The following is a 72089-nucleotide window of genomic DNA, read 5'->3' as shown; positions in this document are numbered from 1 at the left end:
TCTGTTGTGATATTGCCTTTTTCATCCCGTATGCTGGTAATTTGAGTTCTCTCTCTTTTTCTCTTCGCTAGCATCGCTAAGGGTCTGTCGATTTTGTTTATTTTTTCAAAGAACCAACTTTTAATTTTGTCAATTTTTTCAATTGTTTCTTTTGTTTCGATTTCATTAATTTCAGCTCTGATTTTAATTATTTCTTGCCTTCTACTTCTTTTGCTGTTGTTTTGCTCTTCTTTTTCTAGGATTTTGAGATGAAGTATGAGATCATTTATTTGTTGGTTTTTTCTTTTTTTAAGGAATGAACTCCAAGCAATGAATTTTCCTCTTAGAACTGCTTTCAATGTGTCCCATAGATTCCGATATGTTGTGTCTGTGTTTTCATTTATCTCTAAGAATTTTTTAATTTCCTTCTTGATGTCCTCTATAACCCATTGATCATTCAGTAACCTATTGTTCATTCTCCAAGTGATGTATGCTTTTTCCTTCCTTCTTTTATCGTTGATTTTCAGTTTCATTCCATTATGATCAGATAAGATGCATGGTATTATCTCTACTCCTTTATATTGTCTAAGAGTTGCCCTGTGACATAATATATGATCTATTTTTGAGAAGGATCCATGTGCTGCTGAGAAAAAAGTGTAACTGCTTGATGTTGGGTGGTATACTCTATATATGTCAATTAGGTCTAGGTTATTAATAGTGTTATTGAGTTCTATAGCTTCCTTATTCAACTTTTGTTTGGAAGATCTGTCCAGTGGCGAGAGAGGTGTGTTGAAGTCTCCCATGATTATGGTATGGTGGTCTATTAGACTCTTGAACTTGAGAAGAGTTTGTTTGACAAACATAGCTGCACCATTGTTTGGGGCATAAATATTTATGATTGTTAAGTCTTGTTGGTGTATGGTTCCCTTAAGCAGTATGTAGTGTCCCTCTTTATCTCTTTTGATTAACTTTGGCTTGAAATCTATTTTATTTGATATGAGTATGGACACTCCTGCTTGTTTCCGAAGTCCATATGAGTGATATGATTTTTCCCAACCTTTCACCTTCAGCCTACGTATGTCTTTTCCTATCAAATGCGTCTCCTGTAGGCAGCATATTGTTGGGTCTTGTTTTGTGATCCATTCTACTAGCCTGTGTCTCTTAATTGGTGAGTTTAAGACATTAACATTTAGGGTTATTATTGAGTTATGGTTTGTTCTTCCAGCCATATTTGTTTATTTTTGTTACTAAACATGGTTTGTTTTCCTCTTTGATTATTCCCCCCCCCCTTTACTGTCCTACCTCCCACTGTTGGTTTTCATTGTTATTTTCCATTTCCTCTTCCTGTAATGCTTTGGCGAAGATGTTTTGAAGAGATGGTTTTCTAGCTGCGAATTCTTTAAACTGTTGTTTATCGTGGAAGGTTTTAATTTCATCCTCCATCCTGAAGCTTAATTTCGCTTGATACACAATTCTTGGTTGGAACCCATTTTCTTTCAGTGTTTGAAATATGTTATTCCAGGATCTTCTAGCTTTCAGAGTCTGTGTTGAAAGATCAGCTGTTATCCTGATTGGCTTACCCCTAAATGTAATCTGCTTCCTTTCTCTTGTAGCTTTTAAAATTCTCTCCTTATTCTGTATGTTGGGCATCTTCATTATAATGTGTCCATGTGTGGATCTTTTATGATTTTGCACATTCGGCATCCTGTAGGCTTCTAGGATTTGGGATTCTGTCTCATTCTTCAAGTCTGGGAAGTTTTCTTGTATTATTTCATTGAATAGACTGCTCATTCCTTTGGTTTGGAGCTCTGTACCTTCCTGTATCCCAATGACTCTTAAGTTTGGTCTCTTAATGTTATCCCATATTTCTTGGATGTTCTGCTCATGGTTTCTTAACAGTCTTGCTGAGCTGTCTATGTTCTTTTCCAGTTGAAATACTTTGTCTTCATTGTCTGATGTTCTATCTTCTAAGTGTTCTACTCTGCTGGTAGTATTCTCCATTGAGTTTTTAAGTTAGTTTATTGCTTCCTGCATTTCTAGGATTTCTGATTGTTTGTTTTTTATAACCTCTATCTCCCTGTATAGTTGATCCTTTGCTTCCTGGATTTGTTTGCGTAATTCATTGTCGAAGTGATCTTTCATTGTCTGATTTTGCTGTTTAATGTCTTCCTTGATACTCCAGATCATCTGAAGCATGTATATCCTGAATTCTTTATCTGACATTCCATCTGCTGCAGCTGTTACCTCTTCTAAAGTTGCGTTGACCTGCATTGCTTGTGGTCCTTTCTTTCCTTGTCTTTTCATACTGCTTGCGTATCTTTCCTGCAGGTGCGGGCGGCGGCTCTGCTCTCTCCTTATTCCAATTGGGGTGTCGTGGCTACCACGCCGGCAGGTTACTGGGCCTGTTCTGGGAGCTGGCGGCGGCTCTGTTCTGCCCCTACTCCAATTGGGGTGACGAGTGTACCACGCCGGCAGGCCACCGGGCCTGATCCGCCGGTCGGTTGCAGGTTTGCCTACCCTGCAGGCGCGGGCGGCGGCTCTACTCTGCCCCTACTCCAAATGGGGTGACGTGTCTGTCGTACCGGCAGGCCACTGGGCCTGTCCCGCTGGTCGGTCGCAGATCTGCCCACCTTTCGGGCACGGGTGGAGGCTCTGCTCTGCCCCTACTCCAATTGGGGTGTCGTGACTACCCCGCCTGCAGGACGCTGGGCCTGTTCCTGGCACAGGCGGCGACTCTGCTCTGCCACTACTCCAATTAGTGTGGTGTTTGTACCACGCCGGCAGGCTCCTGGGCCTGATCCGCCGGTCTGTTGTAGGTCTGCCTACCTTGGAGGCGCGGGCGGCGGATCTGCCCTGCCCCTCCTACCACGCCTGCGGACCCCTGGGCCTGATCTGCAGGTTGATCACTGGTCTGCTCACCCTGCGGGCATGGGTGGCGGTTCCGCTCCGCCCCCACTCCAATTGGGGTCACGTGACCACCACACCGGCAGGGCCTGATCCGGGCATGGGAGAAGGATCTGCTCTGCCCCTACTCCAGTTGGGGTGACGTGTGTACCACACTGGCAGGCCACTGGGCCTGACCCGCCAGGCTGTCACAGGTCTGTTTACCTTGCAAGCGCGAACGGCGGCTCTCCCCTGCCCCTCCTACCATGCCCATGTACCACTGGGTCGCGGGTCTGCCCACCTTGCGGGTGCGGGTGGCGGCTCCGCTCCACCCCCTCTCCAATTGGGGTCACACGGTCACCACGCTGGCGAGCCACTGGGCCTGCTCCGGGCGCTGGCGGCGGCCCGGCTCCTCCCCTCTGGCTTGACGACAAATTGAGGTGACTCGGGTGACTGTGCCTCACCCCCCCTACCAGGAGACCAACTGCTTATGTCACCGCTGGTATTGATGAAGTTCTCTCCTCCGCCACTTTCTGCAGACATCAGATCTCTGCCATGTTGGTATCCTATGCAAATGGCAGCATTTCGTTCCCCTTGCCGGGCAACCAAAGCAACGGGTGAGTCCTGACCGGCCCTCAGCAGGACCCGGACCGAGAAGCAGTTTCCGCGGGCTCCTAGCCCCGGGCCAGGGAAGTTCTGGGAGCCGGAACTCGGCCGCTCCGTGCTCGGTGTAAGCTCCTATAAGTGTAAGCTCCAAGAAGCAGTCCCCGCGGGCTCAGTTCCGGGAGCCGGAATTCGGCTGCTTAGTGCTTGGTGTATGCTCTGATAGGAGCAGGGTCCAAGAAGCAGCCTCCGCAGGCTCCGCAGCCCTGGGCCAGGGGGGTTCCGGGACGGTTCCGGGAGCCGGAACTCAGCCGCCCCGCGCTCGGTGTTCGCTCCGATAAGATCAGGTTCTAAGAAGCACCTAGGCGCTGAACCCTAGCAATCTGTCTGCAAGCCGCAGGCGAATTGCAGCCTGAAATTACCTGTTCTATGGCTGAATGAGCTGCGGTCAGTGGAAAACAGGGGTGGTGACGTCAGTTTACCAACATGGTGGCTGCTGGCCTCCTCTGTGGTCTGACCGGTGTGGAGAACCGAGATGGACCGCTTCCTTCCCCCGTCTCGAACCCAGAATTCAGCCCTGAGTACGGTGCTTGCGCGGCTGGTAGAAACTGCAGCGCTGTAACCCTGCGTCTCTATCCCAGCGCGCGCTGCAGACTCTAGCCGCGGGGCGATTTGCTGAATAAGCAGTGTTACCCTCCGTGCGACAAACCTCTCGCGTTTGAGTCCCCGTAGCCGATCCTCGTGCGATGGAAATCCTTCCTCCAGGTTCTGGAGCACCCCACTATTGCTGGAAATTCCTAACAAGATATCCTTTAGCCGTCCTGACTTGTCATACTCCCACACAGTGAAGCAGCACACGGGGGCAATGCACTCCCCTCGCCGCCATCTTCCTTCTCTGGAGTGAGAAATCTTAAGAGTAGTTTTATTTTTTTTTTAAGAGAGAGAGAGAGAGAGAGAGGGAGGGAGGGAGGGGGAGAGAGAGAGAGAGAGAGAGAGAGAGAGAGAGAGAGAGAGAGAGAGAATTTTTTAAAATATTTTTATTTTTATTTTTTTTAGTTTTCGGCAGACACAACATCTTTGTTTGTATGTGGTGCTGAGGATCGAACCCGGGCCACACGCATGCCAGGCGAGCGCACTACCGCTTGAGCCACATCCCCAGCCCTTAAGAGTAGTTTTGATTTGCCCTTTTCCAATTGCTAGAGATGTTGAACATTTTTTCATATATTTGCTGATTGATTTTATTTCTTCTGTGAAGTGTCTGTCTGATTCCTTAACCCATTTATTGATTGAGTTCTTTGTTTTTTGGTGTTAAGTTTTTTGAGTTCTTTATATGCACAATGGAATATTACTCAGCCTTAAAGAAGAATGAAATTATGTCATTTGCCAGTAAATGGATGGAGCTGGAGAATATCATGCTAAATGAAATAAGCCAATCCCCCAAAACCAAATGCTGAATGTTTTCTCTGATATGTGGATGCTAATTCACAATAAGCAGGGTGGGGTGGGGCTAGGGAAAAATAAAGTTACTTTGGATTAGGTAGAGGGGAGTGAAGGGAGGGGAGGGTATAGAGGAAGGAAGGATAGTAGAATGAATCTGACATTATTATATGTATACATATATGACTATACAACCAGTGTGATTCTACATCATGTACAACCAGGAGAATGAGAAGTTATATTCCACTTATGTATGATATGTCAAAGTGCATTCTATGGCCATGTATAACTAATTAGAACAGATTTAAAAATGAGTCAGAGGCAGAGGAGTTTTGCAGAATAAAAGTGAGTTTTAAAGATGAAGTAAGTTTTAAGAATTTATTGCTAAATGTGTTAGATGCCATTGCATGGGGAATATACATATGTATGTATTGTATATATGGATCAGTCAGAGATATATACTAAACTGTTTACAGTGAAATGATATGATGTCTGGGATTTGATTTAAAAGACTCCAGAAATATTCGGCGTGGTGGTGCACACCTGTAATCCCAGTGGCACAGGAGGCCAGAGGATTGTGAGTTCAAAGCCAGCCTCAGCAATTTAGTGAGACCCTATCTCAAACTAAAAATATGAAAAGGGCTGGGGATGTGGATCAGTGATTAAGTGCCCTGGGTTCAATTCCTTGTAACAAAACAAAAACAAAAAATAGAATTACTGAAATAATGAAAAAAATAAAAGTAGGGAATAAAGAAGATGGATAAATAAAGCAAAGAAGAATAATTGGTTTAATATTGATCAGTGTTGAGGTTGGTTAATTGACATATGAAGCCCATTATATTATTCTCTGTATCATAGTGTATATTTTAAAAATTTGTATAATAAAATATTTTGTTTTTAAGCAAATGTCCATGGGCAATCCAAAAGGCAAGAAATAGTTCTGTCAGAGACTATAGGAATAAACAGAAAAGTTGATTTTGGAGATTACCACTCAGGCATTTAAATGCAGGATAATATACAGTTATGAGTAGGTTAGCAAATTCTACAATTTTAGGATTCCAGTTGTGAGTAAATTCATGAAGAAGAATCAAATTAATGCTGAGAGTTAGGGCAGACCCTATTTTCTCCATGTTATTTTTTATGCTGCCTGTTCAAGGGGCCAACCTGTGGTCTGCAATGTTCATTTTCTTTTGTTCCCATAATTTTCTTGGTGAATGATATTTGTACATAATGGTGTTTGTTGTTACATATTTGTACATTCACAAAATATAACAACATAATTTGTGTAATGTTCATTTTCTAAGAGGCCTGATCTGATTACTGTCCCTTCTTAGAAACAAAGACTGGGAGACATAGGATTTCTACTCAAAATCAGGTAATAAAATTAAATTTGTTAATTTAGAGGGAAGGAAAATAAAACTCTTAAAAGACATCTGAATAAAAACAGACAAAACAGGTTATAATGAATGATTTGATAAATGTTTGCTGCATTATTGAATTTATAGAAAAGCCAGGATAAAAGAAGAAGGAAAAGCTTCTCCTTGAATTACTTTTACTGACAAAAGCAAATTAGTTTGGAATGCTATGTAAATCAGATTTTTACTCTTGAGATAAACTTTGCTTTGATACCTTTCAAGCCTTCAATTCAACATTATATTGTGTTAACTAATTTCTTCTAAATATCACCTTTTATTTTTTACTTTACTTAATTGTTTTTACTATCATTCTAAATATTCAATTTTAAAATCTCAGACCTGGGATTGTTTCTTTTACATATAATTTTTTTAAATGTAGCATTTCTTTACTTGGTTTCTTTTGTCTTATATATAGGGCTACTGCTCTAATTCAAGCCATAATTACTTGTCTTATGGATAGTTATTCTTGCCTGCTCATCTGGAAATGTCAATGTAATTTTTACCTCATAAAACATTACTTCTGTGATTAACAGTTATTTCATATTTTCCTATATATTTAGTCTATTTTCATTAAATGCTAGAGTTGAAGTGATGTAGGCTGGTAATCTAAAAAATGATTAAGCCATTTGTCTTGGATTTTCTTCTTTCCCATTGGATGGAAATGGCAATTACTCCAGGTACCTTGGAAAATATGTGTTAAGGATGGCTGAACTACCTCATAACCCTAGGTCCCTGAATATTCCCACAGAGCAATGCTCATTTATTTTTGCCAGAATCTTCTGTAAAACATAATGAAATATTTTTATCCTATTTGAGCCACTCGTTTTGAGCAGGACTCTGTTGGAGTGATCTGCACAGTAACTAACTCATAGAAAGAATAAATTTATTTTTGGCAGAGCAATACCATAGTAAACATGGCTCAATTCAATATCTAATAAAAAACTTTGTAAGAAACTCTACGAAAGTCTGAACACTGATGAGTTTCAGAGAGATTTGTTTGGCAGCAGTGTTTAGTTTGGTACCCTGCAAAAATCTCACTCTGGATCTCTAGGAATTTAAATACAAATAAAAAAATGTGAATTTTAGTGTTTGTAGATTACCATGAACAATATAAATTATGCATGTCCAAAATTAACTTTCATTTTCTATATTTCTACTTATATACCATTGACCTTAACACAACCATATGGCTCCATTCTTGTTTAAACTCAGGATATTCTATTACTAAAAGATGAAATTTATTATGGATATAGAGATCTACCAGTCACTTTCAAATATCTTTCAAATAGAGTTCATATTTTCAGCTTATGCATTCAGTTGTTTCCATATACTTATATCAGGTTACTTTTCAAAAGCCAAAGTATTTAACTTCATTTGTTAAGTGCACCCCTTACTTTCGGAGTTTTTCAGAGCCTGCTAGAAATATTGAAGAATCATTTGTTTTTCTCCAAGTGGCCCACCAAAATTCTGTCATTTCTTCCCAGACTTAGACCAAATACTGCTATCACAAAGCTCTCCTAGATTCTTTCTACTTCATCCCAATCATATAGCTGCCCATGAAATAAATACTTGCTTAGGCATTGTCTCACACCAAAACCTTTATTAAGTCTTAAGGAATTATAGATGAATAATAACATGTTCTTGCCCCAACAATGTCTCTCTCAACATTCTTTATCTGATTCCTTTGTTTAATGTGTTGCTTGTCGCACTCTGTATTTAATTGGAATTATTTGTTCACATAATCAATTTTTACTTCATCATCTCTTTGGGACCAGGAACCACAGCTTGATTATTATTTTTTAATATGTTCACCATTTAACAAAACATTACCCATTAAAATCACTGGGTGAACTAGTTGAAAAAAAATAGGGCTGACCGAAAGTAAGAGAGAATTCTTCCTGTCTCACCATATTTGAATTGGGACCCAGGAACTTTTATTCCCTTCTTACTTCACATATTGGCTATTCCTGGGTCTTGAATCATCCAGCATTTAGATAGGAAATAGACTATCAGGTTTTTAGGCCTTGGAGCTCAAAGTGGAGTTGAACTATTGGCTTTCCTGTCTGTTTAGATTGCTGACCCACTCTGCAGATCGTGGGACTTATCAGCCTCCATAAATACAGGAGCCAATTTCTTAAAAAAAAAAAAAAAAAAAAAAATATATATATATATATATATATATATATATATATATATATATATATATATATATATATAATCATTTATGTGTATGTTTTTATAGTGATGGTGTTTCTCTGTTCTTACATTTTTAAGTCTATTTTCATATCACAAGTATGGCTAATGACTACTCTGTCTAGTTTTTGGATTCTATTTGCCTGGAATGATAATTTTCATATTTTCACTTTCAGTATGTATATGTCCTTTACAGTCTTATTATAATATGTCATGTTGAGGATCTTTTCCGCACATGTATATTTGGGGTTCTTTAGGTATCTTATCACTGGATGTGTCTTTTCTGAGATTAGGGAAGTTTTCTGCTATTTTATTGAATAGGTTTTCTATGACCTTAACCTTCTTCCCCTTGGTGTATATGGATGAACTGGATGTTTGATCAATGGTCATGTTTGATCATTGTCATTCAATGTTGAATTTATTTCCAGCTGGCTACCATAGTCTAATAGCTTTTTTGGCTTTGAATAGTGAATTCAGGCACAGTGTATCCCATATTGGAGTTGGAGAGGCTATCTCTGAGAGTTATTCAAATGTGAGGACTCTCCTTCAGTTCAGGTAATGTGGTATAGGAAGCAGAGTGTGGGGTGCTCCATATGTGGTTACTCCTACAGTGAGAGTGGTAGCCCTTTGTGGTGATATGGGCTTATCAGGAACTATTGATACTGGCTGTATTGAATGGGTCTTTTACTGGTTACTGTGGTAGTGATGAGGGATCTGAAGCACTTATCCTCTGATTAGACACTGGTGTGGGTTAAGGGAGAGGACAGAAATCACAAGTACCTATTGCATGGTACTCACACCCAGTCTTGTCCGCATTATGTGATTAGACAAACTACAGCTACATCTGACACAGGGGACCTGTGTATATGCAGATGCAGGAAAGTTGTGTTATTCCTCTCTGCTTCTACTGTGAGCATGTCCACCTAGAAGCAGGACCTCAGTCCTAAGAGCTATGCCTATCTTTGGAGGGGGAAATGACCAGAGTCTTAACCTGATTCTTTCAGTGCTCGCAAGGGATTGGGTAGGAGTAGATGGCAGCTGAAGCTTGACAAAATTCCTCTCAGCTGAGGTGCTCACAGGAGAGAGTTGGAATGTAGTTGGAAAACATCTCAAGACTTTCATAGGCTGTATGCTGCTAATGCAGGACTATAGGTAGACCTCAACATCACAGACAGGTGAAGAGTAGAAACTCAAAGTTCATTCTCTGCCTTGTTAGCAGTAGGTACACTTGTACATGGGGCTGGAAGACAGACAGCAGAAACTTCATGGGCAACCGCCCTCAGCCCTGGCACCAAAGCAACTGTGGCACCCACATGCAACTGACCTCACCCCTGATCTCAGGGGGCAGACTTCTTGGTACCCCAGTTATTGGGGATGACTCCCTCTGTTGCCCTAAGTGTTGTAGCACCCATTCCCCACTGTGTAGCACTCTCAGCAGGTTTGTGTTTGTCATTCCACTGAGCCAGTGTAGTGGAATATTTCGGGGGTTTAATAAGCAGAGATATGCAGGGGTTTCTGACCTTTTAAACAATCCATGCTCAGACAATAGTTCCTCTTTCAAGATGGTTGCTGGCTACAGTACCCTGGAGACTCAATGGGAGATGAAGTGAATTCCTTTTCAAAGCCAGACTACTAGGGAGATTTCAAGCTTCTTGTTTATTTAGGCTGTAAGCTTATAAGGACCAAAAATTTTTACAGTAGCTAGAATTCTCAGTATTTGTGCTAATAAAGTTTGTTGAGACTCTCTCCTTCACCTTTAGTACTCTGCAGTTGGGGCATGCAGTGAAGGCTTTTACTACTGTTGAATTCCAATGTATTTTACCGCTGAATTTCAATGTTGTTCTGTGATCATTCACCTCAATACAGCTATACATGTGTGGCTTAGCTTTTTTGTGTGTGTGTGTGGAGAAGCAGGTGAGTTCTGGGTCACTAATTGGTTTTAATTCACATGCATATTTACTAAAATTCATGAAAAGGTGATTTTTTTTTAACAATGGGTAAAATACAGAATTTATATTTCAACAAAGCAAACTAAACAGTATCAAGGCTGTAAATTCTTGTTTTATTTATTTGGCTATGTGCACAACTTTTGTTTTCTCTTATTAAAGAGCTGATTGCCAGGGTTGTCTCTTGCTATTTTTTTTATCAGAGCTTTATAGTTATACATAGTAATTGTATTCATCCCCATAAACTCATATATGCATGGAATTCAATTTCAGTTCATGGTCCCCCTTTTTCCTTCCATTCTCCTTCCCCTCTACCATTCTCCTTCCTCTCCTCTACTGGACATCATTTGACTTGTTTATTAATTTATATTGGAGTGGTTCTTTCTACCTATGCATAAAGGTGAAGTTCCCTGTGGTATATTTATATTTGCACATAACATGATTTTTAAAGAATCCATTCTGTCTTGCCTCCTTTTACCCATTTCTCCACTCTGCCTCTTGATCTCCTTCTACATTACTTATCTTCCCTTTATCTTTATGTGATACTATTCTTCTCTCCCCCTTTCCTTTATTTTACTCTGGTTTCCACATATCAGAGAGACCATTCAGCCTTTGACTTTGGGGGATTTGCTTATTTGACTTAGCACAATAGTCTCCAGTTCCATCTATTTACTGGCAAATGCCATAATTGCATTCATTTTTATAGTTGAGTAGAACTCCATTGTGTGTGTGTGTGTGTGTGTGTGTGTGTGTGTGTGTATCACAGTTTCTTAATCCATTGAGGGGCATCTGGGTTGATAACATAATTTAGCTATTATGAATTGTGCTGCTATAAACATTAAGGTGATTGTATTAATGCAGTATGCTCATTTTAAATATTTTGTGAAAATACCAAGGAGTATCCTAGCTGGGTCATATGGTGATTCTATCCCTATTTTGTTTTTCCTTTGAGGAATCTCCATCCTGCTTTCCAAAGTAGTTGTACTAGCCTGCAGTTCCACCAACAATGCACAAATGTACCTTTTCCCCCTATATCCTTGCCAGCATTTATTAATTGTGTTATTGATCACTGCCATTCTGAATGGTTTAAGATAAAATCTTAGTATAGTTTTGATTTGTATGTCACTGACTGCTAGAGATGTTGGAAGTTTAAAGTAAAATTTTTCTGGTCTAATTCCTAAGTCTTCAATCCATTTTGATTTGAGTTTTGAGCAGGATGATAGATAGTGGTATAGTTTCATTTTAGTACCATTTGTTAAAAAAGTTATCTTTTCTTCAAAATTATTTTTGGAACCTTTGTCAAATATCAGATGGCTATAAGTACATAGATTTGTCTCTGTGTCTTATATTTGATTCTATTGGCCTTCACCTCTATTTTGATGCCAATACCATGGTGTTTTTGTTACTACATCTTACTAGTATAATTTCTGATCAGGTATTAGGATACCTCCTGCTTCACATTTCTTGCTTAGTATTGCTTTGGCTATTCTGGGTCTCTTATTCTTCCCATTGAATTTAAGAATTAGTTTTTTTTTCTAACTGTGAAAAATGTCATTTGTATTTTTATGGAGATTGCATGAATTTGTATGTTGCTTTTGGTAGCATAGTGAGTTTTTTCTTTTTTAAAATATTTTTTAGTTGTCAATGGACCTTTATTTTATTTATTTATATATGGTGCTGAGAATAGAATCTGGTGCCTCACACATGCTAGGTAAATGCTCTGCCACTGAGGCACAACCCCAGCCCACATGGTGATTTTCACAGTATTAATTTGGCCTACCAAAGAACGTGGGTTTTCTTGATTTTTTTCTTCAAGTGAGTCACTGTTGGAGTATAGTAAAGCTATTGATTTAGTGTAGATGTAGTATCCTGCTACTTTGCTGAACTCATTTAAAGCTCTAGAAGTGTTCTGGAAGAATTTTTTGAGTCATCTAGATTGGGATCATAGTGTTAGCAAACAAATATAGTTTGACTTCTTTTCATATTTATATTTATATTCCTTTGATTTCCATTTCTTTCCTGATTTATCTGGCTAATGTTTAAATGACTGCATTGAATAGGAATGGTGAGAGTGAACAGCCTTGACTTGTTCCTGATTTTAGTGGAAATGCTTTTAGTTTTTCTCTAATTAGTATGTTGTTGACTTTTTATCTGTAAATGGCCTTTATGATGTTGAGGTAAATTCCTTTAATCCATGGCTTCTCCAGCATGTTTAACATGAATGGGTGCTGGATTTTATCAAAGGCTTCTTCTGCATCTATTGAGATAATCATGTGATTATTGTCCTTAATTCCATTTAAGTGGTGATTTCCAATTTTTGATTTGTATATGTTGAAACAACCTTGCATCCCTGGAATGAAACCCACTTGATCATTGTGTATTACCTTATTTGGGTGGATGAAATACTGGAGATTGAACTCAGAGGTGCTTACCACTGAGACCCATCTCCAGCCATTTTTATCTATCTATCTATCTATCTATCTTTCTATCTATCTATCTATTTAGAAGGTCTTACTAAGTTGCTCTAGCTATGATGCTGAAGCTGGCTTTGAACTTGAAATCCTACTGCCTCAGCATCTAGAGCCACTGAGATTAAAGGTGTGCACCACCATCCCCAGCTTGTATTAACTTTTTGATGCATTTTGTGGCTCCACCTCAGCTCTCCATGGCTAGTTGAGATACAGAGCACACTTTTCAAGCACCAGTGTCCACTGCAGCCTCTGAATCAGCTAAGTTTAGACAACTTTTTTGATCTCAGATTTTTTCATACCAAATCTGTTTTCTCCCTCTGTGGTGAATGGGCACCACTCTGGCCACCACTTTTAGTACCTATATGGCAGCTGGGTCAGCTCCAATATATTCCTTATTCTTTGTTTATTGTACCCAAATTTCGGAGTCCCTAAGCCACATTGAATGTCCAGTATTAAATTTTAGTGAAATCATTTTTTTCACCCACTTCACTGAGAAGCTGTACATCTGCTGCTTTGGTCCCAAGCCATGGCGAGTCTTAGAATACAGCTTTCTTTGAAGCCAACATCTTCAAATTGTCTCTTGCTTTCTAATATTGAAATGAGATATTATATTTCATTCCAATAGGATTATTTATAAAAATAGAAAATATTTCTGAGCATTCAGTACCACAGGCATCACACTAAATTTTCCATATAAATCAATATGTTTAATATTCAAAGAGTTTCTTTTGTCACTCATCCACTTGCTTACACCTAATAGGTGGCAAAGAATCACATACCTTCCTTTGTTAATGTGGAGAAGATACATTGAAAATTGAGAAAAGTGTAGGTGTTGGGAAGAACGAGTAATAAAAGCAGAGACATGGTATTATGTTTGGCAAAGATATGAGACATTGATAGTTAAGATAGAGGATTCAGGGGCTGGGGATATAGCTTAGTTGGTAGAGTGCTTGCCTTGCATGCACAAGGCCCTGGGTCCAACCCCAGCATAGCACACACACACACACACACAAAAAAAAAAAAAAAAAAAGCATTTTCATGGAAAATACTAAATTAAGCAATCTTTCCTCAAGGAAGGATGGAAATTTGGAGGAAAATTATGATCTTCTCTCATACATGCACACTATTTTCTCTTCTCAAATCTATCCCATATCTCATGCCAAAAGAATATTTCTAAAACAAAACTGAATGTTCCCAGTCTGGGTTCCTGTAATGCCTTATGCATAAATTTATTCATCATTTATTATGCTGTACAAAAGTGCATATTTTTGTATATGTCTCCCAAACCAGATTAGAAAAAAAAGAAGGATGGAAATATTTTTCTTTATGTTTGTATCTTAATGCCTAGCAACATATCTTGTGCATACCTTGTAGTCAATAAGACCTGTTGAATTATGAAAATAATTATGTTTATGCTCAGATTACTCAAGAGATCCTTCTATAATAAGCATTTATTTGGTGCTCATCATGTGCCAGGTACTGAGGCATAGGCACCATCCTTGGGAAATTCAAAATTTAAATTTAAATAAAGTCATATATATATATATGTACATATACACACACATATATGCATATATATACATATATATTCATATATATATATATATCAATAAGTGTAGCAGTTTTATATGGCAATACAAGTAGGGTGGCTTAATATTAGGGGAGAGCGTTAAGGAAGAAAGAGACTATTTTTAAATATCAGAGGTTAAATAGCAAGAAAAGGGGTCAGTGCTATAACATTATGACACTAAGTACTCTGCAAAACAGAATTTAATATGACATTGGCAGACAGGTCACTTAACGTACAACATTTCTTTAAGTCCAACCTTTGATGAAGTATAGGAACAAATAACTATAGAGATTTCTGTGAATCTGTCAATTTTATTCATTGGCACCATGTTCATAGGCAATGAATTTTGCTTTCATTGGTCTTTTTGTTCCTTGTATTTCTCTGGAAATGTGCTTTACCAAAAAATAAATTCTGGTTTGATCAGTTGATAAGGAGTTTTCCATTTTTATTTATTTATTTATTTATTTATCTTTTAGAGAGAGGATTTTAATATTTATTTTTTAGTTTTCTGCGGACACATCATCTTTGTTTGTATATGGTGCTGAGGATCGAACCCGGGCCGCACGCATGCCAGGCGAGCGCACTACCGCTTGAGCCACATCCCCAGCCCAAGTTTTCCATTTTTATTTGCACAGATGTCTTTGGAGGTAATATTCTCAGGATAATGAACTGTGTGCCTACCTAGATTCATGCTTTTGGAACTCTTGTGCAATTTAAGACATTATGTATGAATGACCACGTCTAGTGATGGTTTTCCAGTCAGAAAAGGGTGAACAATTTGAATTGTGATACTCAAGAGAGTATAATGTTTGATGGTGCCCTGTAAATGGGGAAAAATACCAAAACTCAAAGCAAAACCCATTACAAATTAACCATTTTGACAAATATACATTCCATAACTTTACATATAGAATTTAGTTGCACTTCATTATCAAGACAAATACAATACTAATTATGAAGATAAGATATGAGAATTTCACTGAGATTGAGGAAGTCAGTTTTAATTATGAGGAACACATTTTCTTTTTTATTTATTCTTGTTATTTATGCATGGCAGTAGAATGTATTTTGACATATTATACATATATGGAGTATAACTTCTCATTCTTCTGGTTGTATGTGGTATAGAATTGCATTGGTCATGTAATCATATATGCACATAGGATAGTAATGTCTGATTCATTCTACTATCTTTCCTATTCTCATCCCTCCTCCTTTCATTCCTCTTTGTCTAATCCAAAGTATTTCTATTGTTTCCTACTCCCCTGCTTATTGTGAGTTAGCATCCAGATATCAGAGAAAACATTCAACCTTTGTTTTTTGGGATTGACTTATGTCACTTAGCATGATAGTCTCAAGTTCATTTACAAGCATATGCCATAATTTTATGCTTCTTTATGTCTGAGTAATATTCCATTCTGTATATATACCACATTTTCTTTACCCATTAATCTGTTGAGGGGCATCTAGGTTGGTTCCATAGCTTTTCTATTGTTAATTAAGCTGCAGTAAACATTGATGTGGCCACATCATTATAGTATGCTGATTTTAAGTCCTTTGGCTATATACTGAGGAGTGGGATAACTGAGTCAAAGGGTGGCTGCATTCCAAGTTTTCTGAGGAATCACCATGCTGCTTTCCAAAGTGGTTGCACCAATTTGATGTTCCACTAGCAATGCATGAATGTACTTTTTTTTCCATATCCTCGCCAACACTTATTGTTTCTTTTATTCTTGATAACTGGCATTCTGACTGAAGTGAAATGAATTCTTAGTGTACTTTAATTTCCAATTCTCCAATTGCCAGAGATGTTGAGCATTTTTTATATATTTCTTGACTTATCATATTTCTTCTTCTCTGAAGGGTCTGTTAGGTTCCTTTGCCTATTTATTGATTGGGTTATTTGTCTTTTTAGTGTTAAGTTTTTTGAGTTCTTTATATATCCTGGAGATTAGTTCTCTATATGAGGTGTAGGTGGCAATGATTTTTGTCTCATTCTGTAGGCTCTCTCTTCGCATTCTTAATTGTTTCCTTTGCTGTGAGGAAGCTTTTTCGTTTTATACCATCTCATTTGTTGATTCTTGAACTTACTTCTTGTGCTTTAGGAATTTTGTTAAGGAAATCAGTATCTAAACTGACATGATTAGATTTGGGCCTGTTATTTGTTCTATTAAGTGCAGGGTCTCTGGTCTAATGCCTAAGTCCTTGATCCACTTTGAATTGAATTTTGTGTAGTGTGAGAGGATTTAATTTCATTGTGCTATGCATGGATTTCTAGTTTTCCAAGCACCATTTGTTGAAGAGGCCATTTTTTCTCCAATGTATGTTTTTGGTACCTTTGTCTAGTACGAGATAACTGTATTTATGTGGGTTTGCCTCTGTGTATTCTATTCTGTACCATTGGTCTCATGTCTTGTTTTGGTGCCAATATCATGCCAGTTTTGTTATTAGAGCTCTGTAGCATAATTTCAGGTCTAGTATTGTGATGCCTCCTGCTTCACTCTTCTTATAGAAGAAGTAATATTATAGAAGATTGCTTTGGTTATTGGTCTTTTATTTCCCCAAATGAATTTCATGATTGTTTTTTCTATTTCTATGAAGAATGTTATTGGGATTTAATAGGAATTGCATTAAATCTGTATAATGCTTTTGGTAGTATGGCCATTTTGACAATGTTAATTTTGCCTTTCCAAGAGCATGGGAGATCTTTCCATCTTCTAAGGTCTTCTTCAGTATCATTCTTTTGTGTTCTGTAGTTTTCATAGTAGAGGCCTTTTGCCTCTTTTGTTAGATTTATTCCCAAATATTTTAATTTTTGAGGCTATTGTGAATGGGGTAGTTTTCCTAATTTCTCTGTTAGTGGATTCATTACTAATATATATATATATATATGAGCACAATATATTTATGGGTGTAAATTTTATATCCTGATACTTTGCTGAATTCATTTATGAGTTCTAGAAGTTTTCTGGTGGAATTTTGGGGTTCTTTTAAATATATAAACATGTCATTGGCAAATAGGGATAGTTTGAATTCTTATTTTCCTATTCATACCCCTTTAATTTCTTTCTTCTGTCTACTTGCTCTGGCTAGTGTTTCAAGGACAGTGTTGAATAAAAGTAGTTAAAGAGGGCATCCTTGTCTTGTTCTACTTTTTGGACAGAATGCTTTCCATTTTTCTCCATTTAAAATGATGTTGGCCTTGGGTTTAGCATATATAGCTTTTAAAATGTTAAAATATGTTCCTACTATCCTTAGTTTTTCTAGTGTTTGGAGCATGAAGGGTGCTATATTGTGTCAAATGCTTTTTCTGTATCTATTGACATACTCATGTGATTCTTGTCTTTAAGTCTGCTGATGTGATGAATAACATTCATTGATTTCTATATGTTGAACCAATCTTGCATCCCTGGGATGAACCCCCACTTGATTACATTGTGCTGCATTATCTTTTTAATATGTTTTTGTATTCAATTTGCCAGAGTTTTATTGAGAAATTTTGCTTCTATGTTCATCAAGGATATTGGTCTGAAGTTTTCTTTCTTTGATGTGTCTTTGTCTGTTTTTTTTTTTAAATCAGGGTGATACTAGTTTCATAGAGTGAGTTTGAAAGAGTTCCCTTTTTTCTATTTTATTGAATAATTTAAGGAGTTTTGGTGTTGATTCTTCTTTGAAGGTCTTATAGAACTTGAACGAGAATCTCTCTGGTCCTGGGGTTTTGATGATACCTTCAATTTCATTGCTTGAAATTGCTCTGTTTAAATTGTTTATGTCCTCTTGATTTAGTTTGGGTAGGTCATATGTCTCTAGAAATTTGTCAATGTCATCATGATTTCTATTTTATTGTATAAATTTTCAAAATAATTTCTAATAATTGTTTGTATTTTAGTAGTGTTGTGATATTTCCTTGTTGATCATGAATTTTAGTAATTTGTGTTTTCTCTCTTTCTCTTCATTAGCATGGCTAAGGGTTTATCAATTTTATTTATTTTTTTCAAAGAACTATCTTTTTGTTTTGTCAACTTTTTGAATGGTTTCTTTTGTTTCAATTTCATTGGTTTTAGCTCTGATTTTAATTATTTCTACTCTTTGAGTGTTGATTTGTTCTTTTTCTAGGGCTTTGAGACATAATGTTAGGTTATTTGGTGACTTTCTATTCTTTTAAATACTGCACTCAGTTCAAAGAACTTTCCTTTTAGAACTGCCTTCATAGTATGCCAAAGATTTTGATGTTGTGTCACTATTCTAATTTACTTCTAAGTATTGTTTTTAAATTCATCCCTGATTTCTTCTGCTATCCATATGTTGTTCAATACCATATTATTTAGTCTCAAGGTGTTAGAGTAGCTTCTCTTTTTAAAATTTATTTACTTATTCTAATTAGGTGTATATGACAACTGAATGCATTTTGATTCATTGTACACAATTGCAGGACATCTTTTCATTTCTCTGGTTGTACATGATGTAACATTGCACCATATGTGCAGTCATACATATACCTAGGGTCATGATGTCCATCTCATTCTACCATCTTTCCTGCCCTCATGCTTCTATTTTTATTCTATTGTTCATTTCTAATTTTATTCCATTATGACCTGATAGGATGCAAGGTATTATCTCCATTTTTTTTGTATTTGCTAAGAGTTGCTTTGTGGTATAAGATATGGTCTATTTTAGAGAAGGATCCCTATGCCACTGAGAAGAATGTGTATCCAGTCATTACTGAATGAAATATCCTATATATGTCTGTTAAGTCTAACTTATTGATTGTATTATTTAGTTCTATATTTTCTTTATTTAATTTTTGTTTGGAGCATCTATCCAGTGGTGAGACAGGTGTGTTAAAGTGACCCACTATTATTGTGTTGTGGCCTATTTGATTATAGAAGTTGAAAAGAGTTTGTTTGGACTCCAAGATGGCCACGAATAGAGTGCATCACACCCCGTGTACTGCGTCACTGCACAGGTGAATAACGAGTTAGAGTGACAAAAAGCTATCTTGTTAGGAATTTACAGCAAAATAGGGGTGCACCGAAACCTAGAGGAAGGATTTCCAGCACCGAGGACCGGTTATTGAATCTCTAACACGAGCCAACTGTGCGACCGGAATTCCAGGCTGACTGATCCGCCGCCCGTCGCGCGGCCCGCCCCGCGGCTACAGATGGTGGGGCGCCGCCAAGAAGCGACCAGCAAGCAGAGAGAGACAGTACTACAGATTCTGTGGAATCCTGCTGGCTGTGCCCTCACTGAGCTTCGGGCTGAGTTCGGGATTTGAGACGGGGAAGGAAGCGATCCAGTTCTATCTCCCATAACGGAAAGTCCATTAAGGAAGCCAGCGGCCACCATCTTGGAGAGCTGATGTCACCACCGCCACTCTCTGACAGATTGCAACAATAAAACAGGTGTGTGTTACTCAGCCCATCTCCCATACAGTGGGGAATTCACATAAAATCTCTCCCAGGCTTCCCGGGGGAGGGATTATCAGAACGAGCCTGCATAGAGACACGGGGAAAGGTAGAGACACCTGACCTTCAACTCCCCCTCCCATCAGCGGTGAAAACGAAACCTGTCCAGCCAGCGTTGGGGGAGGGGCAAGCGGAAAAAAAACAATAGGGTGCCAGGGTTCCCAATAGCCACCCTCCACACCCAGCAAACTGCAGGCCCAGAGCACAGTTTGAACTGCCGAGAGGCATCACACAGGGGAAGGCCAGGCTAGCAGGAGAAACCAGGGCTAGCAAGAGAAGCCAGGGGACGAGAGGCCAGGCCCTCGCGACTGGGTGGCTAGAGATCGCCTGCCCGCCGGCTATTGACCGCCTGCCCGCTGCCCACGCGACTGGGTGGCTGGAGTCCGCCCACCCGCCGGCGACCAATTGCCCTCCCGCTGCCCGCGTGACTGGGCGGCTGGAGACCGCGCGAATGCCGGCGACCACCCGTGCGACTGGGCAGCTAGAGACCGCCCGCCCGCCGGCGACCACACGCCCGCTGCTCCCGCGACTGGGCGGCTAGAGACCGCCCGCCTGCTACCCGCGTGACCGGGCAGCTAGAGACCGCCCGCCTGCTGGCGACCGACCACCCGCCCGCTGCCCACACGACTGGGCGGCTAGAGACCGCCCGCCCGCCGGCGACCGCGCGGCTAGACCCGGAGGTGCGGCCCAGCAGGTACAGCGCAGAGACTCTAGGAAGAGGTCTATAGCCAGGCCTTCATGAAGTAGATAACCGGGAGCTGAAACCAACCAGAGACAGACCAGTCCCACCCCTCCCTTCGGACACCCCGGCAAGGAGCCTGGGGCCCACCATAGCAGAGAGGTGACGTCACCGGAGTTTGGCCGTCGGAACTCCTTCCCAGCAGAATCCACTTTAGCAGGCATAGTCTACCACCACAAAGGAGAGACAACAGAGATATACAAAACCAAAACAAATTTATAGGAGAGAGCAGAAACACAGCAATCAAACAGAGCTGGAAAGTAATGTGAACAGCATGAAAAAACAAGGGAAAAAAGGATTACAAACAATGCAGGAAAACTTAAATCTACAGGAGGACCTAGAAGCATCAGACACATGGATAGGGAAAGAACTCAAGGCATACCTAACTCAGATGGAATGGAATATTAGAGAAGACATGAGACAGCAAGTCCAAGCAATGAAAGTATATTTTGAAAACGAATTAAACAAACAAATTCAAATGGCAAAGAACGAGCTTTACCAGGAGATTGAGATCTTAAAAAAAATCAAACAGTAATCCTAGAAATGCAGGAAACTATAAACCAAATTAAAAACTCAAACGATAATATTACAAATAGTCTAGATCAAGTAGAAGTCAGAACATCAGATAATGAAGACAAAGTTTATCAACTTGAAAAGAATATAGTCAACACAGAAAAGATGCTTAAATCTCACGAGCAATCTATTCAAGAGATATGGGATGTCATAAAAAAACCAAATTTGAGAGTCATCGGGATAGAAGAAGGCATAGAGGTTCAAACCAAAGGAATGGACAACCTATTAAATGAAATAATTCTAGAAAACTTCCCAGAGATGAAAGATGGAATGGATTGCCAAATCCTGGAAGCCTACAGGACGCCAGACATTCAAAACCGTAATAGACCAACTCCAAGACATATAATTATGAAGATAGCCAACATACAGAACAAGGAGAGAATATTAAAAGCTACGAGAGAAAGGAGGCAGATTACATTCAGGGGTAAACCAATTAGGTTAACAGCTGATTTTTCATCACAGACTTTGAAAGCGAGAAGATCCTGGAACAATGTATTTCAAACTCTGAAAAATAATGGATTCCAACCAAGAATACTGTATCCAGCAAAATTAAGCTTCAGATTTGACAATGAAATTAAAATATTTCACGATAAACAAAAGCTAAAAGAATTCACAGCCAGAAAACCAGCACTGCAAAGCATTTTGAGCAAAATACTACAAGAAGAGGAATTGAAAAATAGCGCCCAAAACTAACAGTGGGAGGTATCTCAGTAAAGGGGGAGGAAAATAACCAAAGAGTAAAAACTAGCCAAACTAAAATAAATAAATAAATAAACATGACTGGAAGTACAAACCATATTTCAATTGTAACCTTAAATGTTAATGGCCTAAATTCACCAATCAAGAGACAATGGCTAGTAACCTGGATCAAAAAAACAAATCCAACAATATGCTGCCTTCATGAGACTCATATGATAGGAAAAGACATACACAGGCTGAAGGTGAAAGGTTGGGAAAAATCATACCACTCACATGGCCCTCGGAAGCAAGCAGGAGTGGCCATACTCATATCGAATAAAATCAACTTCAAGGATGGATGTCCTTCTTTATCCCTTCAATCCTCTTAAAAGGAACCATCCACCAACAAGACATAACAATTATCAATTAGTATGCACCAAACAATGGTGCTACAACGTTCATAAAACAAACTCTCCTCAAGTTCAAGAGTCAAATAGACCACAACACAATAATTATGGGTGACTTCAACACACCGCTCTCGCCATTAGACAGATCCTCTAGACAAAAGCTGAATAAAGAGACTATAGAACTCAATAGCACAATCAATAACCTAGACTTAACCGACATGTATAGAATATATCAACCATCATCAAGTGGATACACGTTCTTAGCAGCACATGGATCCTACTCCATATATTATGCCATAGGGCAACTCTTAGTAAATATAAAGGTATGGAGATAATACCATGCACCATATCTGATCATAATGGAATGAAACTGGAAATCAATGATAAAAGAAGGAAGGAAAAATCCTACATCACATGGAAAATGAACAATATGTTACTGAATGATCAATGGGTTACAGAGGACATAAAGGAGGAGATAAAAAAATTCTTAGAGATAAATGACAATACAGACACAACATACCGGAATCTATGGGACACAATGAAAGCAGTTTTAAGAGGGAAATTCATTTCCTGGAGTTCTTTCCTCAAAAAAAAAAAAGAAAAAACCAACAAATAAATGAACTCACACTACACCTCAAAACCCTAGAAAAGGAAGAGCAAAACAACAGCAAATGTAGTAGAAGACAAGAAATAATTAAAATCAGAGCGGAAATCAATGAAATTGAAAAAAAAAAAACATTGAAAATATTGATAAAACTAAAAGTTGGATCTTTGAAAAAATAAATAAGATCGACAGGCCCTTAGCCATGCTAACGAAGAGAAGAAGAGAGAGAACTCAAATTACTAACATACGGGATGAAAAAGGCAATATCACAACAGACACTACAGAAATACAGAAGATAATTAGAAAGTATTTTGAAACCCTATATTCCAATAAAATAAAAGATAGTGAAGATATCAATAAATTTCTTAAGTCATATGATCTGCCCAGATTGAGTCAGGAAGAAACACACAAGTTAAACAGACCAATAACAAAGGAAGAAATAGAAGAAGCCATCAAAAGACTACCAACCAAGAAAAGCCCTGGACCGGATGGGTATACAGCGAAGTTTTACAAAACCTTCAAAGAAGAATTAATACCAATACTTTTCAAGCTATTTCAAGAAATAGAAAAAGAAGGAGCTCTTCCAAATTCATTCTATGAGGCCAACATCACCCTGATCCCGAAACCAGACAAAGACACTTCAAAGAAACAAAACTACAGACCAATATCTCTAATGAACTTGGATGCAAAAATTCTCAATAAAATCCTGGCGAATCGAATACAAAAGCATATCAAAAAAATTGTGCACCATGATCAAGTAGGATTCATCCCTGGGATGCAAGGCTGGTTCAATATACGGAAATCAATAAATGCTATTCACCACATCAATAGACTTAAAGATAAGAACCATATGATCATCTCGATAGATGCAGAAAAAGCATTCGACAAAGTACAGCATCCCTTTATGTTCAAAACACTAGAAAAACTAGGGATAACAGAAACTTACCTCAACATTGTAAAAGCTATATATGATAAACCTCAGGCTAGCATCATCCTAAATGGAGAAAAACTGAAGGCATTCCCTCTAAAATCTGGAACAAGACAGGGATGCCCTCTCTCACCACTTCTATTCAATTTAGTTCTTGAAATACTAGCCAGAACAAATAGACAGACAAAAGAAATTAAAGGCATAAAAATAGGAAAAGAAGAACTTAAATTATCACTATTTGTGGATGACATGATAATATATTTAACAGACCTAAAAGGGTATAAAAAGAAACTGCTGGAGTTAATAAATGAATTCAGCAAAGTGGCAGGATATAAAATCAACACGCATAAATCAAAGGCATTCCTGTATATCAGCAACAAAACTTCTGAAATGGAAATGAGGAAAACCACCCCATTCACAATATCCTCAAAGAAAATAAGATACTTGGGAATCAACCTAACAAAAGTGGTGAAAGATTTATACAATGAAAACTACAGAACCCTAAAGAGAGAGATAGAAGAAGATCTTAGAAGACGAAAAAATGTACCCTGTTCATGGATAGGCAGAACTAACATCATCAAAATGGCGATATTACCCAAAGTTCTCTACAGGTTTAATGCAATGCCAATCAAAATACCAATGGCATTTCTTGTAGAAATAAATAAAGCTATCATGAAATTCATATGGAAAAATAAAAGACCCAGAATAGCAAAAGCAATTCTAAGCAGGAAGTGTGAATCTGGACGTATAGCGATACCAGATTTCAAACTATACTACAGAGCATTAGTAACAAAAACAGCATGGTACTGGTACCAAAACAGGCAGGTGGACCAATGGTACAGAATAGAGGACACAGAGACCAATCCACAAAATTACAACTTTCTTATATTTGATAAAGGGGCTAAAAGCATGCAATGGAGGAAGGATATCATCTTCAACAAATGGTGCTGGGAAAACTGGAAATCCATATGCAACAAAATGAAACTGAATCCCTTTCTCCCGCCATGCACAAAAGTTAACTCAAAGTGGATCAAGGAGCTTGATATCAAATCAGAGACACGCTGTCTGATAGAAGAAAAAGTTGGCTACGATCTACATACTGTGGGGTTGGGCTCCAAATTCCTTAATAGGACACCCATAGCCCAAGAGTTAATAACAAGAATAAACAAATGGGACTTACTTAAACTAAAAAGTTTTTTCTCAGCAAGAGAAACAATAAGAGAGGTAAATAGAGAGCCTACATCCTGGGAATTTTTACCCCTCACACTTCAGATAGAGCCCTAATATCCAGAATATACAAAGAACTCAAAAAATTAAACAATAAGATAACAAATAACCCAATCAACAAATGGGCCAAGGACCTGAACAGAAACTTCTCAGAGGAGGACATACAATCAATCAACAAGTACATGAATAAATGCTCACCTTCTCTAGCAGTCAGAGAAATGCAAATCAAGATCACCCTAAGATACCATCTTACTCCAGTAAGATTGGCAGCCATTATGAAGTCAAACAACAATCAGTGCTGGCGAGGATGTGGGGAAAAGGGTACACTTGTACATTGCTGGTGGGACTGCAAATTGGTGAGGCCAATTTGGAAAGCAGTATGGAGATTCCTGGGAAAGCTGGGAATGGATCCACCATTTGACCCAGCTATTCCCCTTCTCGGTCTATTCCCTAAAGACCTAAAAAGAGCATGCTACAGGGACACCGCTACATCGATGTTCATAGCAGCACAATTCACAATAGCAAGACTGTGGAACCAACCTAGATGCCCTTCAATAGACGAATGGATAAAAAAAATGTGGCATTTATACACAATGGAGTATTACTCTGCATTAAAAAAATGACAAAATCATGGAATTTGCAGGGAAATGGATAGCAGATTATGCTAAGCGAAGCTAGCCAATCCTTAAAAAAACAAATGTCAAATGTCTTCCTTGATATAAAGAGAGCAACTAAGAACAGAACAGGGAGGAAGAGCATGAGGAAAAGATTAACATTAAACAGAGACGAATGGGGGGAGAGAAAGGGAGAGAGAAGGGAAATCATATGGAAATGGTAGGAGACCCTCAATGTTACACAAAATTACATATAAGAGGTTGTGAGGGGAAAGGGGGGGGAACAAGGGAGAGAATTGAACAACAGCAGATGAGGTAGAGAGGGAAGATGGGAGGGGAGGGGAGGGCTGATAGTAGGAGATAGGAAAGGTAGCAGTATAGAACAGTCACTAATATGTCATTATGTAAAAATGTGAATGTGTAACCGATGTGATTCTGCAATTTGTATCTGGGGTAAAAATGGGAGTTCATAACCCACTTGAGTCAAATGTATGAAAAATGATATGTCATGAGCTTTGTAATGTTTTCAACAACCAATAAAAAATTTTAAAAAAAGAAAAGAGTTTGTTTGATATGTGTAGAATCTCCATTGTTTGGGGCATAAATATTTACAATCATTATGTCTTGTTGATGTATAATTCCTTTAAGCAGTATGAAATGTCCTTATTTGTCCCTTCTGATTAACTTTGGCTTAAAGTCCAACTTTGTCTGCTATGAGTATATAAACCCCTGCTTGTTTGCAAGATCCATGTGAATGATATGTTTTTTCCCATCCTTTCGCCTTCAGTCTGTGTGTGTTTTTGTCTATGAGGTGAGTCTCTTGGAGACAGCGTATTGTGGGTCGTGTTTTTTAATCCAGTTGGTCATTATTTGTCTTTTGATTGATGAGTTTAGGCCATTTTTGTTCAAAGTTATTATTGAAATATGATTTGTATTCCCAATCATTTTGGTTTAATTCTGGTTTTTAATTTGAATTAGTTTCTTCTTTGATAGACTATTCCTTTAGTGTAGTTCTTCCCTTTGCTTATTTTCACTTTTCATTTCATCTTCATGGGATATTTTGCTGAGAATGTTCTGTAGTGCAGGCTTTCTAGTTGTGAATTCTTTTAATTTATTTCATAGGTTTCCCAAACAACCTGAATTATTTAGTATATTCATGATATTCTTGGTTAGTAATTGCTTCTAAATCTTGTTACATATATCACAAAAAATTTGTGTTCTTCTTTATTTAAAGCTTTCACACAAATTCTCATTATTGACTAGTGTTACCCATTTGTCATGACCTTCTAAGATTATTTTAAATATATACTCTCAGTTAGCCCAATCTATACTTTCATTACCAGAAATTCCAATTATATATTTTGTATATTTTCACTTTATGATTTGCATATAGTCTTGAACATAAACATTGTTTCTGCCAGAGAATTACTTTGAGAGCCTGAACCTGAAGTCTTAAAATAATAACTTTAAAAGCAAATTATTGTTAATTGACAAATAAAAGGGTATGTGTGTTATGTATATATATATACACACATATATATGTATACACACATCATGTAAAGTTTTCTGAAATATGCACACATATGAAATGGCTAATTTAATTAAATATGCATTACCTCACATACTATTTTATAAGGTAAAAAGACTTAAAAATCTACTCTGAGCAATTTTTAGAATACAGTATATTGTTAGTAACTACTATCACTGTGTTGTACAATGGATCTCTTGAATTTATTCTTCCTAACTGAAGTTTTGAATTATTTGACCAATATCTTCCAACACCCCCAGCCCTTAATAACCACCTTTCTATTCTCTGTTGCTATGAGTTCAACATTTTCTTTTAGATTCTACATGTAAATTGAATAATAGACTATTTGTCTTTCTGTGCCTGGCTTATATCATTTTATATAATGTCTTCCAAGTTTATCCTTGTCATCATAAATGTCAGAATTTCTTTTTTAAGTGACTGACCATCTTTCCTCTATATGAATGTGTAGTAAGAAGATAGATCAAATTGTTGCTATTCATTTATCCACTGACAGATACTTAGAATGATTTCATATCTTAAATGTTGTGAATAAGCTATTATGAACATGGTCATTCAAATACCAAGATACTTATTTCATTTAGATATATATTCAATAATGGGACTGCAGGATCAGATTGTAGTTTTATATTTAATAGTTTTAGGGACATCCATGCATTTTCCATAACAGCTATACCAATTTCCATTCTCACCAACAGTGGGCAAGGTTTCCCTATTTTTCACACTCTTTCCAGCATTTTTCTTATTGGTAATAGCCACTCTGATGGGTGTGAGGTGGTATTTCATGTGGTTATTTGATATTTTCTGAAGATTAATTATATTGAGCATTTTTTCATTTATTTTTTGGTTATTTTTATATCTTCTTTTAAGAAATTTCTATTTAGATCCACTGCCCATTTTTAAATCAGGTTATTTGTTTTATTACTAAGTTGTTTGGGTTCCTTATATATTTTGAATATTAATACTTTCTTAGATGTATTATTTACAATTTTTTCTCCTAATCCGTTGGTTATCTCTTCATTCTAATGATAATTACCTTTTACATGCAAAAGCATCTCAGTTTGGTGCAATCCCATTGTGTACTTTGCTTTTGTGTTCACATTCAAAAACTTGTTACTAAGATCGATGTCACAGAGAACTTCCATTGTTTTCTTCTTATAAAAGTATTACAATTTTTACATCCTAACATTTTAGTTTTTAATATTTTTGAGTTAATTTTTTATATAATGGGATATAAGGTCTAATTGCATTGGTCTACATTTGTATATATAATTCTTTTTTAAAATATTTTTAATTGTCAGTGGTCCTTTATTTTTATGAACTTTTTGTATATGGTGCTGAGGATCAAACCCAGTGCTGCACACATTCCAGGCAAGCGCTTCACCACTGAGCCACAGACCCAGCTCATGTAATTATTTTTAACACCACTAAACTTCCCTCTTAGAACTGTTTTTGCTGCACCAAATATGATTCTGGCATGTTGTGTTTCCATTTTATTTTCTCTCAAAATATTTTTTAATTTCTTCATTGATTCATTATTTTGTCAGGAACATGTTTAATTTTCATGTATTGTATTTTTTTTTCAAAATTGCTCTTATTGATGATTAGTTTTATATCATCAGAGTTAGAAAAGATAATTGATATTATTTCAATATTTGTAAATTTGTTCAAACTTGGTTTTGGCCTAAAACATAATCTATCCTGAACTATGTTCCATATTTTCTTGAGAAAAATGGGTATTCTAATGCTATTGGATGTTCTATATATGTGTATTATCTGTATTTGGTATAAAGTGTAATTAAAGTTCAGTGTTTCCTTATTAATTTTCTGTGTGGATGATCTCTCCATTGCTGAAAAGGAGTGTGGAAGTCTCTTACTATGATTATATTATAGCCAATGTCTCCCTTCAGGTCTATCAATATTTACATTATGCATGTAGGTGCTCCAATGTTTATATATGTATTTGTAATTATGTCCTCTTGGTGGGTTGACTCATTCATAATTTAATAATGATCTTCCTGGTCTAATTTTACAGTTATTGGCTAAAATTCTATTTTATAGTATGCAAGTTTATTTATTACTGCCCATTTGTGCATTCCATTTACATGGTATATCTTTTCTCTATCTTTTCACTTTCAATCTTACATGTGTCCTTATAGGTGAATTGAGTCTCTTATAGGCATAATATAATAAAATCTTGCTTTTTTGAACCATTCAACCACTCAGTGTCTTTTGCTTGAAGAATCTAATAATCCATTCACTTTCAATGTAATTTTTTATATTGAAACATGGATTGCAATTTTATTAATAGTGATTCTGAAGTAGTTTAATGAGCATTTGAAAGCACAGGACTTCTTAGATAACCCTCCATTTTTTTTTCTTCTCCTTAATGTGCTCACATTCCTAATAACACTTATGAAGTTTGGCACTGTCTGTGATAACCGTGTCCCCTGCACCAGCATGAAATGCTAATAAAGTACTGCTAAGGAAAAAAACACTGTATAGTTGAAATTTAAGATAGGGTAAGAAAAGTCTAATTGCTCATTTTAGATTTTAATTCTAACAATCTCTAACCTGCTGAAGTAAAAGTATATATATGTCCTCTGAGGATCTTGATCAATATATTTTCGTGAGATTAATCTCATATTATATTTCCACCTATATGAGAATCAGCCATACTACTCAAATTTATACACTGCTGTTTTACTGAAGAATTATTAGACCACTCTGTACAGCTATTTTCCATGTATAGACATTGTTTTAATTTATTCAATTCTGGTGAAAATGTGTGATAATAAGATCAATAATAGTTAATACACTATCAACCAATTTTAAACATGCAGCCAATCATCAAGCAAGCATATGAAGTGCCTACTGTGTCCCAGGCATTGTTCTTGGGTACTGCCACAGGACTCATGAAAGCTTCATCATCAGAAAGCTTTTTGGGAGAAAAAGAGTTGGTCTTATTTTCTTTTGTTTGTAGAGATGATGTTTACAAATGTATTATATGGACTATTTTAATGAAAAATAACATTTAATCATTTGTGGAAATATTAGCATATTCTAATGAATTCAGCATGGAACAAATGTCTCATGCAGTAAAAACAATCTCTTATACAATGGACTGCTTAAGTTACAAAAATGACACAGGTTTTGAGATTTGCTTACTTGTTAAAATAATTTTTTAAAACCCTTAATATTAGCAAAAAGAATCAGTGAAACTTGAAATTATACTTAAATGTGAGGGAAGCAGCTCATGATTAGCATAAACATTTGGAGAAATTGCCTAGAGATCAGTTTTTTCCTCTCCTTTTAGCTTGACTCCCTGAGGCTAAACCATCAAGCCTGACCTGACCATTTTAGAGATTGTCAACAGATGTGGAGAATAAGAATTCAGTTGATTGTCTAAAAAATATTCCTTTTATAAAATCTGGATATATTTCTAGGACACAGACTTAGAAACTATATTTCTTTGCTTCTCCTTTCCTTGTTTTCTCTGTCTCACTAGTGATTTGGTTAATTAACACTTCATCCAAGGATTACATCTCTTAGACATTCAGGAGAGTGTGAAATTGCCCTACTGGCAATGACAAGGATGAAGGGATATTTTAGTCTCAAAGCTATTATACTACATGTGGATATAAATTTTAATATTTTAAAGAATACTTTCTCTGGTGACAGAGAAATATGACTTTATGACAGTGATTCTCAAAGTAAAGCCCCAGACCAGCAGCATCACCGTTATTTAGCAAATGTGTTACACTTACTGAGTTAGACTTACTGAATCAGTCTCAGAAGCTGGGGCCCAGTAATCTGTGTTTTAACAAGCTCCCTAGGTGATTGTGATACACCGTAAAGTCTGAGAACCATTGGCTGTGAAATTCCCTCACTTCATTGCATAAGAATATCTTAATTAGTGATATAAGAAATCATAGGTTAAACTATTGGTTAGTAGTTTAAATCTTAAACCATTGCCTTCTAATGTAAAACAGACTAATTCTAGTTCACAGGATTCCATAATTATTTTATTTCCTTACACAGCATGTAGGTCTGTTGGAATAGAAATTATTGTCTAGTAAACACAAATGGCTGCTAAGGAGTAACATCCCATGTTTAAACAAAGGTTTCCAAATAAAAATGAATTAAGTAGTTAGGATTTTAAATGCCCTCATGTCCATTTTTTGATATATTAATTGCCTTATCTTTAATAAGAGTTAATTTTAGTGTTTTCCCTCATCTCTGTTTTATGTTATAATGATCTCAGTCAGATCATTTGCCATTGTGGTTCATCATATTAGTATTATTTCTACTAGGCAATGCTTAGTTTTGAGGGGTATTGCTAATCTCAATGCCAAGGCAATATTGTTGTTAAGGAGAAAGAAGGAGTTTCCTGATGAAGGTAAAAGCATAATTTTACCCCTATGGACCCAAATTCCTAGAATAAAAAGTTTGGTCCTATTAATTAATTTCACCCCTCACCCTCTACATCTCATTTATTGTCAGACTTTAAATTTTTCTCAGCCTTCTTCATACATCTTCCACATGTCAGTTCCTTTGCCATTGCTGCAACTCAATTGCTGATCATCTCTCAGCTGGATGACTCGAAATCAGAGACCCATAAAGGATTATTTTATCTATAGAAGTCCAACACTTTCACTGTGTCTGTCATTCTAGCTTCTAAATTGAGTTCACTGCTTCTGTTACCCAAAGGGAACTGAATGGAAAAACAAGTGTTAGACTTTGAAAGTTCTATTTCTTTAAAAACCTCCCCTACCTGCCCCCACATATAAAATGATTATGCTATTTATTCAGTTAATATTTTTGTTACTGTTATGTGTCAGAAGTTGTCTTAAGCATAATATTAGTCAAAGAAAAAAACATCCATCACTCATACTTCATAATCTAATGATGGTAATATAGTAGATGAAGATCTACTATATTTACATTTATAATTTTACCCATATAGGGTATCTACATCTATATCTAGCTGTTTATTTAGCTATTTAGAGAGGATTGTAAAGAAGGTCCTCCAATGGGAAATGTTTCAACAAAGGCATGCATGAAGTGATTGAGGAAGCCACATGGCTGAGGGGCAAAATGTGTTCCTGTATAGCAATTGCAGTAGAGTGAGGGAAAGGAAGGAAGATGACATGACTGGAGAGAACTAAGGAAAGGGCAAGGTTGAAGAGGTCAAAGGTAGTCAGAAAACATCATTAAGGATCATATATATTATTAAGAGATTTAGATTTTATTTTAAAATTAGTTGAGAAGTCTTAAAGTTTCTGAGATGATATGCTATGATATTTTTGTTTCAAAATTGACAGATAACATTGTATATAGTTATCATATTCAATATGATGTTTTAAAGTATATTGTACATTGTGAAATGGTTAAGTCTAGCTAATTAACAGATATGACACTTCACATATTATTTTTGATGTGAGAACATTTAACATCTATATGCTTTGCATTTTTTAAGAATACAATATATTGCAATTAATTACAATAAGCTGTACAGTAGATCTCTTGAACTTATTCCTCTTTATTGTAACTGTTTATACTTTGACCATAGCTTCTGATAACTACCATTATACTCTACTTCTATGAGGCCAACTCTTATAGATTCCATATATAAATAAGAATATATGGTGTGTCTCTGTGCTTGGCTTATTTAACTTAACATGATAACATCCAGGTTCATTCATGTTTTCACAAATCACAGGATTTCATTGTTTTTATGGCTAAATAGTACTCCATTGTGTGTGTGTGTGTGTGTGTGTGTGTGTGTGTATGTATATCAGCTTATCTTTATTAATTCATATGTAAATACTTAGATTGATTCCATACCTTGGTAACTATAAATAGCATTGCAGTAAATATGGGAATATAACCATTTCCCTTGGATATATACCCAGTAGTGGATGCTGGATCATACGGCAGTTCTGTATTTAATTTTTTAGGACTTCTATACCATTTTCCATACTGATTGAGCTAATTTATATCCTTATCATCAGTTTATAAAAATTGCATTTTCTCTACATTCTTATCAACACTTTTTATCTTTTGTCTTTTTTGATAGTAGCCAATCTAACTGGGGTGAGGTAATATCTCATTTTGATTTTTATTTGCATTGCTCTGATGATTAGGGATATTGAGCGTTTTTTCATTAACTTATTAGTCATTTTTACTTCTTCTTTGAGAAATGTCTGTTCATATTTTCCTATTTTTAATCAGATTATTTGTGGGATTTATTTTGTGATATTGAGTTTAATTCTTCATATATTTTGGATATTACTCCCTTGTCAGATGTATAATTTGCAAATATTTTCTCCCATTCCCTAAGTTGTCTCTTTCCCTTGTAGTTGAAGAGAAACAGAAAGAAAGTTGCAAACCAAGTAGTGAGTCATTGGAATTATATTTTAAATCTCACTGAGATTTTGAATAACCCAAACAAAATAAATAAATAAACACATACCTTGATTGTTAAATTGCATATTCATTCAGCTACATGGTATTTTATTTTCTGGGTGGTTTTTTGGGCAAAACAATACTAAACAAATTGGGTAACATTGGTTGATGATTAAGCATGATGATGAGTGAGATTTTTGTGTTTAGTATTTCCCTAGTTCCACTTTAGGACATAGTCAATAATATTAGCTGTTTATACAATTGGTTTGGAGAAAGCTGGAAAATATGTAGGCCAGAATGTATCTGTTTCAGGAAAAATTACACATAGTAGTTCTCATTGTTATTTGAGTAAAAAAAAATATATAAGATTACACCATTGAAACTACTTTATAAACCATCAAGCACCAAATAAATTTAAGAGATCTTTACAGTAGCAAGATACAGATAGTTGAGGTTGGGGTTGTGGCTCAGTTGTAGCACACTTGCCTAGCATGCATGAGTCACTTGGTTCAATTCTCAGCACCACATACAAATAAATAAAATAAAGGTCCATCAACAACTAAGAGATATTTTTTTTAAGAAAAGATACAGATAGTAAATGTATATCACTGAAAAATGGATTGGTTTTTAACTTTGGTCCTTGCTGTCATAGGTATTGTAGGTTTTGCTTAGCTGATCCTTTACAAATGAAAATAAACGGAAGCCTAGATTATACTATGAGGAAAAGAAAAAAAAAAACTAGTAATTTTTAAGAAATTTGGTCTTTTCTTGAAATGTTAATTGGAATGCTTTATTTCTTTAAGTATGATCCTGGCTATTTTACCAATTCCCATTTCACATTTTTCTGTATATTATCATAAGTAAATCTATATTTAGTGTTGGGTAATTACAAAGCATGGTAGAAAGTTTTAAAACTATTATTATTATTATTATTATTATTATTATTATTATTATTTTGGTACTGGGGATTGAACCCAGGGGCATCACTGAGCCCCATCCCCTGCCTTTTAAAAAATATGTTATTTAGAGACAGTGTTGGTAACTGCCTTGCTAAGTTGCTGAGGCTGGCTTTGAACTCTCGATCCTCCAGCCTCAGCCTCTTGAGCCATTGGGATTATAAACGTGCACCACCAGACCTGTCTAGGACTACTAATTTCTTATAATAACTAGACATGTACCCTACCATCAAGGACTTTATCCTATAATACATTTTGTCTCTTCCAATTAGATGGTAAATATTTCAGGACAGTAGCCATATCATATTCATATCTGTAGGCATACTTCCAGATCAGTCAGCATCATGCATCATTTATAGAATGAGTTTATTAATGCAAAGACAAGTAATACTACTCAAGAGTCAGATTTGATACATACTGCCATGCCACAGAAACTTAAATATCTCGGTGCTGGCAGAAGGAGTGAGAAATTTATACAGAAGTTGAATCCCAGGTTTGTTTCATAGGAATAGAACCAGAGAGGACAGTATTGAAATATATATTACAGCAATCCTAAAATTACATATTCTCATAGATGTTTTTCAAGTAAGGAAACTGATGCTCTAAGGGCTTAAAAAATGCTGATCAATATCACAAGTTGTAATTGGCAGAGCTATTGTTGCAGATATTTTATTACTTTAAGTGTAGCCAAAAGGAAGTAAGTATGGAAATTAGAATTAATAAATCAGTTTCCTTAGAAAATTGTTCTTAAAACATCAGTAGAAGCAGTTCATTTTAGAGTGTAGGTGAGAAATAGTCAAAGGAGAGATTGAGCGATATGCTAAAAAGTTTGAAATTCATTCTATGAGCAATAGAAAGAAAGATATTAAAGGTCTTTGCGTATTGTGTGACAAATGAAAAGCAATGATTTAGAAAACTTAATTATCTATGCTATTTGCATTGGCCAAGAATTGGGAATGTCTAATAAAGGAAAATAAATTAAGAGACTGTTAGAATAGACTTATAAGGTAGTAAGGGCCTGAACTAAAGTATGCAAAATTGTTAATTCCTAGCCTACTTCCCTACAAATCAAATATGCCAGTTTAATGTTAAATTTGCAGAAGAACAAAATTGATCGTGTCCTAAAATACACAAAATAAATTATTTTTTTCTACTATTAACATCCTATATTACCATGGTTAATTTCTTAACATTTAGCAGATACTAATTTTTTTTGAGAGAGAGAATTTTTAATATTTATTTTTTAGTTTTCTGTGGACACAACATCTTTATTTTTATGTGGTGCTGAGAATCGAACCCAGCACCCCACACATGCCAGGTGAGTGCCACATTCCCAGCCCAAGATACTAATTTTTTTTATTAACTAAAGTCCATAATATGCATTAGAGCTCACTTTTTGTATTGTACATTTTGGTGATTTTGACAAATGTAAAATGACTTGTATTCACCATTACAGTATCATGCAAAATAATTTTGTTGTCCTAAATATCACTGTGCTCTGTTGATTCATCAGTCCCTTCCTCCCCCCATCCCGAATTGCTGGTAACCACTGATCTTTTCATTGTCTCTATAGTTTTAACTTTTCCAGAATATAATATAGTTATATAATAGCCTTGACTTGTTCATTCCTTAGTTAGCAGTATTTATTCAAAATTCCTTTTTATGCCTTGAAGTTCACTTTTTGTCCCTAAATAATATTCCAGTATATAGTAGTATCACAGTTTATCCATTCACTACCTGAAAGACATTTTGGTTGCTTTCAAGTTTGGACATTTCTGAATAAAGCTCCTGTAACTGTTTTATGGGTATGTTTTTGTGTGAACACACATTTTCAACTTGAGTAAATACTGAGAACAATTGCAAGGTTGTATGTAAGATTGTGTTTAACTTTGTACTAAACTGATAAATTGCCTCCTAAACTGGCAATGTCATTTTGAATTCTCACCACCTATTCTATGAAGATTTATATATATTTACACACACACACACATATATATATATACACATGTATATTTATATTCATATATTTATATTTACATATATGTAAATTTTCTTCAGGTTAATTATATAACTTATGAACTATTGATATATCCCTATATTTAGAGTATGTAACAAGTTATCATAAGATATTAAATCATGATATGTTCATGTTTTAAAATGCTCTCTGGTTGATGGCTTGAAAGTCACTTCTGTGGGGTCAAGGGCAGGATATGAGGCAGATTTGGCAATCGGAGAAATACTAGATGATCATAAGATCTAGGGTATTAATTCTGGAAATGATGTGAAATGCTCATCTTCTGAATATAAGCTGAAGGCAGAACCAACAGGTTGTTATAATGAAATGAATGTGGGGGATAAAAGAAAGGATTAATTATAATGTCAGAAATGTTCACCTGGGCAATTAGAAAACTTCAAATGACTCAGGAGTGAGAGTCTTGCAAAGTAAATAACTTTCACATATTATATAGGAGACAGTTATTAAATATTGAAATTGAGAGATGAATAAGCAGTTGGATTCTGTAGTGTCACGTTCAATAGAGTACACAACAAGCATCTATATTTAAGAAACACTGCTTATATGGAAATCAGAGCTATGAGAATAAGACCTAAGAAGTGAATATAAACTTCTCTCCTTCTTAATATGCTACCTGTGGTTCCAAGTACCCTATTATGAATCTGGCCAACAATGGATGTGATGGAAATGACTCTTTTTTTTTTAAATTGATGCTCGCCTGTTTATTGACTCTTTTTTTGGGGGGGTGGTTACCAGGGATACCAGGGATTGAACTCAGGGGCACTCAACCACTGAGCCATATCCACAAGCCCTATTTTGTATTTTATTTAGAGACAGGGTCTCACTGAGTTGCTTAGCACCTTGCTTTTCCTGAGGCTGGCTTTGAACTCATGATCCTCCTGCCTCAGCCTCCAGAGCCACTGGGTTACAGGCATGTGCCACCAGGCCCTGCTTTATTGGTTCTTAAGTTAGTTCCAATTATCAGTATATTTCAAAGTTGGATCTTGAGGCATTTTTGAATATACAATCACCCTAGGTTCTTTTACACTGACCCCATATTTTTATATTAACAGTTTGAGATCTGTTAGTCACAATTTCACTCTCTGCAAGATTTTATATTAAAAACAGTGAGTTACTTCTCATTAACCACCCCATTAAAAGCTAAGCCAGAGGCTGGAGTTGTGGCTCAGTGATAGAGAATTCACCTGGCATGTGTGAGGCACTGGGTTTGATCCTCAGCACCACATAAAAAACAAATGAAATAAAATAAAATGTATTGTGTCCATCTACAACTTTTTTTAAAAAAAGCTAAGCCAGTTCCTTATAAACTCAGCTTCAATAACTAGGATAGTAGATTATATCAAGTCTGAAAAAAGATTGAATATTTAAATTGGTACATTTGAGGAGTATTTAATGGAAGGACTATTTATAAAGGTGTGGACATATACATGTAAAGCAGAAGCACTATGAAGTATAATGTTATTACCCCTATGCCTAAAGGATGAGGGTAAAGAAGAAATTTCCATCTCTTTAGAGAAGGGTGTAGAGAAGGGCAACTACCAAGAGCAAACAAGGCTTGGGGGTTACAATCAACTTAAGCAGATCTGTAAGGAAGGACCAGGAAAAAAAATCTGATCTCATTCTCTCACTTTCCTAGCCATGGGTGTTCCATCTTCCAGTACCTTCAATTGTCAAAGCCAAAATGAAGCCAAATGATGGTTGCAACCCAAACAGGTCACCCTCCTGTAGTGCAGAGTAGGATGACAAGATGAAAAGTAGATTTGGAATACCAAATAGAAGACATCCAGATGAGTAGGATGATGTTTTAATTCCTCAAATTATTAATAATTTGAGGAATTAAAACATTTCAGGTGAGCATCTTCAAAAGACTATAGTACACTTTACTTTTACTATCTTAACTACTATTTCCAGGATAACTTACTTGAATACCTCAGTGTTCAAAGCAAAATATTCACTAACAGAAGTTTAAACAGACTATTAGCATACAGAACAAAAAGTGATAGAAAAAAGTAAACCAATAAATAAATAAATAAATAAAATTGAAAACTTGTTTCAAAATAATGAATTATTTGACTAAAATCACACATTGCTAAGCACACCTAAGTAGTTCGTAATCTGTTTTCAGACTGAAATGATCTGATAGGAATTTCAAGTACTTGATGGTCTTAAATTCAGTATTTGTGATTGTTTTATAAATCATACTGACTTAAATATAGCTGCAAGCTTTGAATGATGCTTTTCATGTATAGAATAAGAGGCTGTTAGCGATGGATTTGTTACTTTTAATAGGTTCAATTTTCAAAGTATTAACTACAGTCCTTATGCTGTACACTAGATGTATAGATTTGTTTGTCCAACATGTCTGCTATTTTGTATTCTTTGACCAGTTTTTCCTCATCTCCCCTACTACTTACCAGTAACAGTATCCTCCATCTCTGTATATTTAATCTTTATATAAGCTTTCTCCACCATAACTATTTTAGTATCTCTGTGTATCTTATAACATCCTGTTGTATGCCTGAAATATGTGCAACAAAATTTACTTTGAAAAAATAAAGCTATTGTAAAAAGATACCCAAATTCAATTTAAATTAGGAATAATCGCTTTTTTTTTATTTGCTAAAGCCATTACAGTGTGATGACTTTTCATTAACAAAACCCATATCTTACAAGATTAGAAGTTTAAGATGTAATTCTATTGTTACAATATTTTTACTGTGTGTTGGGGGTTGTTTGGGGTTTGGGGTTTGGGTATTTGCCCGGTGGGGGTGGTGGTGGGGTGGATATCATATTGAATCAGAGGGTGCTCAACCACTGAGCCACATCCTATCCCTTTTATTTTTAAAATTTTTGAGACAGAGTCTCACTAATTTGCTCAGGACCTCGCTAAGTTGCTGAGACTGGCTTTGAACTTGTTCCTCCGACCTCAACCCCCCAAGCCTCTGGGATTCTAGGCATGTGCCACCAAATGCAGTGTGTGTGTGTGTGTGTGTGTGTGTGTGTGTGTGTATGGTTGTTGATGGACATTTATTTATTTATTAATTTATATGTGATGCTGAGAATCAAATTCATTGCCTTACACATGCTAGGCATGTGCTCTACCACAGGGCCACAACCTCATCCCCCAAATGCAGCTTTTTCATGAGTAAATATAGGTGATTTAAGATTTTCTTTAGCAACTATTGTAAGACAAAATCAAGGAGTAAAATATTATTAAACATAAATTAATTAATTTCAAAAACACAGATACACACGTTTCAGGCATATTCAAAAGGTGTCTTCTTTGGGAGAATGTCTGTTAAGATTTGTTACACATTTCTTAATTGGCTCTTTTTTTTTTCTATTGAGTTGTGTGAGTTCCTTATACATTTTGGATGTTAACTCCTTATCAGATATGTGATTTACAGTGTTTTCCCCCATCCCTTTCATTTTGTATATCCTTCCAGCCGTTATCAAAGATTAGTTTACTATACATATGTTGGTTTATCTTTGTAATGCAAATGCCATACAGTCTTGATTAATATAGCTGTTATATAATTTGAAATCAGGAAGTATGATGTGTCTTTGTTCTTTTTGCTTAAGATTGTTTTGGCTATTCAGAGACTTTTGTAATTTCATATGAATTAGAGGATTTTTGGTTGTTGTTTCTGTAAAAAATAGCATTGGAATTTTGATAGAAATTACATTGCATCTATAGGTTGACTTGGGTAGTATGGACATTTTAACAATATCTGTTCTATTCCATGAATGTGGGCAGCTTTCCTCTTATTTGTGTTTTCTTTTATCAATAACTTCTAAATTTTAGTGTAGAGATTTTTCACCTACTTGGTTAATTTTTTTTCTATTTTTTTCTCTTTAATGCTATTGTAAATGGAACCATTTTTAACTTCTTTTTCAGTTAGTTCATTATTAGTTTATACTAATATAATTAATTTTTATGTTGACTATTTTGTCCTGAAACTTTACTGAATTCATTTATTACTTCTTACATTTTTTAGTAGGGCTCCTTAGAGTGAGTGTGTGTGTGTGTGTGTGTGTGTGCGCGCGCGTGCGCGCAGCACGCACATGCTCATGTGATCATGTTATCTGAAAAGAGGGACAATTTTATTTACGTTGCAATTTAGATATCTCATATCTTTTTCTTGACTAATTATTCTAGCTGTTACTTCCAGTTATATGATGAATGGAATTGGTAAGAATGGGCATCCTTGTTTTATTCCTGGTCTTAAAAGTTAAGTATTATGAAACTATTGGATTGTGATGTGTGGCCTTTATAATGTTGAGGTACATTACATGATTTGTTGACAGTTTTTATCATGAAGGATGTTGAATTTAGTCAAATACTTTGCATCATTTAAATAATAAACAGTAATATAATTTATAAAATGCATTGATCTAACTTAAAATTGAACATAATTTTTTTCAAAATTTATAAAGTAAAAAATAAGAAAGTGTTTGTCATACCAATTTATTTTATTTTGGGGGGGGGGTACCAGAATTGAACTCCAGGGCACTTAACCACTGAGTCACATCCCCAGCCCTATGTTGTATTTTATTTAGAGAGAGGGTCTCACTGAATTGCTTAGTGCCTTGATTTTGCTCAGGCTGGCTTTGAAGTCATGATCCTCCTGCCTCAACCTCCTGAACCACTGGGATTACAGGAGTGCACCACTGCACCCAGTGACATGCCAATTTATTTTAAAGAACTAAAATTATTCTTAACTTCCATAATTCAAGAGACCTTAATCATGACCAACTGGAAATGACATTGGTAAAAACATTTGGTGATATGGAGAAAGCTGAAAGTTGATAGTGCCAAGGGATTATTGAGATATGCTTATGCAAGAAAATTCCAAATAGGGCTGTCTCTAAATCCAAGACTAGGGCCAAAATTAGCTTTAGAGCTATGGACTGAGTTCTTCACCAATACTAGGAGAGTGATTCACTTGATGAAGAAAGGACAAAAAGTGTTATTTTTTTTTCTTCTATGCAATGCTAAAAATTAACAAAAATCATCAATACAGACAAGACCATTATACTGATATATTTTGTAAATGAAGTTTTGAGTTATCTTTGTAATGAAATATGACCCGTTGAAATTTTGTCTGGAGTCCCAGGATAAAGTATGTAGCAAAATAAGGAACTTACAAATACTGTGTGCAATCACAGGTCTACTTATAAAAATGAAATATATAGTTAAATAGATTTCACTTATTAATATAAATTATTTTCTTACTATTTTTATGTAAATTGTGTATTTGATTTACCTTATCCCTGAAGTGTTAAATTAAAATATATTATAAATTGATAGTGATTGGATTAATAAAGGAGCATATATTACCTAGAGATAGATATAGTGATTTATGGGTGATATGACAATATAATTTACTGTTTTAACAGAGAAATTTTCATATTCAAAAGAGATGCTAAAATAACAAATTATTTTTTTTGATTCATTTAGTTAAATGAAACTAAAAATGTAGTTTACTCAAGAATCATTTTTCAAAATTACTTCTTAAAAATCATGTCTGCACACATTAAAACAACCATTTTATTCATATCATGAGCCTTATGAGGTCAGGGTAATGATTATTCTTGTTACATATTCACATAATTTCACCAATTTTAAATGTTTAAAAACACTTTAACTAATACATAAAATTATACATATTATTGGGGTACCATATGATGTTTTCCTAGATATATGTTATATAAAGTTCAAAGCAATAAACACATCTAAATTTTCAAATATTTATCATTTAGATAGTGAAAACATTCAAAATAATGTATTCTTATAAAAATAGTACCATTATCTATAGTCACCCTACTGCAAAATAGAACACACAAAATTAATTTTCCTAACTATACCATAGTAACCATTAAGCAAAGTCTGTCCAATCTTCCCTCCCCTCAGCCTCACTATATTCTTTACTATAAATATAACTCTCACTATATTCTCTACTTCTACGAGATGATCTTTTTTAGACTCCACATATTAATGTGATTATGTGGTACTGTTCTTTCTGTGCCTGGCAGATTGTACTTAATTATCTGAAATTCTATCCTTATTGTCACCAATTATAGGATTTCATTCTTTGTATGATTGCATAGTATTACAATGTGTATACGTACCAGATTTTATTTATGCATTCATCACTTGATGGACAGTTAGGTTGACTCAATTTCTTGGATGTTGTGAATAGAATTTCAAAAAATATAGCAATGAAGATAACTTTAAAATACTGGTATAATTACCTTTGTAAAATATACCTGGTATTGGTAGGATTTCTGGATCATACGGTAATTCCACTTTTAGTTGTTTGAAGATTATCCATATTGTTTTCAGTGACAGCTACACTAATTTACATTTCCATCAAAACTGTATAACAATTCCCCTTTTTCCACATCCTCAATGACATTTAAAAAACTCGTCTCTCTGATCATAATCATCTAACTGGGATAGGGTGATATCACATTATAATTTTTATTGCCATTTCCCTGAAAATGAGTGATGCAGAACATTTTTTCATATACCTGTCAAGTATTTATATGTATCCTTTTGAGAAACATTTATGAAGGACTTTCTCCTGTTTTCAAATGGAATTGTTTGCTTGCTATTGATTTGTTTGAGTCCCTTATATATTCTAGATATCACCTCATTTGTCAAATGCATTCATCACTTGATGGACAGTTAGGTTGACCCCGTTTCTTGGATATTGTGAGTAGTTTCCAAATATCTTCTCCTATTTCATTGATTGTCTCTTCATTATATTGATTATTATCTTTATTGTGCAGAAGCTTTTGTATTTCATATAATCCCATTTGTTTTTTTTTTTTTTTTTGCTTTTGTTTCCTGTGTTTATGGGGCCTTTTCCCAAATATTTGTGCTATTTCTAGTGTGCTGAGCATTTCCCCTGTTTTAGTATTTTCATAGTTTCTGATCTTACATTTCAGTCTTTAGTCCATTTCTTTCTTCTAACTTTGGATTTGTTTTATTCTTATTTTTCTAGTTCCTTGAAAAACAATGATAGGTTTTTGATTTTTTTTTCCTTTTCTGATATGGACCATGCTGGCTATAAAATTCCCTTTCAGTTCTACAAATGCTGTATCTCATACAGTTTAGTATGTTGTGTTTATATTTTTACTTTTTTCAAAGATTTTTTGAATTGCCTTTTTTTTCCCTTGATCCATTCATTGTTAAAAAGTAACTTGTTTCTGATACGTTTATTTGTATAGTTTCCAATATCTGTCTTGTTATTAATTCCTAGCTTTATTGCATGCATTCAGATAAAATACTCATTATGGATTCAGTTTTTTAAAATTTTGTTGAGGCTTTTTTGTCACCTATCATATGATGTGTCTGGGAGTATGTTCTATGTGCTGGAGAGAAAAATGTGTATTCTTCAGTTGTTGAATAGAATGTTCTATAGATGTCTGTTAGGTCCATTTAGTCCAGGATGCAATTTAACTCTGATTTGCTATTGTTTTTCTGTCTGAATGTTCTGTCCACTACTGAAAGTTGGGTGTTATAATTCTTAACTGATGCGGTATTTAAATCTGTCTCTCTCCTTAGGTTTATTTATATCTGATTTTTTTATTTGGGTGTTCCAATATTAAGTGAATATGTATTTAGAATTGCTATTTCTTCTTTCTTTGATTAATTTTTCTATAATTATATAGTGACCTTTCTTGTCTCCTCTTACTGCTTTTGAGTCAAAATCTAATTTAGGTTGAAGTTATAGCTCAGTGGTAGAGCACTTGTTTCACAAGTATGAGGCACTGGGTTTGATCCTAGCACCAAATAAAAACAAATAAAGGCATTGAGTCCATTTACAGCTCATTTTTTTTTTAAATATCTAATTTAGCTAAGTATGTTTACTCCTGCTTGCTTATATATTCTGTTTGCATGGATTATCTCTTTTTGTACCTTTGCTTTTAGTCTGTGCATGTCCATAGGGGTGATGTGAGTTTCTTATAAATAACACATAATTAGGTCTTTTTTACCTAATCATTCTGTGTCTTTTAATTCTGTAATTTAATCCACTTACATTTATGCTAATTATTGATAGGTAAAGGGTTACTATTGCCATGTTGTTATTTTTTCTAATTTTGTCATTACTTTCTGTTTCCACCTCTCCTACAGTACTCCTTTATGTAGAGGTGATTTACTACAGTGATGTGTTTTTATGCTTTTTTATTTATTTTTTGGCATGTCTATCATAAATTTTTGATTTGCAATTATCATGAGGCTTATAAAAGCATATTTGATTATAGTAAGCTGTTTTGAAGTGATAGCAACTTAACATTGACCATAAAGATAGAAGAAACAAAAAGAAAAAAGTGAAAAAGTACTAATAAAACATATTTACTTGCATTTTATACCTCTCCACATTTTGAATTTTTGATGTCCCATTGTAGATATTTCTTAATCACCTATCTCTTAGCATATTAATGCTGTTGTTTTAACGACTTTTTAGTCTTTATATTAACATATGAATGGTTTATGCATACAGATTCATTTAAAATATCAGACCATTCTCAATCCATCTGTATACATACTCTTACCAGCAACTTTTGTACCTTCTTATTCTTTCAGTTTGAAAAACTCTTTAGTATTTTATCTTGCAGTAATAAATTCTCTCAGCTTTTGTTCCTCTATGAATGTTTTTTTTCATCTTATTCATATCTAAAGAATAGCTTTTTTGGAATATAGTATTCTCTCAGTTGGCTTTTATTTTCTTCCTTCAGAGCTGAGAAATCTCATTTTCTCCTAAACTGTGAGATTTCTACTGAGAAGTCAGTTGTCAAGTGAATTTGTACACTCTTACTTGTTTTTGCTTTTCTCTTGCTACACATTCTCTATCTTTGAACTTTGAGAGCTTGATTATGTCTTCTGAGAGATTTAGTTGAATTGATTCTGGCTAATGACATTTAATCTTCCCATAACCGGATATTGACATATTTTTAAAGGTTTGGGAAGTTTTATGTTATTTTCCTTTAATACACTTTCTACTCCTTTGCCATTATCAAGGCCCTCTTGAACCCAAATAATTTTAATGTTTGCTCTTCTAATGCTGTTACAAAGATCCTATACACTTTCTTCATTCCTGTTTATTTTTTTGTCATCTGTGTGCTTTAAAATATCCTGACATCAAGCTCACTAATTCTTTCTTCTCTTCTGCTGGTTAGGCCTTCTATTTTGTTTTGAATTTTATTTAGGATACATTTCAACTCAGAGATTTCTGTTTAAATTTTTATTGTGGTTTCAATGTCTCTGTGCAGTTTCTGTGTTAAAAATTTTTGTCTTTGTGTCTTGAAGCTAGGTTTTCATTTTGATAACTATTTTGAGTACTTAATCCAGGAATTCACAGATACCAATTTCTACATTCTCAGTTTCTGGTTAACATTTTTTTCCATTAGCTGATATCATGGCTCACTGAATTTTTTTGATTCTTGGCATGCAATGTTATCTGTGCAATGAAGGTTTAAGTATTTTTCCAGGCTTCATAATCTGGATTTGTTCCCATTCTATCAGAAATTCTAACCATTGTCCTTATTTTCTGTGTCTGTGGATGCTTCCACTATTTCAGCACTAGATATTAACCCTAGCTTTTCTGTGAGTCCTCTGTTGGTATATTGTAAAAAAAAAAAAAAAAAAAAAAACACTAAAACTTCCTCAGTATTGCATTTGGAGATAACTTTTTTTTCATCACTAGAAGGCACCCCAAGTCCAGGTTTGTCCCAAATCCATATTTGATATGTTTTTCAAAATGAACATACGGGGTGTTTAAAAGGATAGTCCATCTCCACAACTTAGCCTCTGTCTCCCTTTTCTTCTTCTCAGCATATAATTACTCTCTTTATGTTGTACTTCCTGAGATTGGGATGGAATGAGATGATCAGTCCCATGACCACCAATACCATAATGCTGAGTCTATCTAGAGCACACAGCTCATTAAAACATATAAAGCACAGAATCAAGATTAAGGGTCATGCTGCTATGGGCTTCCTGTTACTGAGGTTTATGGCCTGAGACTGCTGTAATCATCAACAGTTGATCCTGGCCAGAATAAAATCCCATTACATGGGGATGCGGATCCCTACCTGGTACTAGGGAAGGTCCAGAGATTCTGTTGGTGGTCACTAGTAGGGACAGGATCATTAGGATTTTTTCCAGTGTTAGGACTCGGCAGCCTGGCACTGAGTTCCAAAACAGTCTTTTTCTCATTTTCCTGCCTCAACTTCGTATATGAGGACTCTTGCTCCTTACTATGGGGCCCGACTTTGGAGGAAAAGTGGTGGAGGTAGTCCCTTGGCCACCCAGACTTTTGAAGAGCTAGTTAGTTTGCATGTGAGACATACAGATGCAGGGACCTGCACAGTCTCAGTTGATGACTGTGCAATGTCAGGCATTGATGGAGGCTGAAACATGAGTTCATTCCACTGGGATGCAAATTTATGCTCCATCCAAGGCAGGTCTAGAGGCTCCATCTATGAGCACTGACCTGAGAACTGGACTCTGCTTGGGTCTCACTGCAGAAGGCCCAGCACCAAACACCAAGGTAAAATCTTGTGCCTACTCCCTAGCAGGGGGAGTCTTGCTTCTCACTGTGCTACATAGGTTGAGGGAGGGATGGTAGAGGTAGTCCCTTAACCTCCTGACTAAGTTAGGCCCAGAGACTTAGTCAGCAAGTGATGGTCTGGGGTGGGAGACTTGGGGATCTGCCTAGCACTGGGTTTTGCCATGGCAGGCAGAGCACTTTTTTTCAAGTTTAAGTCCTGAACTTAATTACTTTTCCCTATCCCAAGTGGTAGATGTCCTTCCCCATGCTGTATATCTTGTAGTTATAGGGAGGGATGATGTGGACAACTCTTCCTTTTCTGCCTTCTTCAATAAATCTTGTATTTTTATACTAAAATCAGGCTCAGTGGTCTCTCTCCTTACATCCTTAGTTCTCATGAAGATAGAAGGTAGATTGGTGCATGAATAGCTGTTCTTGGGGGAGATGATTGCTGGATCATCTTATTCCCAATCCTTTTGTCAATTTTTAAATATATTTATAATAATGTGTCATCATCATTTTTCTATAAAATGTATTATTCAAAAAACTATAACTTCCTCAATATCACATTTGGTGATAACTTTTAAACTGATAATTTCAAATGCTTGTTTTATGTACCTGCTAATAATTTAAGTTGAAAATAGTATCCATGTGCAGGTATTTAGGTTCCTGGTAAACTCAAGCAAATTTTTTCCACATAGATGATATTCTCAGGCCCATTTTTTTTCATTTATAAAGGTGTAAATAAATCAAAATATTTTATTTTTGCATCAATACTTAGTAACATTTTGACAAATATACTATCAAGCCAAAACTATTAAAATTAGTTGCATCTATTTGTGATGAGTTTTGAATATTTGACTGGATAAAAATGCCACATATATTTTAATTTTTCTCCTTTTTAGGATGGAATATAATTTTTTACTTAAAATTGTTAGATTCATCAAAATATTCTCCCTACACATCTAGATTTCTAACCACAATGATAAAATTTCAAAATTGGATATCATACTCCATGTAATCTCTTATAGTTTAATTTATTGTATTTCTACTTTGCTTTTGTAAGAATAAATTTCAATAATTTCCTGTTTTAAGCTTTGTTTTTTATAATTACAGTTCTTAATCAAGGTTCTTTATTGCTCCCTTTTGTGCCTATTTTGATTCAAGCTTTCATAATGATTTTGGATGAAATGCAACTGGAATTTAGGAGAATAATTTAGAAAAAAAATATTGTTTTGACAGTATATACCATCAGGTGATTTTCAGTAATGATACTTGAACAATTGGATGATATCCATTGCTGGAGAAGAGAATAGGAACTTTCACCCACACATGTAAAAATTAATTCAAAATAGAGCTTAGATGTAAGCGTACATCCAAGATTATAAACTTATAGAAGAAAACAGGAGAAATGTTTTTGGTCTGAAATTAGCATGGAATTAGCAGAATGTTTTTAGATATAACACCATAAAAGGGAAAAATGGGTCTCATGCAATTAAACTGCTGTTAAGAGAAGTAAATTAAAACCCATAATTTTAATAAAGGATTTTGATTCATGTTTTGTGTATAACAATATATCCACACATGTACACACATTGAAAACACTGTGAGAAAACGACTCGGTAAAAATAAAGTGTACATAAGAATGAGTAGGAACTTAAGCAAAGAAACTAAATAGATGACAAAGATACATGGGTATTTATCAAGTTGTTAGTGAAATAAAAATTAAAACCACAATAGTAACTTTATAAACACAAACACATTAGAATTTTAAAAATTAAGAATTCTGACCATTGTAATTAGAATGTTATATTCCATGTATGTATACATCAAAATACACTCTATTGTCATATATATCCAAAAAGAAGAATTTTTTTAAAAAAAAGAATTCTGACCTTGCCAAGCATTGGCAAGTTTATGTAATAACTGGAATTTTTGGTCAGTGTTGATAAGATTGTAAAACAGTACAACTATGGAAAACAATTCTACAGCTTGTATATACTACATTATGTTTATACTACATAATGTATAGGTATATATTACATAAGGTATATACTACATAATGTTTTGATATGCACATGTGTAGTGAAATGATTACCACACATTTAGATATAATTTTTGTTACCATATATTTTTGTGCTAAAAGTATCTAAAATCTCTTTCAACTAATTTTCAGTATACAATATTAACTGTAATCCTAATGTTGTACGTTAGATCTCTAGACTTATTCATCCTACCTAGATGCAAATGTGTACTCTTGATTAACTTCTCCCCATTTCTTCCCGCTTCCACCTCTGGTAACCAGGGTTCTAATCTGTTTCTATTTTATTCAGTCATTTTATAAAAATATTCCACATATGAGAGCATATGGTATTCTTATTTTTGTATCTAACTTTATTTAGCAAGAAGTTCTCCAGATTCGTGTATTATTGAAAATGGCAATATCTCTTTTTTAAAAGGATTAATTATGTTCCATTATGTGTGACACTTTATTTATTAATCTGTCAATGGACACTCGGGTTGTTTCCATATTGTGCCTGTTGTGAATAATGCTATAATAACATAGGAATGCAAATATCTCTGAGATGTTTTTTCATTACCTTTGGGTATATTATCTAATGGGGACACTTAATTATAATAATTGATATTTTTATTTTATTAAAGAGATAAACTACCTGTTCAATGAATGCAGTAAAAATTTCACAAATACTGAGGTCTGCAAAAATGTGAAACACCATATTGAAAATATAGGTTTTAATTCAATAAAAAATATTTTGGATTAGCCTCAATAAACAATAATACATGTATATTTTCTCTAAACCTCTACCAGCTTCTGAGATAATTTAGAAATTTTGAGGTTCAACTGCCAAAGAAATAATTTTCTTGTTTGTAATTTAGTGATAATGAATCATCTTAGCTCCCACCATAGGATAGTGACTATCAGAGAATATAGAGATAGTTCCTAATAAAAGAAATTTGCTGTGGATATATGCAGCATTTTTATAATGAAACTTATCAAATATTTATTTATTTTGTATTCTTTTAGTAATTGGAAAGGAAACCAAAAATTATTAAGAAAAACAACAACAACAAATAACCCATCTGGGTTAGTTAGGGTTAAGGTTAGTTTCTATGACAAAGATTAAAACAATGGCTAAAAGTAGAGAGTATTTTTCTTTCTCAGATAAGTTTAATATCTATGCTGGGGATGAGGCTCATCTCCTCACCAAGTGTTTGGTGCTATAGGTAACATTCCACACTGGTGTCATACCATGTCCCACCACACAGCTGTCTTCTACATGGTCAGATATGTTCAATGCTTCATTTGGATTCTGGCCTATGTGAAGAGAAAATAGGGAAGTGCAGAACAAGAAAACCTACTTGTACTCATATTTTATTAACAAGAATTTAGTTGAGTGGCCACATATAAATGGAAAGGGGACTAGGAATATGGCTTCCAATTTGGTTGCCCTTTATGATCACAGAGAAAGGTAAAAGAGATTTGGAGGGGACAACTGTCATCAAAATGCATCACCTTACACAGTACATATGGCCACACTACCAGTGAATTCAGTAATAATATTTGAATGAATTTCTTGTATTCATGATTTCATTTGCTTTGTGCTTAAGACATGCTGTTTATCTTTTCCTGTATGTGAATTTTCTTTATCCTACAAATTATAATTTAGTATAAGATGAAAAGAATACTATTCACAAGTTTTCTGCCTTTTTGATGGGATTCATCTATTCTAATCACAAAGGAACTCTACAGCATCATCAGATTCTTGTTTCTCTATATTTCCCTATGTGACACTTTGTGAGAGCTATAGAAGATATTGTTTGAAGTTGGGTATTTTTGATGACGTCTATAAAGGATTAGAAGAAAGAGAGTTAAGAAGAGAATATTCAACCTATTTCAGAGAAAAACACATTTTATACAAGAACCCTGCAATGCAGCTTAAAGATTTGGCAAAATGCCCATGAGGTAGTTTAATAGGCCTAAGTAATGGGAGGTTGCATTAATAATTCTCATGAGGAAGCAATTCCTTTGTTAAAGGCCTTTCTAACTGAATGAGTGTGCCCTGTGCTTACCCTAGGAGACCTTCCTTTCCTAGAAACTTATGTTCATTGCTTAATGCATGCCTGGAGACAGACCTAACCTTGATTTTTCCTGGGGGAAAAAACTCACCTTTAATTTGAAAAATGAACTTAATGGGTTGATCTATTAAGCCTTTTGTTATTCTTGGGTGTTATAGCTAGGATTAGGAATAACCCCATACTATTCAAAACTCCCTCTGTTATAAGAAGCATGTGGTTTGGGACAGAAGGTCTCCAATCTAATTTCAAAATTTCCAGGGTTGCTGTAAATTACTCTGGGAAGAAAGGTGGTAGCAAACAAAGTTCCCATGAAAGATATCATTTTAAATGTTATAGAGAGAATCAATAAAGAAGGTTTTTAATGCAAAATTTCTTTTATTTTTTTTTTAATATTTTTTAAAGAAGTTTTATTGCTTTGCTAGCAAAGGAGAAACATAGGGGACTCCCATCCCAGAGGTGTGATTCTGCCCATCCAGAAGAACAGGGGGATTTTTTTTTTTTTTTTAGAGAGAGAGAGAGAATTTTAATATTTAATTTTTAGTTTTCTGCAGACACAACATCTTTGTATGGTGCTGAGGATCGAACCCGGGCCGCATGCATGCCAGGCGAGCGCGCTACCACTTGAGCCACATCCCCAGCCCCATGAGTTTTATTTTTAATAGACTTCTCACCATGTTTTTGTTTTGTTTTGTTTCGTTTTTGGTAGTATGTATGTCTTCACAGTACTCTGGAGTTCAAAAGGGTATCTAAGTTCAGGTATTGTAATCAGTCCAGGTATTATTGGTACCCTTGGCATCTCCCTGCAATTAGAGTTTCTATTTTTCATTCCAGAAAGACATGCTTCATGTTCCTTCATTCTGTTTTTCTAGTTCCCTGCATACGATCCTTATTATTAGACTTTCAGGCAGCTGAATGCTCTAGGAAGAAGAGAGTACAAATTTAACATAGCCATTCTTGCTTTCTTTCCATTATTACTTTGAAGCAGGCAGATAGGGAACAGAAGTAAACAAGAAAATCAAGATTGGTGTTATTTATTCTTCTCCAGGCAAGAATTCAAATAGGTGTCTACTGGTAGAGGGCTTGTATCTTTTAGCCATGCAGCTCTCTTGGTCTGATGGGTGTTCTTGACTGTTTGAGGTCTGTTTATTGCATCGATGACAGCAGGATGAACCCATACACAGAAGTATGACCTGAGAATGGCTCCTGTAGTTTTTCCTCACTTCCACTGATCTGCAAAGACTTGACAAAAATATCTCCACTTTGAAGTATAACTTTGGAGAAGGGAAGGCAATAAAAGAAAAAAATTTTAGTTGCACTCTGAAATTTAACCACTTTTTGGCAGGGTGTGGTTATTAGTTCTTTTAATCACATGCTTAATTATATTTTAAGTTTGATTTTTAATAGTACTTAAGCCATTAAATCTCAAAAGAATGTTTAATGACTGATTCCCCAGATGGAAAATGAAAGAGTTGAACTGAGTGACTTCCAAGACCCCTTTAGTCCTTGAACTTCTGTGACTTGATGACTCAACAGAATTCACAGATTTTAAGTAAACCTTATTTAGGCAGAGTAAAAGTCACTCCAAACTCCATCTGAATGGAAATTTAAAACAAAGCTGCTTATTTTTGCATAGTTAAAAAGAAAGAAATTTCTGTATTCCACAGAGGATGACTAGATAGTTGAGGGATAAATAGAAAATAACATGAACTAAGGGGAAATACTTGTTGGAACTCTGATGCTAATCATGACATTTTTTCTATATCTTATGATCTGCCATGGGGGTTGGTGTTTATAGCCCTCAAGAGAGACTCTCGCTCCTGGGGCTAGCTAATTCCTAAAGATAAAACAAATTGCTTAAGGATAAATTTCATATCCCAATCAACCAAGTCGAAGTCTACTCACAACCACCTCCTATATCTAAGTATCATATGCCATGTCAACATTTTTATATAATAGTTTTTATGATTTATAAGTGTCATTTTTAAAAACATCAGTCTAGTAAACCATGTAGAAATAAGTATGCAAAAAGTCTGAAAAACAAAACATTTTTCTAAACATGTTTTAGTAGATAGATTATCTGAAATTCTGGATTGTTCAGTCATTTCGTTATTCTGCTATGGCGACCAAGTAATCCTTAACTCCAGTTGGAGTAAACTGCCTAAATCCAGCTTCATTGCAGATTCCAACTTTTTCTTTTATTTTATTGATTGTTCAAAACATTACAAAGCTCTTGATATATCATATTTCGTACATTTGATTCAAGTGGGTTATGAACTCCCATTTTTACCCCGAATACAGATTGCAAAATCACATCGGTTACACATCCACGTTTTTACATATTGTCATACTAGTGACTATTGTATTCTGCTATCTTTCCTATCCTCTACTATCCCCCCTCCCCTCCCCTCCCATCTTCTCTCTCTACCCCATCTACTGTAATTCATTTCTATCCCTTGATTTTTTTTCCCTTTCCCCTCACATCCTCTTATATGTAATTTTGTATAACAATGAGAGTCTCCTTCCATTTCCATGCAATTTCCCTTCTCTCTCCCTTTCATTCCCACCTCTCATCCCTATTTAATGTTAAACTTTTTCTCATGCTCTTCCTCCCTGCTCTGTTTTAGTTGCTCTCCTTATATCAAAGAAGCCATTTAGCATTTGTTTTTTAGGGATTGGCTAGCTTCACTTAGCATAATCTGCTCTAATGCCGTCCATTTCCCTGCAAATTCCATGATTTTGACATTTTTTAGTGCTGAGTAATACTCCAATGTGTATAAATGCCACATTTTTTAATCCATTCATCTATTGAAGGGCATCTAAGTTGGTTCCACAGTCTAGCTATTGTGAATTGTGCTGCTATGAACATCGATGTAGCAGTCTCCCTATAGTATGCTCTTTTAAGGTCTTCAGGGAATAGTCCCAGAAGGGCAATAGCTGGGTCAAATGGCGGTTCCATTCTCAGCTTTCCCAGGAATCTCCATACTGCTTTCCAAATTGGCTGCACCAACTTGCAGTCCCACCAATGTACAAGTGTACCCTTTTCCCCACATCCTCGCCAGCACTTGTTGTTGTTTGACTTCATAATGGCTGCCAATCTTACTGGAGTGAGATGGTATCTTAGGGTGGTTTTGATTTGCATTTCTTTGACTGCTAGAGATGGTGAGCATTTTTTCATGTACTTGTTGATTGATTGTATGTCCTCCTCTGAGAACTGTCTGTTCAGTCCTTGGCCCATTTGTTGATTGGGTTATTTGTTTTCTTGTTGTTTAATTTTTTGAGTTCTTTGTATACTCTGGATATTAGGGCTCTATCTGAAGTGTGAGGAGTAAAGATTTGTTCCCAGGATGTAGGCTCCCTATTTACCTCTCTTATTGTTTCTCTTGCTGAGAAAAGCTTTTTAGTTTGAGTAAGTCCCATTTGTTGATTCTTGTTTTTAACTCTTGTGCTATGGGTGTCCAATTAAGGAATTTAGAGCCCGACTCTACAATATGTAGATCAGAGCCAACTTTTTGTTCTATCAGACGCAGAGTCTCTGATTTGATATCAAGCTCCTTGATTCATTTTGAGTTAACTTTTGTGCATGGTGAGAGAAAGGGATTCAGTTTCATTTTGTTGCATATGGATTTCCAGTTTTCCCAGCACCATTTGTTGAAGATGATATCCTTCCTCCATTGCATGCTTTTAGCCCCTTTATCGAATATAAGATAGTTGTAATTTTGTGGATTGGTTTCTGTGTCCTCTATTCTGTACCATTGGTCTACCCGCCTGTTTTAGTACCAGTACCATGCTGTTTTTGTTACTATTGCTCTGTAGTGCAGTTTGAAATCTGGTATCGCTATACCTCCTGATTCACACTTCCTGGTTAGAATTGCTTTTGCTATTCTGGGTCTTTTATTTTTCCATATGAATTTCATGATTGCTTTCTCTATTTCTACAAGAAATGCCGTTGGGATTTTGATTGGCATTGCATTGAATCTATAGAGAACTTTTGGTAATATCGCCATTTTGATGATGTTATTTCTGCCTATCCATGAACAGGGTATATTTTTCCATCTTCTAAGATCTTCTTCTATTTCTCTCTTTAGGGTTCTGTAGTTTTCATTGTATAAATCTTTCACCTCTTTTGTTAGGTTGATTCCCAAGTATTTTTTTTTTTTGAGGATATTGTGAATGGGGTGGTTTTTCCTCATTTCCAGTTCAGAAGATTTGTCACTGATATACAGGAATGCCTTTGATTTATGCGTGTTGATTTTATATCCTGCCACTTTGCTGAATTCATTTATTAGCTCTAATAGTTTCTTTGTTTACCCTTTTGTGTCTTCTAGGTATAGGATCATATCATACGCAAATAGTGATAACTTAAGTTCTTCTTTTCCTATCTTAATGCCTTTAATTTCTTTTGTCTGTCTAATTGCTCTGGCCAGTATTTCGAGAACTATATTGAATAGAAGTGGTCAGAGAGGGCATCCCTGTCTTGTTCCAGATTTTAGAGGGAATGCCTTCAGTTTTTCTCCATTTAGAATGATGCTAGCCTGAGGCTTAGCATATATAGCTTTTATAATGTTGAGGTATGTTCCTGTTATCCCTAGGTTTTCTAGTGTTTTGAACATAAAGGGATGCTGTACTTTGTCGAATGCTTTTTCTGCGTCTATCGAGATGATCATATGGTTCTTATCTTTAAGTCTATTGATGTGGGGAATAACATTTATTGATTTCCGTATATTGAACCAGCCTTGCATCCCAGGGATGAATCCTACTTGATCATAGTGCATGATCTTTTTGATATGTTTTTGTATCCGATATGCCAAAATTTTATTGAGGATTTTTGCATCTAAATTCATTAGGGATATTGGTCTGTAGTTTTCTTTCTTTGAGGTGTCTTTATCTGGTTTGGGAATCAGGGTGATATTGGCCTCATAGAATGAATTTGGAAGTTCTCCCTCTTTTTCTATCTCCTGAAATAGATTGTAGAGTATTGGTATTAGTTCTTCTTTAAAGTTCTTGTAAAACTCTGCTGTATATCCATCCAGTCCTGGGCTTTTCTTAGTTGGTAGTCTTTTGATGGCTTCTTCTATTTCCTCACTTGATATTGGTCTGTTTAAGTTGTTTATATCATCCTGATTCAATCTGGGTAGTTCATATGTCTTAAGGAATTTATCAATGCCTTCACTATCTTCTATTTTATTAGAGTATAGGGTTTCAAAATAATTTCTAATTACCTTCTGTATTTCTGAATTGTCTGTTGTGATGTTGACTTTTTCATCCCGTATGCTAGTAATTTGGGTTCTCTCTCTTCTTCTCTTTGATAGCGTGGCTAGTGGTCTATCAATCTTATTTATTTTTTCAAAGAACCAACTTTTAGTTTTGTAAATTTTTTCGATTGTTTCTTTTGTTTTGATTTCATTGATTTCAGCTCTAATTTTAATTATTTCTTGCCTTCTACTGTATTTGCTGCTGATTTGTTCTTCTTTTTCTAAGGCTTCAAGGTGTAGTGTGAGGTCATTTATTTGTTGGCTTTTCCTTCTTTTAAGGAATGAACTCCATGAAATGAATTATCCTCTTAGTAGTGCTTTCATAGTGTCCCAGAGATTTCGATATGTTGTGTCTGAGTTTTCATTTACCTCTAAGAATTTTTTTAATTTCCTATTTGATGTCTTCTATAACCCTTTGTTCATTCAGTAGCATATTGTTTAATCTCCATGTGATGTAGGATTTTTCCTTTCTCATTTTGTTATTGATTTACAAGTTCATTCCATTATGATCAGATAAAATGCATGGTAGTATCTCTACTTCTTTGTAATTGCTAAGATTTGCCCTGTGACATAATATATGGTCTATTTTTGAGAATGATCCATGTGCTGCTGAGAAGAAAGTGTATCTGCTTGATGTTGGGTGGTATATTCTGTACATATCAATTAAGTCTAAATTATTAATTGTATTATTGAGCTCTATGGTTTCTTTATTCAACTTTTGTTTGGAGGATATGTCCAGTGGTGAGAGAGGTGTGTTAAAATCTCCCATGATTATTGTTTTGTGGTCTATTTGACTCTTAAACTTGAGAAGAGTTTGTTTGATGAACGTAGCTGCACCATTGTTTGGGGCATATATATTAATGATCTTCTAGTCTTGTTGGTGTATGGTTCCCTTGAGCAGTATGTAGTGTCCTTGTTTTTCCCTTTTGATTAACTTTGGCTTGACGTCTATTTTATTTGATACAAGTATGGACACCCCTGCTTGCTTCCGGGGTCTGTATGAGTGATATGATTTTTTCCCAACCTTTCACCTTCAGTCTGTGTATGTCTTTTCCTATCAGATAAGTCTCCTATATGCAGCATATTGTTGGACCTTTTTTTTTAATCCATTCTACTAGCCTATGTCTTTTGATTGGTGCATTTAAGCCATTAACATTTAGGGTTACTATTGAGATATGGTTTGTATTTCCAACCATATTTGATTATGTATGTTACTTAACATGATTTGTTTTTCCTCTATGATGAGTTTTTCCTTTACTGTACTACCTCCTGCTGTTGGTTTTCATTGTTATTTTTCATTTCCTCTTCCTGTAATGTTTTGCCAAGGATGTTTTGAAGAGCTGGTTTTCTAGCTGCAAATTCTTTTAACTTTTGTTTATCGTGGAAGATTTTTATTTCATCTTCCATTCTGAAGCTTAATTTTGCTGGGTACATGATTCTTGGTTGGAACCCTTTTTCTTTCAGCGTTTGAAATATGTTGTTCCAGGATCTTCTAGCTTTCAGAGTCTGTGTTGAAAGATCAGCAGTTATCCTGATTGGTTTACCCCTGAATGTAATCTGCTTCCTCTCTCTTGTGGCTTTTAATATTCTCTCCTTATTCTGTATGTTGGGCATCTTCATTATTATGTGTCTTGGTGTGAATCTCTTATGTTTTTTACATTCGGTGTCCTGTAGGCTTCTAGTATTTGGATTTCTTTTTCATTCTTTAAGTCTGGGAAGTTTTCTAGTATTATTTCATTGAATAGTTGCTCATTCCCTTGGTTTGGACCTCTATACCCTCTTGTATCCCAATAATTCTTAGGTTTGGTTTCTTTATGTTATCCCATAATTCTTGGATGTTCTGCTCATGATTTCTTAACATTCTCGCTGAGCTGTCTATGTTCTTTTCAAGTTGAAAAACTTTGTCTTCGTTGTCTGAAGTTCTGTCTTCTAAGTGTTCTACTCTGCTGGTAATACTCTCATTTGAGTTTTTAATTTGGTTTATTGTTTCCTGTATTTCCAGGATTTCTGTTTGTTTTTTATATCCTCTATCTCCCTATAGAGTTGATCTTTTGCTTCTTGGATTTGTTTATGTAATTCATTGTCAAAGTGATTTTTCATTGTCTGAATTTGCTGTATAATGTCTTCCTTGAGACTCCGGATCATCTGAAGCATGTATATCCTGAACTCTTTTTATGACATTTCATCAGCTGCAGATATTACCTCATCTAATGTTGAATTGACCTGTATTGTTTGTGGTCCTTTCTTTCCTTGTCTTTTCATACTGCTCATGATTCTTTCTAGCTTTGTAAAACTGTTGTGTTAATGTTTTTCCCCTTATATATTTGTATTGTTCTTGTATAGCTCCAAAATCCCTCTTTTGCAGAGAAAGACAATGTTAACAGTTCCCAATATCAACAGTACATTATCTAAGCACAAATTTTCATTATTAATACATTTATAGTTAGACTCTAAGTCTATAGATATTGGTTTTAATTATTACTTAAGAATATATTCATTAGTTTCATAAAAGGCATACCATATCTGGTGGCATATAGAAAACTTAATTTCAGATGAAGGATGTTATACTTAGAGGGATATGAGTGAGTGTATGGGGTTAAACTAACTTAGAACCTTTGGAGAACTCTAACCAATAGACTGGTAATTTATGGAAAAATGTATAGACTCAACCTTCTGTCTGTATTTAGATAGTTACCCTATGTATAGATAGCAATAGTTAGGAGATTAAAGTGGGATAGAGAGAAAACAAATGAAAAAAAGAAAAAAGAAAAAAAATGACAAGGAAGAAAAGAGAAATAAGAGAAGGAAAAGGAAAGTAAGTTAGAAATAAAAAAATGGGGGGAAGGTGGGGTATATTCAATTCCTCTATATTATATTACTTTGGTAATTCGGTTGTTCATGCACAGTTCTTGGTTTCACATATGTTGAAGTTGTGGAAGAGAGAGAAGAAAAGAGAGAAAGAAAGAGAAAAAAGAAAAAGAAAAGAAAAAAAAGTCTCTCAGAACACTGTTTTCCTTGCTTCCAGTAGGTGGCGTTGTCTATTCCTAGCTTGAGCCTCTGTATTTAGGGTGGTGGGTATAGCCAGTGTGAAAGGAAATGAGCTTCCACCTGTATGTTCCCTACTCTAGTCTCTGAGGTAGAAACCAGGTGCCTGTACAGTTGTTGTTTTGTGTTGATAGCTACAACCCCCAAAAGGTTGTGGGAAATATTTTGAGTTATCACAGCGAAGGGTGGGGTAGTTGGAAACCGGGTGCCTGGATCAGCTGCAGAACTGTGCTGGTAGCCACACCCCCTTTGATGGGTTTTAAGGGTTGATGGGCTTCCTCCGGACTAGCACATGGGGCAGGCCGGGCTTCCTCTTCCCGTCTGGCTTGGCGCCAGGCAGCTTCCTCCTCTGGTCTGGCTTGGCACGCGCCGGGCGTCTTCCTCCTCCGGTCTCTCTTTTGGCAAATGAAAGAATGCAGAGGGTTTCTATAAATATTCTAATGTCTCCTGTCTGATACCTACATAAGGAACTAAGAGTAAATGAGTAGTTTGGGGGACTTGGATAGATTAAAACAATTCCTCCATGATTTGAAGAATGAAAAATAATGAGAATTGGTAAGAATATGTTAGAGTCATTAGGCAGGTATTTCAGAAATTTTGAGATAGGATGATAGGAAGTCATCACATTGAGAAACCAGACATGCTTATTTTTGTAAATGTTTTACAAAATATTATATACTTGTAGAAAATTACACAAATTTTAATTGACTGTCTTATTAAATTTTTACTAAGTAAACATCCAGAAAACCACTGTCAAGATCAAGAAGCAAAATATCACCAGCTCTTTTGAGGCCATCCTCATGCCTACTTTGAGATATTAAGTGCCACAGTAACAACTATCCTGATTTCTGATACCTTTGACAAATATTGCCTGAATTGAAGTTTATATAAATGGGATTATAAACTGTGTAGTGTTGGCCTGGTTGCATTCACTAACTATTATATTCATGCTCATCCATGTTATAGTGTACAATAATAGTTTGTTCCTTTATGCTTTAGTGTTTAGGTATGTAAATATTCCATAGTTTGTTTTTCTGGAGTGGATGTGCATTTAGATTCATTCCAGTTTAGAGGCTATGAATAATGCTGCTATGAACACTATTGTATATATCTTTCATTTTTAAAACATTTAACTGATACATAAGAACAAATTTGTACATCTGAATGGAGTAGCATATAATGTGTCAATATAGGTATACACTGAAAATGTTTAAATTACATTAATTATGTTCATGTCTTCAAATGTTTTTCATATTTTTATGGTGAAAACTTTGAAAAATTTTTTTAGCTTTCTGAAATGTACAGTATATTATTGTTATCTACAGTCATCCTACTCTATAATAACACACCAGCATTTCTTGCTTCTAAATGAATATTAGTACCCATTGATCAACCTTACTCCATCCCCTCTTTTTCCCCCAGGATTTATGTTACTACTTTCTCTGAACTCTGGTTACCACCATTATACTGTCAAGTTCTACAACATCAGAATATTAATTTTTTAATAGACAGCATTATTTTATTTGTTTATTTTTATGTAGTGCTAAGGATCACTACATGCTAGACAAGCACTCTGTCACTAAGCTACAGTCCCAAGATCAATATATTTAGGTTCCATATATGAGCGAGGTCATGTGGTACTTGTCTTTCTGTGTCTGGCTTACTTCACTTAACATAACAAATGACAAGATTATATTGTTTTATGGCTGAATGATATTCCATTATGTATATACCACATTTTTAAAAATCCATTCATCTGTTGGTATATGTATAGCTTGTTTCCATTTCTTAGTGCAGCAATGAACGTGGTAGTGCAGAAGTCTCTTCAGCATGCTGAATTTATTTATTTGGATATAGTCCCAGTAGTAGGATTGCTGGATTGTATGACAGTCATTCCTTTAATGTTTTTTTTTTTTTTTTTGAGGAATCTTCATTCTGTTTCAACAATGGCTGAAATAATTTACATTCCCACCAACAGTGTTCAAGGGTCCTTTTTCTCCACATCTATGTCAGTACTTGTGACCTTCAGTCATTTTGAGTACAGTCATTTTTAAGCAAGATAGGTGATAATGTATTGTGGGGTTTGATTTTCACTTCTCATAATTAGTAGTGTGGAATATTTTATAGTACCTGTTGGTCTACTGTATATCCTTTTTTGAAAAATGTCTATATAGATATATTTCTAATTTCTTTTTTGGAGTTCCTTATATGTTCTGGATATCAACCCCTTGTCAGTTATATACTTTACAAATACTTTCTCCCATTTGTTAAGTTGTCAAAGTGTAATGTCAACTTAACATTACACTTTGTTGAATGTTTCCTTTGTTGTTATTCTTTGTAGTTGGATGAAATACTATTTTTTTATTTTTTGCTGTCATTTCATGTGCTTTTGGATCTTGTCCAAAAAATGCTCACCCCTTCCAACATCCTGAAGCATTTCCTCCTATGTTTTCTTCCAATTGTTTTCTAGTTTCAGATCTTACATTTAAGTCATTAGTCCATTTGTACTTGATTTTTTAAATTTTAATTTGTTATATATGACACCAGGATGCATTACAATTCATATTACACATATAGAGCACAATTTTTCATACCTCTGGTTGTACACAAAGTAGAGTCACATCCTTTGTGTCTTCATACATGTACTTAGGGTAATGATGATCATCCTATTCCAACATCTTTCCTACCCCTATGTCCCCTTTCTTCCCCTCCCTCCCCTTTTACCCTTTTCCCTATCTAGGGTTCATTTTATCCTCCCACACACACCCCACAGCATATTATGGATCAGCATCCTTAAATCGGAGAAATCATTTGGCATTTGGTTTTTGGGGGGTTGGCTAATTTCACTTAGCATTAGATTCTCCAGCTCCATCCATTTACCTGCAGATGCCATGATTTTATTCTCTTTTAATGCTGAATAATATTCCATTGTGTATATATATATATATATATATATATATATATATATATATATATATATCACATTTTCTTTATCCATTCATCTACTGAAGGGCATCTAGGTTGCTTCCACAGTTTAACTATTGTAAATTGTGTTGCTATAAACATTGATGTGGCTGTGTCCCTGTAGTGGGCTGTTTTTAAGTCCTTTGGGTATAGACCGAGGAGTGAGATAGCAGGATAAAATGGTAGTTCCATTCCCAGTTTTCCAAGGATTGTATTTGATTTTTTAACTTGTGAGAGATGGGGTCTAGTTTTATTCATTTGCAGGAGGATAGCAAATTTTCACAGGACCATTTATTGAAAAAACTGTCCTTTCTTCATCACATATTCTTAGTACCTTCATTGAAAGTCAGTTTACTATAGATGTGTGGATTCACTTCTAAAGCCTCAGTTCTCTTCTATTTGAGTGTGTATCTGTTTTTATGTCAGTATAAACATTAATGTCAGTATAAACATGTATTTTTTAAGTGTAACTATGCATTTTTAATTTGTTCTAGTTAGTTATATATGACAATAGAATGCATTTTGATGCATCATACATAAATGAAGTATAATTTCTCATTCTTCTGGTTGTACATGGTGTAGAATCACACTAGTCATGTAGTCAAATATGTACATAGGGTAATAATGTCATATTCATTCTAGTATACTTCCACCCCCATGCCTCTCCCTTCCCTTCACTCCCCACTATCTAATTCTTCCCTAACCCCTGCCCCATTGTGAATCAGCATTCACATATCAAAGAGAACATTCAGCCTTTTGTTTTGGGGGATTGGCTTATTTCACTTAGCATGGTGGTCTCCAGCTCCATCCTTTACCAGCAAATGCCATAATTTCAACCTGTCTTAATGACACATAGTATAATGCCATCCTTCTAGCTCAAGATGGCTTTGGCTATTCAGCATGTTTTGTGGTTCTCTGTTAACTTTAGTGTTGTTTTTTCCTAGCTCTGTGAGAATGTCATTGGTGTTTTGATAGAGTTTACATTGAATCCATAGATTGCTTTGTACTGGTAATATGGATATTTTAACAATATAGATTCTTCTATTTGATGAAAACAAGATTATCTTTCTACTTTTTGTTTCACCTTTCATTTCTTTCATTAGTATTTCATAATTTTTATCACACAGATCTATCACCTCTTTGGCTAAATTTATTCATAGGTTTTTTTTAGATATTTTAAATAGGATACTCTCTTGATTTCTATCTCCAGATATTTGGCTATTGGCATATAGCAACACTAATGATTTTTATATGTTGGTTTTGTATCCTGCAATTCTTCTGAATTAATTTATTCTACTGATGTTTTGGTGATTTGGGGATATTTTCTATATATGAGATCACATCATCTGCAAACAGTAAAAATTTTATTTCTTTCTCTTGCCTGATACCTTGGGCGAAGACTTCCAGAACTATGTTAAATGAACATGGCCATCCTTATGTTCTTCCAGATATTACAGCAAAACCATTTAGCTTTTTCCCATTCAGTATAATATTATATTTTGGCTTATTATAAATGTTGAGGTACATTCCTTTTATGTTCAGCATTTGTATGAAGGTATGTTGAAATTTTGTATATCTCTTCTTGAATCTATTGAAATGGCCATATGGGTTTGGGCCTTCATACACACATTTAGCTTTCCTTGCATCTGCCCTGGAAAATAATCTTTTTAATGCGTTCTTGTATAGGATTTGCTTTTATTTTGTTGAGAATTTTGTGTGCATGTTCATCAAGGCATTTTGCCTATAAGTTTAATTTTTCCTTTATCCTTATCTTGGTTATAGTATCAAGGTAATGCTGGCCTCATAGAATATATTTTGAAGAAATCTTTCCTTTTTGATTTTTTTAAGTTAAAGAGAGTTTGTATTAATTTTTATTTAAATGTTTAGGAAGCTTTTTATTACTGAATTAACCTTAGTAAGATGGATTTGCCTAGGAATTTGTTCTAGATTACCAGATTTGTTTGGTATATAGTTGTTCATAACAAATCTCAAAGGATCTTTTGTATTTCTGTGTTGTCAGCTAATGTTTCCCTTTTTATCCCTGATTTCATTTGAGTATTCTCTTTGTCTCACTAACAATTTCTGCATTTTGTCTTTTCAAAGAAGTAGTTCTTTGTTTTGTGAATTTTTTGTAATGTATTTTATTCTCTACTTCATTTATTTCTGTTTCTTACGCCTTCTAAATTTGGGTTTGCTTTGTTCCTGTTTTTCTAATTCCTTGAGATGCATCAGCAGGTTATTTGAGATCTTTTTTCCCTTTTTGATGTTGGCTACTGGTTGCTAAAATCTTCCTTGTTTCTACTGCTTTTGATGCATCAGAAAAGTTTTGGCATGTTGTGTCTCCATTCTTATTTGATTCAAGAAATTTTTAAATTTTCTTCACTACTTCTTTGATCTATTGGTTGTTCAAAATAAGATATTTAATTCCCATGTGTTTGTATAATTTCCAAGTTTTTCTTATTGATTTCTCATTTTATTACATTGTGGTTAGAAAGATACTCAATACAAATTCAATTTGTGGAAAAAAATTTGTTGGGACTTGTGACCTATATTATGGTCTATTGTATAGAATGTTCTATGTATAGATGAGAAAAAAAAATGTGCAGTTTTCATCTGTTGGATGAAATGTTCTGAAGATGTCTGTTTGATCTAGGGTGCAGTCTAACTGTTGTTTCTTTGTTTATTTTCTGCCTGGATAATGTGTCCATTGATGAAGGGGGTGGGGTGTTTAAAATCCCTAGCAATTTTTGTACTGAGGCCTATCTCTCCCTCTAGGTCTACTAATGTTTGCTTTATATATTCAGTTGTTTTAATATTAGGTGTATGCATATTAAGAACTATTTCCTCTTACTGCTTTGACTCTTTTATGATTATAAAATGGGATTTTTGTCTCTTTTTTCTGCTTTTGATTTAAAATCTATTTTATCTGTATAAGTATAGCTACTTTGTTTTCTTTGAGATTGCATTTGCACTGCAATATCTTTTTCCTTTGTTTTACTTTCAATCTGTTTGTGTCCTTAGACATGAAGTGAGTATCTTGTAAGTAACATAGATTTAGAGAATACTTTTTTATTTATCCATTTCCTCTATGTCTTTTAATTGGATAATTGGATACATTTATATTCAAGGTAATTATTGATAGATAAGGTTTGACTACAGCTATAGCCATTATGTTACTTGTTTTCCAGTTTTGGTGTAGTTCCTTTCTTTCCCTGTCTCTTAAGCTAGTCCTTTGTGCTTAATTATTCCATTAGTGTGTTTTGAGTCTTTTTTATTTTGGGATGGTCTATTACAGATTTTTGCATTATAGTTAATAAAAGATTTACACAAAACATCTTTTGAAATAAGAAACAAACACTTGCCATCCATTGCTGTCCACATTTTGAATTTTCATTGACCTGTTTTACATCTTATTAATGTAGTTTTTATTAAATGGTTTTGTTTTGTTGGTCTTCATGTAGAATATATGAATGGTATATTTACAACATAAGATATAAGTCTTATACTCCTTTGACATTCTTAAGACCCTACCAATAACCTTAATATTTGCTATTTTAATACAATCCCAAAGTTCCTGTGAGCTCTCTTCATTCCTCCACATTGTTGGTTCTCTGCCAGCTGTGTGTTTTAAAATAGCCTATTTTTAAGCTAGATCATTATTCCCTTTGATATTTTGTGTTGCTTCCATCTCTTTGTTGGATTTTAAATATCTAACAGAGAAACTTTTCTCTGTTTACTTTAAGCTTATTATATTTTCTTAAAATAGCTGTTTTATATCCTCAAAGTTCTCCCATAGTGATTACAACCTTATTTGTCTCAGGAACCTTATTAGGTAAGGTCATGGTTTTCTGAAAGCTCTTAATGATTATTGGCATGTGACATCATCTGAGCATTGAAGGATTAGGCATTTATTCCAGTCTCTCTAATCTGCCTTTATCCCTGTCTTTCCAGATAATCTAATCATACTTACACTATTTCAGCACTTGGATGGCAGCCATGTCCAGATTTGCCATGAGTCTTCTGGTGGTTCCTTTGATACTGTTTAAGAACAGGAACACATTCCAAGCCAAGGTTTGTCCCAAATATACTTATGGTGTGTTATTCAAAAGTGCCAGTATAGTATCTAGACAGAGTACCCAACCCCAGTTACTGTGGATCTATTGTGAGTAGATACTGAAGAATTGGGTCTGGGTAGAGTTAATGTGGATGGAACAGGTTGAGGCTCTAATGTCACAATTGTATTCACCAAGCTGAGTCCACAGACTGCCAAGACTAGCACAACACTGGTGTAGGACCATGGCCCACACAGCTATGGATTTCCTATTACTGAGGTAGACTTCTGACCTGGAAAGGGTACAACCAGTGATGGGTTATACTACCTGTAAGAGAAGACCAAACTGGGGCTTCGTGTTTTCCCCTCATTTTAGAGCTATTCTGGAGGTTCTGTCCAGAAGCATGTCTAGGAACCATGAGTGTCTGCCCTGTATTAGTGAAACGTAAATTCCAGGGCAAACTCTTGCGCTTATAACCCTTCAACATTCCCACTGTGGTGCCTTCCACCATGCTATGCTAGCCAAGGTTGTTTAAGACCTCAACTTAATTCTCTCTCCTACCCCAAAGCAGGAAGCATACAACCCCTGCCTTCTTCAGTAGGTCTTTTCATTGGTTTTACTAGAAGTGGGTTCTCTGGTCTCTAGCCTGATTTCTTTAGCTCTTGTGAAGGTAGTATGGAGAGCAAATAGCTATTCAAATTGATGTGTCTGTGGGGGAAGGATCTTTTACCTTTTCTTTTCTTTTTATTGATTCTTTTTTAGTTATACTTAGCATTGGGATTCATTTTAACATGATTATAAAGACATGAAATATAATTTGCTCTAATCCAATCCCCAGTATTTCCCTTTACCTTCCCCCATTCCTTTCCCTCTACTCTCCAGATCTTTATGCTATTTACTTTTTTTAAAAGTTAGTGTTTTGTAGATATATATGATGGTGTGATGATAAGATTCACTGTGGCCTATTAATATAGGCCCATACAAAAGTTAAATTAGTTTCATTCTACTCTTCTTCCTTTTTCCTGTCCCTTCATCCTTCCACTCAATTTCTTTCATCTAGATAGTCCATAGATCATTCTTCTATTTTGATGAAACCCTCCCCCCCTCTGTTTTCCTTTTCTCCCTCCCTCCCCCTCCCCCCCTCCCCCTGCCTCCTTGTTCTCTCTCTTTTTTGTGAGGGAAAGATCTTAACAATTGTCTTGCTCCACCTTATGTATGTATCTTTGGATGAATGTTTCCATGCATACTATACAGGATTTAAATTTCTCTGTCAGAGTGTACATATATTTAGATTAAGAAAATACTGATAGATTTTCAAATCAATTTTAAAAATATAATTCTCTAACATTAGTAAGAGATGAAGGCTCCAGTTATTCCATATCTTCAATACTCCTTGAAACTGTCAGGTATTTTAGTTTTAGACATTCTGTTTTGCTTGTTTGCTTGCTTGTTTGTTTTAGGCATTCTAATTGGCATGGGGATCTTAATTCCATTTGTTTATAAATCTTTAAGAATATACAAATACTACCCTTAAATCATAAATGGATTAAACTAAAATTAAATTCAGTGGTTATAATCCATCTTTGCAGACCTCAAGCACTCTTCTTTCTTGAGAGATTTAGTATATTTTGTGAAAAGTTTACATACTTTATCTTAATAATGGTTTACTCATTTTAATAGACATTTTATAACCTCCATTATCCCTAATTTAAGAATCAAATGAAACGTTTTCTACATTTCCATTCCACTGAATAGGTTTTATCATAATCAAATCATTGAAAGAAACAGTTTAAATTAATAGCACATGCTGTGTCTCTATCACAAACTTTGGCTAACAAAGTTTATTTTCTTTTCTCTGGAAAGAGTTGAGTCATTATGCTGTAACTAATGGGAAATTAATAGATTTTTAAAGTTCTACAAGCAATGAAGATCTTATTTCACTGCATTATTCTTAATTATAGAATTTTGTGGTTTATTTCCTTCAGTGTTGATCTCTACAACAAGGGTATAATTTTAAATGGATATGAACCTTTTGTTAAAAAATGGAAATTTTAGCTTGTTCCTAATTTTTTTTCAAAAGTTAATCTGGAGTATTTAATACTGCTAAAGAAATAAAAAATCTAAAATGTCCTGATATTTTACAGCCTTCCTAGCCTCTTGAGAGAAGCACTGTTTACATAGGTCTAGAAAAGAATCCCCCAAACAGTAGTAGTGCTCAACAAATATTTCTTGATTTGCTTTTATTTCTTCTTATAACAGATTGGTAATAACGTAGACTATTCTGTGCAGTTTTCAAGTGATCTAAGATTAAAATCACTGGAAAAGGGACCCACGGGTTAGAACTCAATAACATGCAATTACCCTTTAAACAAATGGAATAATCCATTAGCCCAAGATGATTGTCTTACCAATCACACAAGTAAATCAGAGGTATAAATGAACAAAAATTATATAATAATTAGAAAAAATATTAACAAAATGACAGAAGAATATTCATACCTATCAGTAATAACCTTGAATGTGGACTAAGATTAGCAAGCAAGATACATAGACATAGATATATCCAAATGGATAATAAACAAGACCAAACTATATGCTGCCTAAAGATAAATTTACACTGAAATATTGTAGATATATCATGCCAAAGGAAATCAAAAGCAAGCAGGAGTAGCGATACTCAGATACAGCAGATTTTAAATCAAAAAGTGTAATAAAAAAGACAAGGTCATTTTTCATTCATAAAAGGATGAATTTAGAAAGAGGATATAACAATTATAGGTGTATATGTAACCAACATGGAACCAAACAGATTTATAAAGCACATGTTATTAGATCTAAAGGGACAGATAGACTCTAATATAATGATAGATGGGGACTTGCACACCCTAGTTTCCTCAATGGACAGATCATCCATATATGAACCATAATAATGTAGCAGAACAATCTCACAGAAATTTCTAGAACATCTGGAAAATAGCAGCAAAATATTCATTCTTCTCATCAGTATGTGGAATATATTACAAGCACAATGAGACTAGATCCTTTCCTCTCACTGTATACAAAAAAAAAATCAATGCAAAATGTGTCAAGTACCTAAATTTAAAATCTGAAACTATGGAATTACTACAAAAATGCAGGAGGAATGGTGTGGGGATTTTTTTTAGATAGAATCTTAAAGGCAACACGAGTAAAAATAGATAAGTGGGGTTATGCCAAACTAAGAAGCTTCTTCACAGCAAAAGAAAAATCAACAGAAAATTAAGAGATAACCTACAGAATGAGAGAAAACATTGCAAATTATTCATCTGACAAGGGATTAATATCCAGAATATTTAAGGAACTCAAAAAGTGTAACTCTGAAAAGAAAAGAAATTAAAAATGGGCTGAAGAACTAAACAGACATTTCTCAAAAACATACCAATGATGAACAAGTATATGAAAAAATGCTCAGCATCACTTATCATCATGGAAGTGCAAATCAAAACAATAATACAATGTCATCTCCCTCAGTTAGAATAGACATCATCATAAAGAAAATATAAAGAAAAATGCTTACAAGGATACAGATAAAGGGGAACTCAACAGTATAAACACTGTGGGTAGAAATGCAAATTAGTACAGCCATTATAACAAAAATAGTATGGAGGTTCCTAAAAATAAATAATAGTTTAAAAATTAATTAAACTGAAAGTGGAATTACTATATGATCTAACACTACTGGGTGTATACCCAAAGGAGAATAATCACATACCAAGAAAATACTTATACCTATTTATTTATTTATTTGATTTTGTAGTGCTGGGGCCTCATGCAGACTAGGCATAGCATTCTTCCACTCAGCCACATCCCAAGCCAAACTCCTGTACTAATGTGGCACCATTCATAAGAGTTAAAATGTGGAATTAACCTAGAAGCCTGCCATTAGATGGATTAATTCCAGGGTAGATGTACACCATGGATTATTATTCAGCCATGATATCCTATCATTTGCAGAAACAGATGAAACTGGTGGTCATTATGTTAAGCAAAATAAGCCAGATGCAGAAGTCCAAGTAGTATATATTCTCTTTCATTTGTGGAGACTAAGGCAGTCTTGTGGAACAATGTAATGTTCACTGGAGCCTGGAAAAATGCAGGATTGGGGAAAGGAGGATTGAAAGAATTTCAGTAAGGGGTACCAACACACAGTTAAAGAGGAGGAATTAGTTCTGATTAGCAATCTATATTTCAAAATGACTGGAAGAGTACAAAACTCCCAGCACATAAAAATCATTAATGCTTAAAAAGATATAAATGCTTATAACCCTTATTTGATTAATTACCATTGTGCATATGTATCAAATTAATATAATGTGTCCCATAAATATGTACAAATATTATGTCTCAATAAAGAAATTTTAAAATAATAAATAATATTTGACATGATTTTTTAAAAAGTAGATAACATATTTAATTTGTTCATAGATGAACAACAATAAATTTGGTATGAAATACATGAAAAAAACTATGTTCAAAAGAGGAATTTATTTTCTCAGTATTTTACCTTTTTTTCTGAGATACTGGGAATCAAATCAAGGGCCTCACACATACTAAGCAAACACTTTACCACTGTACTATATCACTAGCTGTCAGTATTTTATTAGGAAGTGTTATGGACAGAAACATTGAAAGAACTTTTAGGAATACCATATACCCACCACTTAAATTTACAAACTTATCATTAGCTTTCAGATGGCATTTGTGATAACAATGAATATAGTTGTACTTTCATCCTGTAAATTGTGGCTATATTATGTAATCATTTCTTTCTTACATTCCCCACATAACTCACAAAAGAATATATAAAGGCTATGGGCTGAAGCATCACTGCAAAATACATTCTTTTTTTTTTTTAAAGAGAGAGTGGGGGGGAGAGAGAGAGAGAGAAGAGAGAGAGAGAGAGAGAGAGAGAGAGAGAGAGAGAGAGAGAATTTTTTAATATTTATTTAATTTTTAGTTCTCGGCGGACACAACATCTTTGTTTGTATGTGGTGCTGAGGATTGAACCCCGGCAGCACGCATGCCAGGCGAGCGCGCTACCGCTTGAGCCACATCCCCAGCCCAAAATACATTCTTTATTGAGATTTTTAAAGAGAAATTTAAATTATAAAAATAAATTGGGCAACTAAACCTCATATATGTGAGATGAGCATGTGTATAGTTGGGAAAGAATGGTTTCATTCACTGTCTGTCCTTGGTATAGTTAAAAGAAATGTTCAGGCCTGGCGTTGTGGCTCAGCGGTAGAGCACTCGCCTCTCACATGTGAGACCCTGGGTTTGATCCTCAGCACCACATAAAAATAAATAAACAAAATAAAGATTTAAAAAGAGGCTTAACAAAAAAAGAAATATCCAAATAAACAAACCTAGAGATAATAATTTTCACGTGGGGGAGAGAAG

This window comes from Marmota flaviventris, chromosome X (assembly GCF_047511675.1).
Source record: "Marmota flaviventris isolate mMarFla1 chromosome X, mMarFla1.hap1, whole genome shotgun sequence".
Lineage (NCBI taxonomy): Eukaryota > Metazoa > Chordata > Mammalia > Rodentia > Sciuridae > Marmota > Marmota flaviventris.
The sequence above is the reverse complement of the archived record's forward strand: the minus strand, read 5'-3'. Positions refer to the sequence as shown.